Source organism: Arvicanthis niloticus, chromosome 19 (assembly GCF_011762505.2).
Source record: "Arvicanthis niloticus isolate mArvNil1 chromosome 19, mArvNil1.pat.X, whole genome shotgun sequence".
In the NCBI taxonomy this organism is placed as follows: domain Eukaryota; kingdom Metazoa; phylum Chordata; class Mammalia; order Rodentia; family Muridae; genus Arvicanthis; species Arvicanthis niloticus.
In genome coordinates, this window is record NC_047676.1 from 10,204,981 (window position 1) to 10,277,069 (window position 72,089).

Sequence of the window (72,089 nt, forward strand, 5' to 3'; positions counted from 1 at the left end):
ACCATCTTAATGCAAGCACACGAGGCAGTTTAATAGAGGAGCTCGCTCCAGTACTATACGTATCTCATGCAGGAGACAGAGGAGCCAACCCAGAAGCTCAAAAGTTTAGGGTTTTTATAGGCAAGAGCTGGGGGAGCAGGAGATTTTTGCTCAGTTACACACTATTGGTTGCTTTATATTTTTGAACACCAGCAGGCTGTGTAAGCGGAGCAGGGCAGAGTACAGCTTCTGTGCGCAAATGCTTATCTAAGCTAGCAGGACATCTGGTTGAACATAAACTAAGATTTTCTGGAACGCTGAGTGGGCCCAAAAAAGGGGGTGAGGTTGGAGACTACCAGATGGCCCATTATTCATTTGGACTGAGGCATGTCCCTGTTTTTTCAAGGATGTCCTTGCATACTTTCCTTATCTTTTATGGCCAGCTAGTTCCTGGGATGATTCAACAGACCTTTGTCCTGTAACTCCACATCCTCTGTGACTGATTAACTGGGTCCTGGCCTAACAGACCTGCTGACCGGCATTTTTAACTACTTAGGTCAGGGAATCAGAGGGCCCTGTTCTTATTAGTCGTAGGCCTATTTAAAAAATTTTTAAATACAATGCAAGAGATTATTTCAATATTTTTTTTTAATCTGTTGAGACCTGCTTTGTGACCAATTATATGGTCTATTTTGGAGAAGGTACCATGAGGTGCTAAGAAAAAGGTATATTCTTTTGTTTTAAGATGAAATGTTCTATAGATATCCATTAAATCCATTTGGTTCATAACTTCTGTTAATTTCACTGAGTCTCTGTTTAGTTTCTGTTTCCATGATCTGTCCATTGCTCAGAGTGGGGTGTTGAAATCTCCCACCATTCTTGTGTGAGGTGGAATGAGCTTTAGTAAAGTTTCTTTTATGAATGTGATGCCTTTGCATTTGGAGCATAGATGTTCAGAATTGGTAGATTTTTCCTTTAATGAATATGAAGTGTCGTTTTTATCTTTTTTGATAACTTTTGGTTGAAAGTCGATTTTATTTGGTATTAGAATGGCTACTCCAGCTTGTTTCTTGGGACCATTTGCTTGGAAGATTGTTTTCCAACCTTTTACTCTGAGGTAGTGTCTGTCTTTGTTGCTGAGGTGCATTTCCTGTATGCAGCAAAATTCTGGGTCCTGATTACATATCCAGTATGTTAGTCTATGTCTTTTCATTGGGGAATCGAGTCCGTTGATGTTAAGAGATATGAGGAAAAGTGATTGTTTCTTCCTATTATTTTTGTTATTAGAGGTGGAATTAGAGGTAGCTATCTTCTTTTGGATTTGTTGGAGGATCACTTTTTTGCTTTTTCTAGGTTGTAGTCTCCCTCCTTGTGTTTGAGTTTTTCATCTATTGTCCTTTATAGGGATAGATTTGTGGGAAGATACTGTATAAATTCAGCTTTGTCATGGAATATCTTGATTTCTCCATCTATAGTGATTGAGAGTTTTGCTGAGTATAGTAATATGGGTTGTCATTTGTGTTCTCTTAGAGTGTGTATATCAGTCTAGGATCTTCTGGCTTTTATAGTCTCTAGTGAGAAGTCTGGTGTAATTCTTATAGGTCTGTCTTTATATGTTACGTGATATTTTTCCCTTATTGCTTTTAGTATTTTTTCTTTGTTTTGTGCGTTTGATGTTTTGATTATTATGTGACAGGGCTAATTTTGTTGAAGATATTTACTGGCCCTTTAAGTTGAGAATCTTCACTCTCATCTATACCTATTATTCTTAGGTTTGATCTCCTCATTGTGTCCTGGATATCCTGGATGTTTTGGGTTAGAAGCTTTTTTCCATTTTGCATTTTCCTTGACAGTTGTGTCAAGGTTTTCCATAGTGTCTTCTGCACATAAGATTCTCTCTTCTATCTCTTGTATTCTGTTGGTGATGCTTACATCTATGACTCTTTCTTGATTTCTTTCCTAGGTTTTCTATCTTCAGGGTAGCCTCCTTTTGAGTTTTTTTACTGTTTCTACTTTCATTTTTAGATCCTGGATGGTTTTGTTTAATTCCTTTACCATTTTGGTTGTGTTTTCTTGCAATTCTTTAAGGGATTTTGTGTTTCCTCTTTAAGGGCTTCTACCTGTTTACCTGTGTTCTTCTATATATCTTTAAGGAAGTTGTTTATGTCCTTCTTAATGCTCTCTATCATCATCATGAGAAGTGATTTTAAATCTGAATCCTGCTTTTCTGGTGTGATGGAGTGTCCAGTACTTGCTATGGTTGGAGAACTGTGTTCTCATGATGCCAGGTAACATTGGTTCCTGTTGCTTATGTTCTTGTGCTTGCCTTTCAACATCTGGTTAACTCTAGTGCTACCTGCCATCACTGTCTCTGACTGTGACAGGCTGACTGGAGCCTGTCTTTCCAGTTATCTTGCTTGTGTCAGAACTCCTCAGAGTCCACATGTCTCTGTGATCCTGTGATCCTGAGCTCCTGTGTGGAAGAGCTTCTATGACTCAGGCTGCCTCTGGGATCCTGAAATCCTGCTGCAGTGGTTCCTCTGCTGCTCTGAGTGCAGTGGTTCTTCTAGAATGGCTCAGGATATGGTGTCTTCAGGGGAGCAGACCAGCTAGGGGTCTGCCCCAGCCAAAATGACCAAGAGAGGGGTGGAAAGGGAGTGGTATTCCAGAGGGGCAGGTTTTGAGTGGGTGATGGCTCTAGAGTGCCCTAGGCTCCCAGTTGCAGCTCTAGGGCATAGGGTTGAGGGGGAGGGTTCTTACTCTCTGCTCTACGACTATTCAGGATATGGTGTCTTCACAGGAGGAGACCTGCTAGTTGTCTGCCCCAGCCAAAAGCCATGTGTACTCTTTAGTTGGTGGGTTAGTCCCTGGGAGCTCTGGGGATCTGGTTGGTTGTTATCATTGTTTTTCCTATGGGGTCACAAATCCCTTCAGCTTTCACACTTTGGTCTTTTTTCTTCTTGAGCTTCATGTGGTCTTTGAATTATATCTTGGATATTCAGAGCTTGGGGCTAATATCCATTTATCGGTGAATGGATACCACATGTATTCTTTTGTGACTGGGTTACTTTACTCAGGATATTTTTTAGTTCCTTCCATTTGCCTAAAAATTTCATGAATATTTAGCTGGCTTGGGAATATCTGATTTGACTATTCCACATATACAACAAACCACATAAATCCTTTTGTCTATACCTTCCCAGCCTTGAGTTGGAAATATGTGCTGTCTGCCTATTTTATGTAAATTTTGAGGTGGAACCTGGGTCTTCATTTTATGCCTCTAGTGCTTTTCTAATTGATCCATCACCCTAATCCATGATCTCCACTAATTGGAAAAGTGAACACAGGTCAGATGAAATGTTACACAAATTGCATACTTAAGTTTGCATACTCATACACACTAATAAATCGAATATGTTACCCTGTAGTTTCCTAACGTATAGATGCAGCTTAAGGTATGCATTGTGCTACATGGAAATAAAGCAGGGTTAAGTAAAGAAAATCTTCTCAGGTGGTCCCCTCCCTTGACCATCTAGAATAAGAGTGTTTAACACATGGTTGAGAATTTAGAGAAGAAATTGAAACAACACATTTTCCAGTTGATAGAAAATATTGTCAAGATATGGATAAAGTAGATGCTGAGAGAATAAGGCAATCATTCTGGCTGTTTGAGGTGGAGCTTCTTCAATATTTTCTATTTGCAGCCACTTTCTGCCTGATATTCATGTGACCTCAGGAATACTTGTATATAAAATATGTATATACATCTCTTAGTGATAATAAATCATCAATAAATTGATTTTAAAGCCAGTACATAGTAAACTTAATAAGTGGTAAGTTATAGATGTAAATGTACCACTTATTAATGCTAAAAGATGAAAATTTCCTTAGAATATTTAGTGCTGTATGGGAAGACAATGGCAGCTGGACACCTGAGCTCTTACAACTGTGTTCAAAATTATGTCATAATGGAATCCAAACCATGGAATCATTGCAACAATCAGAGCCAACAATGAAAGTAATGTGCTTAGCCTAATACCTGCCTTAGTGACTGTCCAAAGATTATTTTGATTCAGAAATTTTTCATTATTTAATTATATGCTATGAGAAGAAAGAACAAAAGTGTGTCCAACACAGAAATGACATCTCTTGCCACCAAACAAAACTTTAAGTCAGAGATAGGTTACATCTAAATGAGTTAATGATCAAAGGGGCCCAATAGAAATCCCTAAACAATAAAGGTTATTGCCAAAGATATTGGTTACTTTCCTTAAACTAATGGTAAGGTCCTTCTTTTGAAGAAAAGTGACAAAAGCCTTCATGCCTAATCCAGAAGCTATTGATAACCTCTCATAAAGGAAAAATTTGTTTTCTCCAAGGGAGTCTTATTGTGTATACAAACAACACATAAGGGCAGGCCTCATGCCCAGCAGTAGAAGGCAGCACAGAGCAAACTCAATGGCATTGTTAGAGGCCTTTTGTCTCATACTGTTTTGTCTCAGCTTTCATAGTTTATATTTTACCTTATATTTTACCCTACAGGTCTTTTGCTTAAGGATTATGGTTTCCAGTTTTGTGTCTTTATGAGATTTATATGTGTACAAATGTATATCTCTTTGTTTATATCTGATACTTGTGCCTTTTTCTTTAGTTGTGGTTTTGTCTTTTTGCTTATTTGTAAATGTAAATTCCATTTTTGTTTCCTCAGATGAAAGGATGAGATGGGAGCCATATCCAAGCTTTATCAATACACAGCTTGGGATGAGCCCAGAGCATTTCTACGTAACTACCCCTAAGCCTAATCCTGGAAGCTTCTAGTCTCCATAAAATCTATGCCTCTGCAAGACTGGGCCTTGAAGGTTTCTACTTTCAGCCTCCAACATAGATCTATAATGTTCTAGCCTCTGAGATTTACTGCAGAATAAACTCACTTTTTCTAGCTTGTTCTGAACTATGGCAGGCGGGGTTTTAATGCAGCTGCTCTGTCTCAAACTCCTCTGCAAGCTGACTGATTCAAATTGATTTCTCATGGCTTCTAACTGAAGTGTTCTGCCTGGAAAGTTTGCCTCTGAACTCCCTGAACCAAACTGCTGCCAACCGGAACAAGCACCACTGCACTCAAATGCACAGCACTGAATTGAGCTACACAGCACTGCACTGCACTGCACAGAACTGAATTGAATTAAATTACCTTTCTCTCAGTCCTCTTAAAGTAGCCTCTCTTTCCTGAACTGTTCCTGCGAGACTCCAGCATATCGTATCTCTGACTCATCCTCTGAAATCTTTCTCTGACTCATCACTTTTTCTCCCTCTCAATTAGACATGATTGATTGGTATTAAAGGTGTGAACCAAAATTATGTCTGTATTTCGGCCAGAGAGAGTAATGGTATGTATTCCACCCAGAAGAATTAAAGGTGTATGGTGCATCTACATTCCCCTGGATTAAATCTTTGAATGTAATCCTCTGCCAGAGCATCGATGTTGCTAGATTAAAGTTCCTATACATTTTGTTTTGTCCTATTCAGGTTTCTTTGATCTTATTTATTTACCTATTTATTATTATTATTATTATTATTATTATTATTATTATTAGTATTAGTATTAGTAGCAGCAGCAGCAGTAGTAGTCTGTTTTCTAATGAGAGAGAGCAAGGAAGGCTGTAGTAGGTGGGGAAATGGGAAAAATATGAAAGGAGTTGGGGGTGGGGAATCATATCAGGTAACACTGTGTGAATATAATATATTTTAAATTAAAAAAGAGAGAATAAAAATTAAAAATAAACAAATGACAAACAGTTGACAAGCAGACTCCACTGCATTCTTGGTAGCTGCACAGGCAGGTTCAGCGTGCTGTAACACTTTTCATCATATGAAAAAAAAAAAAAGATTTCTGCCACTATTTGGCAAATGTTAAAATACAGATTAGCTTAATGTATCCTCTGTGTGCCCTTCTAACAAGTGATAATAGTAGAGCTTTGAAAATAAATTCAAGGCCTGAAAATTTCACATTTATTTTGGAAAAAAAATAACCTTCAAAATGGCTAGCACAGAAGACAGCATATTAAATAAATTGCTTAGAAGCATAGCACTGAACTGCTGTGTCCTTTCTTTCTTTTGCTAGAAGTAAATGCCATATGATAATATGCTTCTGCATGTTATTTTTTCTAGCAAATATCTTGGGCTATTCACCTATAATCATGAAGGGCAAAGATTGAGTCCTTTCTGTCTGTCTTTCCTGTCATTCCCTCATCACTTGTCTTGACTTCATGTCTATCGTTGTATATCCAGCAATTTCTTACAGAAAACTGAATGGTATCTTAACATCCCAGTAATTTTAGGATGTAAGTTACATATGAGAAATTTAAAAGCACCAGCAAATACTTGTTATTAAATTTACTTAAAATGTGATAAAAATCAAGAAAGAAAAAATTCTGACCTAAACCAGATACCATGAACCCGACAGAAGAAAAAGTGGGGAATAGCCTTGAACACATTGGCACAGGAGACAACTTACTGAACAGAATATGGATAGTACATATACATATACATATACATATACATATTTATTTTAAAATTGATGGTCAAATTTAGGAGGTACTTGCTGAAGTATTGGATGGATGGGACTATCCAACCACAAGCAATATAACAGAAATCTCTTACTCTACAGTTTTAACATATTCATCCATATATAATAATTTTTAATTTTATCCTTTTGTAGAAGGCTACTGGCATTTCCAACATATTTTATTATGTAGCATTGGGGTTATTACTCATTACAGGGGCACTTAAGTTACAATCTACTATGCACTGCCTGTTCTATTGGATTGCCTATTTTGCTAATTGTCTAGAAAAATTTAATTATTCTGGCTTTGTACCATTTTACAGGGTATGCTACAACTATTTTCTATTCTGTTGTTCTTCTTGTCAATCTGGTAAATGCGGTTTTGATCCAAAAACTAATCCAATAAACCAATTTTTCTTGATAATATATTTTATTAATTATTTAAAAAATATTTTATTTATTCACATTCCAGTCATTGCCCCTGCCTTGGTCTCCCCTACCACAGTTCCTCATCCTATTCCCCCACCCCCTTACCTCCAAGATGGTGCTCCCCACCCAGACCTCCCCCTTCCCTGGGGCCTCAAGTCTCTGAAGGATTAAGCTCATCTTTTCCCACTGAGGCCAGGCCAGACAGACCTCAGCTACATATGAGCCAGGGGCCTCGGACCAGCCCATGTATGCGCCTCGTTGGTGGCCCAGTCTCTAGGAGCTCCCCGGGGTCTGAGTAAGTTGAGACTGCTGGTCTTCCTATGGATTCTTTCTCCCCTTCAGCTTCATTGATCCTTCCCCTAATTCACCCATAGGGGTCCCCGACTTAAGTTCAATGGTTGGGTGTAAGTATCTGCTTCTGTCTCAGTCAGCTGCTGGTAGGACCTCTCAGAGGACAGCCATGCCAGGCTCCCATCTGCCGAGCACATCAGTGTATAGTAGTGTCAGTCCATGGTGTCTCCCCATGAGATGGATCCCAAGTCGGGCCAATCATTGGGTGACCTTTCCTTTAGTCTCTTCCCTATTTTTGTCCCTGCAGTTCTTATAATAGACAGGTACAATTCTGGTTCAGAAGATTTGGCTGTACGGCAGTCACCTTGTCCCTCCACTTGAGCTCCTGTCTATCTACTGGAGGTGGACTCTTTGAGATTACTTTCCCCAGTGCTGGGCATTTTGACTAAGATCACCCTCAATGAGTCCTTAGAGTCTCTCACCTCTCAGGTCTCTGTTACTTTCTAGAGGGTCCCCCCACCCCTCACTCCCAGAGGCTGCTTATTTCCATTCATTCTCTTGGCCATCTAGGCTTCTTTCCTGTCTGCCCCGCCATATCTGATTGGTCTCCCCTTATCCTCTCCCCTTTCCCTCTCCCACCCAGATCCCTCTCTGCCTCCCTCTACCTCAAGTGATTATTTCCTTCTCCCTTCTACGTGAGAATGAAGCCTCCTCACTTGGGCACTTCTGCTTGTTACATTTCTTATGGTCTGTAGGTTGTATCCTGGGTTTCTGTACTTTCATGGCTAATATCCACTTATCAGTGAGTACATAACATGCATGTCCTTTTGGGTCTGAGTTACCTCATTCAGGATGACTTTTTTTCTAGTTCCATCCATTTGCCTGCAAAATTCATGATGTCCTCCTTTTAAATTGCTGAATAGTATTGTATTGTATAAATGAATCACATTTTCTGTATCTATCTTTGGGTGAGGAACATCTGGGATTTTTCCAGCTTCCAGCTATTACAAGCAAGGCTGCCATAAACATGGTGGAGCACATGTCCTTGTGGTATGATGGACATCTTTTGGGTATATGTCCAAGAGTGGTATAGCTAGGTCTTCAGGTAGAACTATTCCCATTTTTTTTTCTTTAGATGCTTCTCAGACATTCAAGATTCTTTTATTGTGAATTCTCTGTTTAGTTCTGCAGCCCAATTTTTAATTGGGTTATTCGGGTTTTTAGAGGTTAATTTCTTGAGTTCTTTATGCTTTTTGTATATTAGCCCCCTGTCAGATGTAGGATTAATGAAGATTTTTTTCCCCAATCTGTAGGTTACCGATTTATCCTACTGTTGGTTTCTTTTGCCATACAGAACCTTTTCAGTTTCATGAGGTTCCATTTATCAATTGTTGAACTTAGAGCCTGAGCTATTGGTGTTCAGTTCAGAAAAATTTCTTTTGTGCCAGTGGTTTCAAGGCTCTTTCCCACCTTTTTATTCTATTAGATCAGTGTATCTGGTTTTATGTTGAGGTCTTTGATCCATTTGGGCTTGAGCTTTGTGCAAGGTGATAAATATGGATCTATTTTCATTTTTTCTACATACAGACAGCTAGTTAGACCAGCAACATTTATTGAAAGATGCTTTCTTTTTTCTGTTGTTTGCTTTTGCCTTCTTGGTCAAAGATCAAGTGTCCATAGATGTATAGGTTTACTTCTGGGTCTTCGATTCTATTCCATTGATCGGCCTGTCTCTCTCTGTACCAACACCATGCAGGTTTTTTGTTTGTTTGTTTGTTTTTTTGCTTTTTTTAAAAATCTCTATTGCTTTATAGTGCAGCTCAAGGTCAGGGATAGTGATTCCTCTGGAAGTTGTGTCCCTGGTTACTGTGGACTTCTGTGCCCTTAATTACTATGGACCTCCTGGGAGGCTAACAGACTGCAGCATTTGGGTGGGTATCAAACAGGTGCTTTAATATTTAGTGTTAGTTACTGATTTGTTTTCTTTTATTATCGGGCTCATTAATTTTTTGGTGTTATTTGAAAACATTTTCATTCATTTGTAAATTTATTATGTATATGTCTAATGTCAGTATTTTGTATCAGAGTTTTTAAGTCAAACATTTATTTATAGATTGTTTATATTCTTAAATTATATGGAGCTATATATGATTGAATAGGTTCCTTTTCTTGGCTCACTGAACAGTCACTTAGCTCTCCATGAATTTCTTTGTCATAATACATCTATTTGCCCATTTGTAAACAACCCACTTTTTGTTTTGTTGGTTTATTTAAAGGTTTTATATTAATAATCATATAAATGTTTTCATTCATGTTTATAATGATTTTATTTACTGATTCATCATTTTCAATTCCACACTTTATTCCATAATATTTACTATTTCTTTTCTCCAAATTGCTTTATGTTGACATGGCTCTTTTATCTCAGCAATTTTCTCAGGTAGAAACTTTAATTTTCAACTTTTCACATTTGATGGTATAGCTTTTCTCCAATACTATATTTGATGGTTTATGGAAATGAAAAGTGGGAGTTCTAATTTTATACCCTGTGGTTTTTAACTTGTTCTGAGCATGCTTCTCTGCTCCATTTTCCCTTGGGGATTTATACTATAGTATTTAAATATGTAGAAATTTTCTGACATTCTTGTTATTCTAATGATATGTTTGCTCTGAGATGACACTGAGATAATGGGTTGTTAAACATTTTTTTTCTTTTTCTTGTTTATTTTTTATTTTTCTTCATGTTTTGTGTCTGAAAATGTGTTCTTATAAATATTGCACCTGAACCTGAGAACAATTGGTAGTCTCTTCTTATATTTACTCTATAATTGACAGTGAGACAAAGCTGATCCATGGTGATATTTGTTTCAGCTACATTATTACTGATTTTCTATCTTCTGGATATTGTAACAATTGACAGAGGGGTGTTTAATTCATCAGGTATAATTGTGCAAAAGTTATATCCATTGTTTGTCCGATTAAATAGATTTGTGTTTGGTTTAATTTTATCTTTGCTGATAATCTCTATCTCTTAATTGTCTATTTTGATATAACTCTAAAAGGATTATGGGTGTATTGCATTAGTATCTCCATGCTTATCACAACTTTATTTCCTTCACACCTCCCCTCCCATCTGGATCTACTTCCTTTCCGTCTTTCATTTAAAAATAAACCAGCTTCTAAGGTATAATAGTAAAATAAAATAAAACAAAACAAAATGTATCTCCCTGAAGTTAGACAAGACAAACTAAGAAATGGAAGAACCCAATAGAAGGCACAAGGATCAGAGACCTGCTCATTTACATACCCAGAAATCTCAGAACACTAAACTAAAAGCCATAACAGGACCTAGTGCAAACCTGTGCAGGTCCTGTGCATGCTGCCTCAATCTTAGAGAGTTCATATGAATTTTGTGTGTGTTGATTTAGAGTGTCCTCTGTCCTTTCTGTCTCTTACACTCCTTCTGCCTCCTATTCTTCAGGGGTCCCTTGACCCTGAGGAGAAGTATTTGATGGAGATGTCTGTTTTGTGGCTGAAAGTTCCAAAGTCATTCTCTGCATAATGTCTGGCTGCAGGGGTCTTTGTATTTTTCCCACTTACTGAGGGAGGAAGATTCTCTGATGGTGGCAGAGTATGGTATTGGCCATATTTGTCTTCCTTGGTCTGAGATATTTCACTCAACATGGTTTTTCCATTACTATCTATTTATCTTCTTCCCTGGCTAAATTGATTCTTTCAGTTTTGCATGTGTCTGTCTTTGAATGTTTGTGGATGTTGTGTGTGTAAATAACATCTGTATGTGTGTTTGTGCATGTGTGTCAAAGTTCATTTGTAGAAAGTGAGAGGACAGCTGTTGGTCCCCAGCCACTCATTTCATCATTTAAAAACAGAGCTTCCTGTTTGCCACTGTATAAACTGAGCCAGCTGGTCCATGAGCTGCCAAGCATTCTCTCATCTCTGCTTCTCCTCTTGCCTCAGGAGCACTGGGATCACAGGCCTGTACTACAGTGTCTGGCTTTACATGAGTCTGAGGATCCAAAGTTAGCTCACTGTCTTAGGGTTGACTGCTATGAACAAACACTATGACTAAGGCAAGTCTTATAAAGACAACATTCAAATGAGGCTGGTTTACAGCTTCAGAGGTTCAGTCTGATATCAACAAGGTGGGAACATGGCAGCATCCAGGCAGTCATGGTACAGGAGCTGAGAGTTCTACATCTTCATCTGAAGACTGCTAGCAGAATACTGACTTGCAGGCAGCTAATTCAAGGGTATTAAAGCCCACATCCACAAGGCCACACCTACTCCAAGAAGGCCACACATCCCAACAGTGCCATTCTCTGGGCCAAGCATATACAAACCATCGCAGTCACCATGCTGGCTTAGCAAGTTCTTTATTGAACATCTTCAAGACTCTTTTTAAAAGGTGTCTTGTTTTGTAGATTTTTTTTCTCTGGTGTTAGAATTTTCATGAGATTACATTGTCTTTCTTCTTGTCATATTATCATTGGTAACATTTGCTTATTTGCATATGGGAATGTATACAAGGCACAGTGCAGAATCATCCATAGTTGAAAACAAATTTTAACACTTTAAAGACAGTTTAAGTAACTTTTAACAGAATATTTATATACTTTTATACATTCAGCTACATAGGTCATCATGTTAAGTAAAGTAAGCAAAATAGACCAATATTATGGTTTCTTCCATATACATAGAGTATGTATGTATATACATATATATATGTATATATCAATCTAGAGTAGATGTGGAGCTATGGGTAAGGAGGAGGAAGGGCATAGGTAGGAGGTGAGGACTAACAAGAAGAGGCATGGAGTAGTAGGAATATTGTCAAAGAAAGCAGACCCATTATTTACTACAATAAATATCTACCAAGAAAAAGAAAATATGACTTTTAAACATAGTCTCCTGATGTTATTTTAAGGCTTTTTAAAATTGCTAATTACAAATGCATTGTAAATTTAATTAAAAGGCCATCCTAGCATCACTATATTCTATCTGGACAATCTTGTTCTGTAGATCCCTATGATGTTAAGACAACTTTGCAACACATGCCATGGATGTGGAGCTCTTGCTCTCTTAGCTGTGGCTCTCCTTCTCAGCATCAGGGGCTGCTACTTTTATTACTGTTTAATATGTCTTTAGGTTAATAATACAAGACCTATTTTATTATGGCCCTTTCTGTTTACATAAAAAGGAGAAACCATTCCACATCATGATGATTTTTATTATAAGTAGAAACAACAATTTCCTTGAGGTCAGTATTTCCATTTTGGTCAAGCTTCAAGAATGACATATATAGCTTGATCATGCTAGCCCCTTTTGTCCTGGGAATACTTTTATGCCTGCCCATTGTTTTAAGCTTGTGTTTAACAACATCAACATGTTGACAACCAAAGTTCATCACTTGAAACTGAAAATGGATCCCCAGACAGAGTTATTAAATTAACAGGCTGGCAAGCCAAGGACTGGTAAGATTATGCACAGAGCCTTACCAACCTAAGACCGAAGTGCATTGCTTTTGATAATGCATATTCTATGACATATAAGGAAGGCATTCTTGTCAGAACACCTAATACAGGCTCAGTCTTGTTAATGAAATAAAAAAAGGGGGAGAGGTAGAAAGCCTTTGAGGCTGCCTGGCAAGAATATGACATGGGTCAAGGACAAGGAAATGGGCTGCTTGGCAGGAATCTGACATTGGCCAAGGCCAAGGAGGTAGGCTTCAGGTGGAAGTCTGACATCAGGCTAGAACAAAGAAGTACTTTCAGACAGGAATCTCAATCTTAGGCTAGAAAAAAGAAGTAATTTCAGGAAGGAATATAAATCTTAGGCTAGAACAAAAAAGTATGACTTTGAGCTAGGACAGGGAAGTAGGCTCACATATTTTGGTCAACCTGATAAGCCCTTAGAAATAGCCCTTAGAAATCACAGGACTCTGTTTACTGCCTTGCTTGTTCTTTGACTATTTGCATCTATTGTATTGCTAGTCCCTCAACCTAGAACTGATCTTAATACTTGCATAAAATTAAAATGGTACAAAAACAGAAAGGAGGAGAAGGGATGGAATAGGTAGATTATGGGGAGGGGAATGGGGAAAGGGGATAACTTCTGAAATGTAAATTAATAAAATATCCAATAAAAAAAGAAATGACAATTTCAAAAGCAGGACTATGTATAATTAAATCACACTCAAATACAGGGACTAATGAACTTCTTAGTATGCATTCAATTAAATGGTTTTTAATTAATGATTACTCCTCACTACCACCCATCTCCAAACACTGATGGGTTATTTTGATATCAGTCTCAGATGTTATATAATTTAATCTATAAATAGTACATGATTGATTTCCAAGTGAAAAACATTTAGCAATTTACCTATTTGAGACCTGGTCTCATGTAGCTCAGGCTTTCCCTGAAACTGTCACTCTCCTCCTCTGCCTCCAGAGTATTAGAATTAAAGATACATAACACTATGTCAAGATAAAGGCGTTTTTAAAAAGCAAAAAAAACCATGTAATCATGATGTCAATTTCATTATGGTTTTAGATGAAAATATTTCTAAGTCTACACAAGTTTATTGATTTGTGCTTTCTCATTAATTTTATGTAGTTCATTCTACTTTATTTAAATTCTGTTTCTTGTTAGAGAATTTCACACAGGCATGCATACAGTGTGTTTTTCTTAATCCCAAAAGAAGCCTTGAAAGGCTGTAAGAGCCAGAGGTAGTGACCATCTGCATCAAAGAAGCATTTGCCAAGTCTGACAGGACTTTTGCACATATGAGCTCACAGTGATTGCAACTATAAGCTGGGAACCTATGCAAAATCTGTTCAGGCGATACCCAGGATGGAAGGGAGAAAGGCTCATGAAGCCCCACCTCTAGCTGAGGAGCAATTGGCAACTGATGGAAGGTACTGACAAACCATCAGTTTTCTTCATGGGTGTGTTATCAGCAATGAAACACATGCTGCAGTAGATGGTCCGACATCCATGTCTATGCAGGCTCATCCATGTTTAAGTAGACTCACTGGGTTTTGAAATAAAGCATGTGAAGTGAGATAGAAAAGTTATTGGAGGTTAAAGGAGAAATTATTTAGAGTCTTAAATGAATGTTTGTCATACTTAGTCTGTCAGTCTGGATAAGATGGGACATACGCATATGTCCATAATACAGTGAGCTGTATTATATTCACACAATGATGAACACTGTTTACCTTAATAATAGACATGTGTCATATAGAATAAATGCACATGATGTTGTGAACAGAACACTAAATCTATCTGCCAACTATATTTTAAATTGTATGTTTTATATATGTTATTCATCATTTCTTCACAAACATTCATTTTTAATTATTGAAATTTTCTAAATTTCTTTGGCATCTATTCCTCATGTATTCAACTCTCCAACTTCTGGCAAATGCATTTCTAGTAGCTTCTCCAAAAGTTTCACAATATGAGCTGCCTTGAGTAAGAAGATTTACCTAGCATTTGTTCTTTTTTGATGATTTCTTCACTTAGAAGCACATCTATGGCTCATCTATTTGGTCCTAAAACAGTAGATTTGCTCTTTTTAAAGACCAATTTTGTAAAAATGTCATGTTTTGTTTTAGTATTCATACATTGATGGACATTTCTCAAGAAAGGTCATTTAAATAACCACATGGTACTTCTAGAACTATGGTGCTGAGCTGCCCCAAACTAAAAATGTTAGGGAAATGCAGATGGAGCCCACAGTGTCATGAAAATCATCTAATAAAATGAACATTATAAAAGGCACAAAACATGAATCAATGCTGTAATGACACAGGAAAGTTAGAACTCTTTTACTGATTAAGGTAAATATAAATGAATTTTGTCACTGTGACAAGCTGAGTAGAAGGTCTTTTTCCTCAAAATCATATATGATCATGCAATATTAGTTCAGAGTGTTTACATAAATAATTGAAATAAGAATCTTGAGAAAATATGTACCCATTATGCTTCTTAAACTTAACCTATTTGAAGTAGTTATCACTTACAGCAATAATTTATGACATATCTTGAATTTCCAGAAGCACCAAGGGCTTGAACTATATCACCATTGCTAAAAATCAATGGACCTGAGGAACCCCTATGATGAGGGAATAAAAGTAGAGACTAGTTTTGCCATAAAAACACCTGTAAGGGGCAATTTTAAAATAAAAGTATATTATAAATTAATGCACTGGCTGTTTTCCCCAATAATGACACCGAAAGATCAAGATTTATTTTCAAGCTTTACTGCATTACCTGGGTAGTAATTCGATCTATTTCAAACATTTCATCTAATCTGTCTACCTTCCTGCCAAAATCCCCATAATATTTGTGTTTAGGGCCTTCCATCCTACAGCTGAACTCTCCTGTTGTCTTTCTCATCCCTCCTCATGGTTCAATCTGTGTTTCTCTTCTCTCTTTCCCTCACCACTGGTCCTATTCTCTCTTCTTCCTAGCCATTGGGTGATCAACTTTTATTGACAGGACAGAGAACAAATGGTAAGCATTGTTTACACAAAGAGACAGGAGGCAGGAGAATCTTGACATAAGTATTACAGTGCCAGCCATGTCCCATATTGAAACAAGGTGTGAGGACAGAGAAACCAGCATTTGGCTAACACAAGGATAACCTTTATACAGTGCACAAAACCATTATGCTTACAAACACTTGTTAAGCAGGAAGTAAATCCCAGATCCAGTTCACTCACAGAGACATGGGACTTTGGTACAACACAGAGAGGTACATGGTAGTTTGCCATGTTCACCCTACACTTCAGTCTTCTAGTATTCAACTACAAAAGTTCCTGTACAAGATCAGGAAAACATGTTCTTTCAATGGGCAGACACATTTTATAAAATAGTGTAGGCTAACAACCAGATACTAATATAAGGGAAAGGATCCAGTGACATGTAACCTTATATTTGTCAATATCACATGCACAGTTAAAGAAACAATAAGCATCGTGTCATGCCAGATTCTATGAAAGAAGTTGTTTGAGAATAAAGAATTTAGAAAATTAACAAATCATCAAGACAGTGATAGGTGATCATTAAAAAAGAAAAAAAAACATCTCTGTGTTCTCAGATGACTGAACCTACTATTTGTGAGGGTTTAAACATTTGTCCATGTTAGTATTTGACTATGTAATGTCCCCCAGTCCCAGTATTCTGTTCCAAATGCTTGCTCTCAAGCTGATAATTGCTATTGAGGACTACATGAAACAATTTTATCACCGTGGTTTTAATTTTGAAATTTAAACCAGATCTTCAGCCCACATACACCTTGTCTCCCGTTAAGTGAATAGCTCCTGCTCCATGCTCCTAGGACCATGATGCTGCATATATTCACAGAACCATAGAGGAACGCAGGCTCCGATGGCTGATAAACTGAATGTTCCAGCTCTGTAAAGCTAATTATGTCCTTCCATGTTTAAATTGTTCTCTCAGATAGTTTGACCACTGAGATATGAGAAGAATAACTACAATCTTCCCTTGGGGGATAAATTATGACCATATATGTAGGTGTTGTAGGGATAAATAGAAGAACAGAGTGACAAAGAATATCAAAGGCACACTTACATGGAGAAAGAACATAATGAACTAGGAATTTAAAGTACTGTGATTATGCCTGACATTCATTGCAAAAATGGTAGGCCGATGCCTCTGAAATCTTAGTAATTCTCAAACACCAGCCTAATGTCACAATCAGAAGGAGTCAGTGAATTTCTAGATGTTATTTTCAGAGGGAGAATCAAGAAAAATAAAGTTATATCTAAACACAAAATTTTAGATCTTTTCTTTCACTGCAAGCAATAAACTCCCTTCAGGGCCTCTGAGAGAATTATTGCCAAGAAAGTGTTGCTGGGGCCTGGGGACTTAAAGATGAGATTTAAGAAAGGAGTTCTAGAAGCAATTTTCTTGCTTAAAAAAAGAGATTTGATCAATTTTATATATTCAGCTATCTAGAACATACAGTAAGATTGTAACAATGACTTAACCAAGACAATTCAGAGCAATTTAGAACAAAGCAGGCTTCATGTGATACAATATGGTAATTTATATATGTATATATTATTAATAGATGTTATCCTTTATGATAGTACCATATGCTTCTATATTCTTTAAGAATGTGTTTTAATGGGGTATAATGTTACAGTTGTGGTAGAATGTTAGGAGGTATGGCTTTGTTAGAGTAGGTATGGCCTTGCTGGAAGAAGTGTGCCATTGGGAATAAGCTTTGACGTATGTAAAGACCAATGCCAGCCCAATCTCTCCCTCTCTTTCTCTCTCCCAACCCAGCTACAAGCCCTTTGATCTACAGTGGTGACCTCCCTGCAAGATATGCTGGTGTAACAGTGGCACAAAGAAGTGATCTGCAGCAGATGGGCTTCTAAAGCTAGACTAAAAGCAGACACATGACCCCATAACCCAGATGCTAGCTCTGATTGATAATAATTTCAAAATAAAAAAAAGTTGTTTTCCCCAAGGAGGTCAATCGTAGTGAGGAAACAAACCACTCTCGAGGACAGGCCCCACTTCCAGCAGTAGATGCTCAACACAAACAAACTCACTGGCATCTTTGAAGGTTTTTTTTTGCTTCATAAATATGACAGGGCATTTTTTTTAACCTTACAGTATGTACTATGACTAACAGTTTTCTGTTATGGGATTACTGTGTTTGCAAACTTGTACTTGTGTGCTACTTCTGTTTTTGTTTTTTTTTGCTCTTAACTTTTGTTGGAGGACATATGTTTTCATATTCTAACTTATTTTTTATCTTATTTTATTATTTCTTTAGATATCTGTTTTCTAAGGAGAGACAGAAAGGATATGGTTCTGTATGGGAGGAGACGTCAGGAGAAACTGGAAGAATCTGGAGGAAGGAAAACGGTAATCGAATATCTTGTATGACTTTTTTTTTTCAATAAGAGAAAAGTGATTAGAAAAAATAAAATAAGATGAAAACCAAAACAGAATTGGGTGGGCTGGGAGCTAGAATGGATTAGGACGAGTTGGGGCAGGGAAAACACGATCCAATATATTGTATGAAAATGAATTTAAATTTTCAAATATTTGAAAATATAAAAGATGAGTTGGGTCTCTACAAAGAACATAAACATAAAGTGGCAGTCCATCTGCTCCCAGTTCCTACATCTCATTAGCAGATCAAGACATTTAAGGAGAGGCTTTCCTGGTACCCTGTCACTGTGAGACACACATTCTCATCCATTCACTTGTTTACTGAATAATCAACAAATGTAAAAAAAAAAAAAAATCTCAAAAGTTGAGAATCCTCAAATGCATTGTAGCAGTACTACATGAAGGTAGATTCTAACAAATTGATGTTGTTTTGTCTAGAGAGCTTATCTAATCTAGATGATATGAATGAATGATTCATGATTAATATCAATGGATATGCTTTATGTTAAATATACAATCAGTAAATATATTTATTAACAGATCACTGGCTATTTATTGTTGGATACTTTCTGTGAGAAAAGAAAGGTGATGCAAGCTAGTGAGTGTAAGGAGGATAAACAGAATACAAACATCAGAGACCGTTTAAAAATGTAATTGTTGGTACAGCAAAGTGCTGCAACAAATTAAAACTCATGGACACGTATAGTCAGAGTTCTCATCTAAACATGACATAAATGAACAAATATAAGCATCAGTACATCTAAACAGCAAGTGCTAAAGAGACGAGTGACCCAGCACTGCCAATGCCTGAACTGATGATAAAGAGTTCACAGAGAAAGAAGGAGGTTCACGTCTTAAAAATTTCCTGCTGATCAGTTTCAAATGTGACCATAAAATTTATTTAAATTCATTTTGGGAAAAGAAAAATGTAAATTTCTTTTGGAAAAAGTAATACATACACACACAAGCATACACACTCAAACTCACAAATGCAGACACACACACCCTACATTCCTCATATGAGTTGAGACAACAAAACCACTAATTACTTGCCTTTCTATGTCTGTTTTAGATTACTATAAAGATGCCCAGGTTTATTTATTTTTCTAGAAATCTTTTGTTTTATTAATTTTTAAAATTTATTTGTTAATTTTGTTTACATTTCAAGTGATATCCCCATTCCCAGTTACCCCTCTACAACTCCCCCACCCTCTCCCTCTTCCACTTTGCCTCTATGAGAGTGCTCCTTCACCCACTCACCCACTCTGGCCTGACAGCTCTAGCATCCCCCAACATTGGGGCATCAAGCCTCCACTGGACCATGGGCCTCCCCTCCCATTGATGTCAGATAAGGCCATTCTTGCTACATATGTATCTAGACCCATGCATCTTTCCATATATACTCTTTGGTTGATGGTTTAGTCCCTGGGAGTTCTCTGTGGTCCAGTTAGTTGATACTGTTCTGCCTATGGGGTTGCAATCCCCTTCAGCTCCTTCAATTCTTCCCTAGCTCTTCCATTGGAGTTCTAGGCTCTGTCTGATGGTTGGCTGTGAGTATTTGCATCTGTATTAGTCAGGGGTTGGTAGAACCTCTCAGGGAACAGCCATATCAGACTCTTGTTAGCAAGTACTTCTTGGCATCAGCAATAGTTTGGGGGAAGTTTTTGCAGATAGGGTGGATCTCTTGGTGGGGAGGTCTCTGGATGGCCTTTCTTTGTTCCAATTTTTGTCCTTGCCTTTCTCTTGGACAGGAACATTTCTGGGTTAAAAATTTTAAGATGTGTGGGTGGCCTCATTCTTCAACTGGGAGCTGTGTGTATCTACTGGATGTGGTCTGTACAGGTTCTATCTCTCCTTTATTGGGAATTTCAACTAAAGTAATTGCCACTGGCTCCTCAGAGAAGCTTGCTTCCCTGGAGTCTGGGACTTTCTACCCCCAGTCCCCCATCTCCCACTGCTATATGTTTCTATTCAATTTCCTAACCCCTGCCCTTCTCTCATATACCTTCTGATACTTGTTCATGCCCCCTTTTTGTTTCCTCCCCCTCCTCTCTCCCTCCCAGGTCCTTCCCCCTCTCTGCCTTCTGTGATTATTTCATTTTTAGTTCAGTGTAGGATTGAAGCATCTACACTTTGGTCTTCATCTATTTTTCTGGAAATCTCTTTGTATTCACACTTTTTATACACACTTATATACATTCTTTATAGTCTCTGAGCTCTGTTTACTTTTTTATTGTTTATAGATAATAGTTTATTTGCTTGTCAAATATGTGTCCCTACTAGATTGGCTCTAAGATAGAGGAATCAAAGAACGATTTGCCCTATTGATCACAAGAAATACAGTTCCCAGTTCAGCCTTTAGGTCACAATAGACTTTAAAAACAATAAAAGGGTTTGAATAGACTAATGAATGAAACTAGATAAATAAATTGAGTAAACAGTATAAATTATTCTTTATGAAATTCTGTTTTATTGAATCTCTGGAATAACTATGGTAAGATTTAATTACAATAAAATTGATTGGGACTGGAATAGCAATAGCTGGACTTTGAAAACAACCCAACAGTTCCACAGTGCATCCAAATTGAGAATGACAATTGTAAAGGTCTCCTAGAAAGACAAAATAATCTGTCAAATCTAAGCAGACTTTCCTACTGAGATATTTTGAGATTTAAGATTGAACACATCTATAGTATATTTGGGCTAGTTTACCAAAAAAAAAAAAAAAAAAAAAAATGGACAGGGTAGCAGGATTTCAGGGTGAAAAATATTCATCAATAGTGAGGTAATGTTACAGTCCTGAGTTCACTCTATAGATGATAACACCAGGCAGAAGCAAGTAAAGCCTGATTAAACCAATCGAGGAAAGAAAAAGGATGCAAATTCACAGCTCTACATGGTCTTAAACAAGACACTTTACAAGAAGACCTCGTCAATGCTTCTGTTCTGATCATGTCAATGACCATCACTTTCCTAGTGGGTGATCAGTATCTACTTTGGAGGGCCTTTGCAAATTTATAAAGCAGATAGTCAGTTGAGTTACTCATCATACAATAGAACACTATGTAAACTTGCTAAATGCATGACACATTCAGACACAGAAAATTCAGAGTTTGTTGTATATTTTCCCACAATGATTTGCTGGAACCTCTGGAGAGACTGGGACATAGTAATTACTTCTTTCATGGTTCATTTTGGAATTTCTTATACTTTTCCACTCAGTAAAAGAATGTCAACATATGTTTGCTTCTGAATCTAGTCCCTGGCTATACTATTCTACACAAAACTATGGTCTGAGCACTTGTAACTCATGGAACTATTCCCCACATAATCCAGAACTGCTTTTGAACAATGAATCATCTTTGGTTTCTATATAATCATAAACCAAAAGGGAATTTTAACATGTATTCTACAAATTTCTTGATATTGGAAGCTAGATTGTTTTTATTCTCCTTTGGGATCCATAACAAAAATAGTTAAAAAGGCATCTTTATCTTTTCAAGCAATGAAAATTGTCTTTTTCTTTCCAAGTAACATGAACTTATCTGTTATAATTACAGATCTCTGTAAACATGTTCCTCTTTGTGTCTCTAATAGACCCTTTCTGTTATATTTTCCTAGATAATAGAATAAATCAAACAATTCAAAATAACTGAAGAATTTATAAATTGATATAAATAAATTCTACCTTAGATGGTCATTACAGCTATTAAAAAATCAGGTGTAATTGGTAGCCCAAGTCAATTTTTGTAGCTTAGTAAAAAAAATTGTACCATTTTTGTAGTGACAAATGATGGTCTTATCATACATGCTTGCATCTTAGTGGGTATCTATAATACACATTTACCATATTACTACATCAATGGCATATTCAGAATATTACTGTGACCAAGTGTCAAAAGCTTGGTGCCCAGAATTTGATGTCACTGTCAACTGATGCACTCTTTATGGGTGGATCTTTTGGAAGAAAGGCAAGACACTGCTATGTGCATTTTTTAAAAAATATTGAGATTCTGGTCCTAAGAAACAAGCTGGAGTAGCCATTCTAATATTGAATAAAATCAACTCTCAACTCAGGTTTCCTTTCTACATTTCCTTCCAAGTCTGACTTTGTCGACCACATTCTCTGTGAAGATGTACTGGTGCGTTACCACAAGCAAAAAGTGACATTGATGATAGATCATGAGCTAAAAACTGTAAAATTATGAGTTATAGTACATCTTTCCAAGACTTGATTTTCTCAGCTATCAAAGTGATTAAAAGCTTACATAATCATATAAAGCAATTTCTAAAGGTTAAATTGTGAGCAAAACATGAGTAATCTTAGTCTGATTTATAATACTTCAAATATAAATTTATTAAGAAATCATAATTCCATACCATATTTGTACTTAGTAATATTACAATTACATATAATTATTTAAATTAAATTATTGTATGCTATAAAATACTAAAATGTAATTGCAGCATAATTATACTCAAGAATAAATACATAGGAATTTTTAATCTTAAATGTATCAAGTTTATTTCTTGAATTCATGAGAAAATAATGAGGAATAATGGGATTTTGAATCCTAACAGTGCATCAAGTTCCCAAAACAATTAAGAACTTTTAGATTAAAGCATATAAACACAATTTGTGAGAATGATTTGACTCCTCAGCAAAATACGCTGTTAAGATGTTCAATAAAAATATTTTCAACAATCAATTGAGAGGAAGGAAAACAGTCTCTATAAAAATGCAGAACACAGGGAGAATAAATAGAATTACAGGCCAAGTCCCAATTTAAAGATGTCATCAGAGTGAGTTCAAGTATTTGCCATGTCAAGTGTGAGGTTTAGAAGCTGAGGAAATGCATAGGTGTGGTACCAAGATTATACCACGTGTGATCTTGTCAAGCAACAAATACAAGATAATAATAAGGCATTAGCAACTGGCTGTGGGGATGGAGGGATGGCTCATCAGGTTAAGTTTCTGGAGTTATTCCTATGGACTTAGTTTAGTTTCCAATTCCCATGGCAGGTGGTTTCTGACCATCTTAACTCCAGCTTCAGGGGATCCAACACCTCAGGTCTCCAAGGCTACATGCACTCATATTCAAACTTACACATAATTAAAAATAACGTTAAATTTTACTGAGATAATTTTTAGCCATTGTTTCTTTCAAGAATTTTTTATTCCTGTCCCATGTCTGTTTTTTTATGAGTCATCTAATTTGATTGAGTCTTTAATTTTTGAGTTCTTTGTATAGCCTGGATATTAAACCTCTGTCAGATGTATACATGGCAAAGATTGTTTTCTGTTCTTTGAGCATCAACTTCATGAGGTTGATTATTTCCCTAGCTGTGGAGAATCTTTTATAGTTTTACAAAGTCTTACTTGTCAATTGTTAGGGAAATAAAACCTTATTTAAGCTTTTTTATACACCTATATTATGTAGGAAACTGCCCACAAGTTCTACAACTTTCAGTATTTTAGGTCTCAAGTCATGCACTTATGTGGCCCTTTTGTTGTTGTATTCATTCATCTTCAGTTTGATTTTCATTATGTTATTTTTGTGTAACTGTATGTATCTAAACTAAAAATAAATGATTAAAGTAAAAAATTTAAAAGATAAAAAGAAAAGAAAGTATTTATGTGCCTAGATATCATTAGTCTAAGGTACAGGATTATTATTCAACATTACCTTTTGGTGAGCCTTTCATCTTTAACACCAAGCCAGCTAATTATGTAAAAATTGAGAGAAATTCCTATGACCTTCTATGAAACATTTCTGGGTTTTAAAATGTAAGGCATTTCCAAAGGTTTTCACCCATCTATGGTCTAATTAGCTCTTCTGGGTCATTGAGAATGAAATGTCTTTTTCAGGATCCAAAACTAAATTTGGAGACTCAATTTCTAATGATATCTAAACCTTTTCTAATAGAACTTTGATTTTCAGCATAAAATGAAACACTTGAGAATCTGTAGGCAAATTATCATGTTAAAACACAGGCACCTGTCAATGTTTTAAATTATTCCACTGCAAGTTATTGAGATTACAAGAAGTTAACTCTAGATTTTCTTTGCATAAAGCATGAAAAGAACAAAATTTGAAACAAGATAAATACTGTTGATAGTCAGTTTCTTTGATACACAATATTACTGTGTACTTTTTATATAATAGTATGTATTTCAATACATACAGTGAGAAAATGCTTTAAAGGCCTGTGTCACCTTGTGTCGTGGAATAAAATCTGTTCTTGGTTTTATGAAGATAATAATCCTATACCTACCAACATATATTTTTTTCCCATCAGAAGATCAATAGCACAGCCATACTTTTTTTTATCTTTTCTTTTTTTTTCATTTATTTTTTATTGGGTATTTTATTTACATTTCAGATGCCATCCCCTTTTCCCATTTCCCCTCCCTAGAAAACCCCTATCCCATACCCCCTTCTCCATTTTGCTTTTGTACAATTTTTTAAATGTTAACCAAAGGCTTTATAAGTTTGGTAATGCTCAATATCAATCAGAAGTGTAACCTAATACCCAACCTAGATATATCAACTATCTTTGACTGGCAGAGACATGTGAACATCTACCTCCATGTCTGGCCCCCCTCTCTCTTTCTCTCTCATCACCTAGCTCCTCCTCTCCTTCTCCTCCTCCTCTCCTTACTCCTCCTATCTGTACTCCTCCCACCTTAGCTCCTCCTACATATCACCCTTCCTGTTAAAATAAAACTTTTCTCTCAAAAGACAGTTAGAACATAACTATACTAATTTATGTCAGTAAGGTGCAAGATAGACCCAATACCCAGTCCATCATTTTGTTGACTAAGCAGAACCTCTCTCTCCTAAATAAAAGACTTAGTTCTGAACCTGGCTTTTTTTTCCTTGGCTTTAGGATGAATGTCAGCTGAAAATCATCTACTCAGATCTTTTCTCTGAAAGTAAATAGCAAGGATTGGCTATGAGACTATAAGTTTTCAACCCCATCAGAAATCCAGAATGACTGAGTTAACTGAGATTATGGGAAGCACAAAGCATAGCTTCTAAAACATAGCCAATTTATAGAGACCACTGAACACTTGGACAATCCCTATACTACAGAACGTTGGAGCATCTGATCTTTAGCCTTCTGGCCCAGGGTCATCTGACAGACCTACTGATGCAGAATTATTAAGGGCTGATTACTCTGTCTAGACAGATATAACCAGTTGACTATTCTGCAAGTGTGTCTTTTTCTGGACAGTATTTTGTCTGTAGATGGAAAGAGGCAATTCTTGCTTAGTGGCCATCTCACCACAATTGGAATAACTCCAAAGATGCTCAATTTCTTCTTAGAATCCAAGACAGAAAGCTGTCAGGAGCAGACAGGTCTCTAATCAAAATCAACATTAATACAGAAATGTTTGTAACGTCAATTCTCTGGACTTCTGACGTTTTCAAAACCAACTATCCATGTAAGGTAATCTGGCCTGTTGTCTGTTAACTCCTCTCAGCTATTTCTAAATAAAATATAGAAAACACCCTAACAATAAACTCCAAGCCATGAATTTGCTATAGGCCCTTAACTCACAGTCTAACCATCTCAAATAAGTTAAAAAAGTTAAAGAAGGACTGAATCTAAGCCTTGTATTCCTAAATGTGTTATACAGGCACAATGCCTATGATAGTAACAATATTCATCTCACTTTTGTATTAATAAGAAGCTCGTACCAATAATAACCTTAAATTTGAAATCAAAGTAAATTTTGTAACATTTAAGAAATTATAACTTTATCTTAATAACAATTATACATATTTCTACCAGTAAGTTATGGCTATGCAATAAATCCTAGCTAATCCTCCCTGTTCCACCAAAACCACTACTTTTCCCTAGAAAGACAGCCCAATATTAACCACTTCAGTCCCTAAGCCCAGGGAATTGGGGCGCTGACACTTCATTAAATTCTTCAAGCTGATTATGGGTCTTGAGATATTAGCAGAGGGGTTGGGGGAAGAATAAATTGATAAGCCTCTGACACTGTGTCTTCACTGCATCTGGCTGGAATTCCAGGACATCAGAGGTTCAAGCAGGTGTGCTCAGCTTGCCTGATGAGTAGATACACCAAGGCTATGTATTCTGCAATATACAATTCTCAAAACAAATTTTAGTATCAAGATAATTGTTTGTTTGAATTCTGGAATCTAGTCTCCTGGCTGCCTGCCTCTATCATGTCTAATCCATATCATTCTGGGCGTTTCTATGAAGGTGTTCTCCCACCATCCTCCCATTTTTGCCTCCCTGCTCTCAAATTCCTCAACACTAGGGAATCCAAACTGTCAGGCACCAAGGCTTTCCAATTCCTCTGATGCCTAACCCTTTACCCCATTCCAATTAGTATGAGGGTGTGCTCCCACCATAGTCTCATTCTGCCTCCCTGCTCTTGAAATTCCCCAACACTTGGGAATCCATACTTTCAGGCACTAAGGCCCTCTACTTCCACTGATATCTAACCCCTTACTCCATTTTTCCTCTTCCAATTACTATGAGGGTGTGTTCCCACCATCCTCTCATTCCCACCTCCCTGCTCTTGAAATTCCCCAACACTAGTGAATCCAAACTTTCAGGTACCAAGTCTGTCCTCTTCCACTGATGCCTGTTAAGGCTACCCTCAACTACCTATACCAATAGAGCCATGAGTCCCTCCTTTTGTGTTCTTGGGCTGGAGATTTTAGAATGGCTACTCCAGCTTGTTTCTTAGGACCATTTGCTTGAAAAATTGTTTTCCAGCCTTTTACTCTAAGGTAGAGTCTGTCTTCATACTGAGGTGGGTTTCCTGTATGCAGAAAAATGCTGGGTCCCGTTTATGTATCCAGTCCATTAGTTTATGTCTTTTAATTTGGGAATTGAGTCCATTGATGTTAAGAGATATTAAGGAACAGTGTTGTCTCCTGTTATTTTTGTTATTAGAGTTGAAGTTATCTTTGTGTGGCTATCTTCTTTTGGATTTGTTGGAAGAGGGTTACTTTCTTGCTCTTTCTAGGGTATAATCTCCCTCCTTGTATTGGAGCTTTCCCACTATTATCCTTTGTAATGCTGGGTTTGTGGAAAGATATTGTGTAAATTTGGTTTTGTCGTGGAATATCTTGGTTTCTCCATCTATGGTAATTGAGAGTTTTGCTGGGTATAGTAGCCTGGGCTGGCATTTGTGTTCTCTTAGGGTCTGTATGATATCTGTCCAGCATCTTCTAGCTTTTATAGTATCTGGTGAGAAGTCTGATGTAATTCTGTCTATATTCTCACCTATACCTATTATCCTTAGGTTTGGTCTTTTCATTGTGTCCTGGATTTCCTGGATATTTTTTGCTAAGAACTTTTTGCATTTTGCATTTTCTTTGACAGTTGTGTCAATATTTTCTATAATATCTTCTGTACCTGAGATTCTGTCTTCTATCTCTTGTATTCTGTTGGTGATGCTTGTGTCTATGACACCTGATTTCTTTCCTAGGTTTTCTATCTCCAGGGTAGTCTCCTTTTGTGATTTCTTGATTGTTTCTACTTCCATTTTTATGTCCTGGATGGTTTTGTTCAATTTTTTCACCTGTTTGGTTGTGTTTTCTTGTAATTCTTTAAGGGATTTTTGTGTCTCCTCTTTAAGGGCTTCTATCTGTTTACCCGTGTTCTCCTCAAATTGTTTGAGAGTGTTATTTATGTCCTTCTTGAAGTCCTCTATCATCATCATTAGAAGTGATTTTAAATCTGAATTTTGCTTTCCTAGTGATATGGGAAATTCAGGACTTTCTTGTGTGGGAGAACTAGGTTCTAATGATGCCAAGTACCCTGGGTTACTGATGCTTATGTTCTTGCGCTTGCCTTTTGCCATCTGGGTCTCCTTAGTACTACCTGCCCTGTCTCTGACTGGAGCTTGTCTTTCCTATTATCTTGGTTGTATCAGAACTTTGTGGGGTGGGTGTAACTACTGGGGTAAGCGCTGGGGCCCAAAATCTGCTCAGTGCTCAAGCTCAGTCAGGATACTGCCCGAATTAGAGCACCTGGGATCTCTGCTTCCTCTAGGTTCTTAGAGATTGGGGACAGAGTGCCACCCAAGATCTGCTCAGTGCTTTGGCCCAAACCTGAAGGATTCAATATTCCGGGACAAGAGTAACTTCCTGGGTCCTTGTGGGTCTCAGTTACTCCCTGTTTGGGGCCAACCTTGCTGTCTGCTTACCTAAGATACTGCCCCTGTTAGAGTGCCTGAGATCCCTGCTTCCTCTGGGTTCTTGGAGATTGGGGGCAGAGCTGCCACCCAAGATCTGCTCAGTGCTGTGGCCCAGACCAGAAGGACCAGCCATACATTTTTGTATTTGTGTAAAAGGTATTTGTAGAAATACATATATAACGATATATTTAACTGAGTTATATGTAACCTGACTGGATATGCTGTCTGCAATTTATTAAGTCTGATAACTCATTTGTAGTAGAAAAACTTTGCTATTAACTTAAATGTTCACAAGTGGAAATCCTGTACAGGAAATAACACTTAACACATGTCAGTCCCCATTGTAATCAAACTGGACGTTATTTCTTACAGAGTTCTTCTATTACTGATCTTACCTGATAATGTGTTTCTCAAAATGAACCTAATACAGGTTTCTGAAAATTTTGCCCTGGGAAGACTGAGGTAATTTTAGAGGTCTTTCTGATGCTATGTGTTGATTATAACTGTGCATGGCTTGGAGCCTTTGAACAATTTCGCTTTCTTGATTTTTTTTATTAGATGCCAATTTCTTTTAGGAAATAAACTGAAATCAGCAGAGCATACTTCTCCTTGACTTGGGCCTTCTACCAGTGATTTACAGGTTACACCTCACATGCTTTAATATTTACATGCTGAGAATAAATACATGTTAATGACTACCAGTCATCTTGTATGTAAAATAAGAGAGCCATGTTGAACACACAGGAGAGGCAAGCCAAATGGGTAGGTTTCTTGATTAATTTGGTCTACAGACTACCAGCACTAGGGGGCAGTAGGGCGGTGGTAATGTGTGCATTCTGTGCTCCTTTCTGTTTTACCTCAGATTGGAACTGTTCAGGGTCAGAGACAAATTGGAATTGCCATGCTAATTCTCCTTTAGTAATGCTTTCCATATGTTCTGGTGGTATCACTTCAATAACAATATTCAACAAGGTTGAAATAATCTCAACCGCCTAATGTTCTAGAATTCTGAAGTTTTATTAATTAAAGTAGTATATTAATTGACTTGAAACAACAAAATATGGGATTTTATTTGATTATTGACCAATACTTAAAGTATTTTATGTATATAGTTGTTCTCAAGAAATTATATTTTATAAATAAAGTTACAGAGTTATTCCTTTTATATAATATTTTGGAAGTGTAAAATTATTGCAATACAAAAATGAGCTGGTTTCCAGTGGTTTTGAGTGGAAAGAAGACTCCTTGCCACCACAGAACCTCCTCAATATTCAGATTGAGCTGGTTAAAATATAGCCATAGTTAATAGGAATGTGTCCCAGAAATTAAAATGCCACTATATACATGCTAAAAAGTATATACATGCACATCGCATATTGCATAGTCATTTTAGTTTTTCTTTTTTATTGGATATTTTATTTATTTACATCTCAAATGTTATCCCCATTCCCAGTTTCCCCTCTGGAAAACTCCTATCCCAAACCCTTCCCCCTGCTTCTAGGAGGGTGCTCCCCCACTCACACACTCCCTCAAACTTCACTGCCCTAGAATTCCCCTATACTGGGGCATCAAAAATTCACAGGACCAAGGGCCTCTTCTCCCATTGATGCCAGACAAGGCCATCCTGTGCTACATATGTGGCTGGAGCCATGGGTCCCTCTACGTGTACTCCTTGTTTGATGGTTTAGGCCCTGGGAGCTCTGGGCAGTCTGGTTTGTTGATATTGTTGTTCTTCCTATGGGGTTGCAAACACCATCAGCTCCTTCAATCTTTTCACTAACTCCTCCATTGGGGCCCCTGTGCTTAATCCAATGGTTGGCTGTGAGCATGTGCCTCTGTATCAGGCTTTATTGCTATCTATTAATTTAAAAATTTACATTAACAGTATCAGAGTTGTAATGTTTCTCTGAAGTGAATAAAAACTAAACAACCAACAGAAACTGTGGCCCTTAAAATCAATGGTATAGGTATAATGGTGTAACACACACACACACACACACACACACACACAGACAAACACACACACACACATAATTAGGAAATAAAATTAATCTTTGGAGAATATTCTTACAGAAATACTGAAAGTGAACATACAGGATTTACTATAATATTAACTCTAGAGTCACTGTTTTGAAATATTTCTACCAAGTTACTGAAAGGTTTCTTTGATAACTGAACTGGATTTTTCTGGCTAGCACAGAAAATACCATGAATGATACCACAGATATGTGAGTGTAATGACTAAGTTGTGGATCTTTCTGAGCATATGCCCACTTACAAAGTATAAGCTGTGTTAAAAGATAATTTATAAACAGAACACATAAGGTAGAATCACACCAACACATTTTTTCAATAGTCTGAATATTATTTGCATAAGAAAATACCATGAAAGCAAAGGCATTATATAAAAATATCACAATTCAGGAAAACCATCTCTGGAACTTTAATATTTTAAATAAATAATATAGATTAAATAATAAAGAACAAACATTTTTAAAAAGTAGGCATATGATGAATTGGAAGACCAATGTGGAAGCCATTCAACAGAACCTTAAAATAGAAGTAGGAAAACTGTAAGAGTATGTGACTTGTAAGTTAGGTGGAGAAATTACAAAACATGTTTCAAAATTCAGATGACCTGTGTGTTCTGAGCCATGCTTAGTCCACTTCATTTCTCCTGCTTCCCAGGTCCTATGAAGTCATGCTTTCCTTGACTTGCTTCAGGTCACTTACCACATGAGAAAGACTGAGGACCTCTGTCTTCTTCAGAGAAAAATCTACTTTGTATCAGAGTAGAATCCAGTGAGAACCGAAGAACAAATCCAGTTGTGTTTACCAAGATCATCTAACCCATCCCTCAGATTGTCCAGGGATTGAGGACCTCTCATTCTTGGATGGAACAGCTGGTCATCAACAGCTCTAATTTGCTCCTTCAGATGGGCAGCTCCAAGCCAGAAATTAAAATTGGAGTCACTGAGAAGAGTTAAAAGCATGCTGTGTAGACTAAAAGCTGTCTACAAGGACAGTGGCAACAAAGCCGTCAGGACTTTGCTATATGTGTCAACTTTTCTATTGGAGATTGCATAGATTATCTTGTAGTAAGTAAAAATAGCCAAAACAATCCACTTCAGAACAAACTTCATGAAAATTGAAACTTCGAAATTTTGAAAATTGAAATTTGCCTGATAATAATAACCTACCAGAAAGAATAATTCCACTCTGTCAAACAGAAATATTATGTTAGTACATTTTTGTTAATTTATTAGATTTTTGACAATGTCATGCATGTATATAGTGAATTAAGATATTTTTAAATTAAAAAATTTATTGAAGATATGCAGTGGTTTAAATGCTGTGTAAGAGAATTTTTAAATGCCTATATATTCTTTAATTTCCTAAAGTAACACCTTAGAAACTTAAATTATGGTATCATCATGTTAAATATTTCTAAGTACACAAAAGTTCTTTTTGGTATCCTATGATAACATAATACAAATAAGTGTATTTTTCATGCCTTAGCTACAACTTAATTCAGTAACCATTAAGCCATTTTTTACTTAAAACAATTATTATATTAAAGATGTTATATAAATGGATCATTTTTTAGATATTGGCTTTTTCTATTTCATAATTTTATACATTTTAATGCAGGTCTTTTTATTTTTATTGCATATTATTTTGCACATTATGGACATATCATCATTTGTACAACAAACGTATTGAAACAATTATATATTGTTCAAAGAACTAACCCTTATGAAGTAAGCTGTTATAAACATTCATGCAGAATATGTCAGCCAAAACTGGGTAGGTTGGTCAGAAGGTAAAGATGTTGCAACCACGAAGAACTGAGATCAACTCTCAACATTTGTACTGTAGGAGACAGAAGGAGAAAATTGACTCCTACACATGATTCTTTGAGTTAACATAAAATCACTTTGGTGCAAACACACACACACACACACACACACACACACGTGAATAAATAAAATATAATTTAATAAAATATAATTTATAAAAGTTTTAAAACATGAAAATATGTCTATGATTTAAGGTAAATATTATATAAGATAACATGTCAGCTACTTGCCGGCAGGTCCAGGGGAGAGGAGAGCTGTCCTGTCCTGCCAGGTCTTTCTGTGGCTGAGCAGGAAACACACCGGGCTGGGGGTCTTGTGGAACAAAGTAGGAACTCAACTTTATTGCATCAGCCTCTCGCTTATATAAACTCAGAGCATAGGGAGGGGAATTTTTGGTGGGGTGAGAGGACATAGGAGGCAGGCAAGGGTGACAGAGGCTATGGGGTGACTGACAGGGCCAATGGCAAAGCTCTACATTAGCAACCTGCAGGGCAGAAGCAGGGCCAAACAGGTCTTGCTGAGGCACCCCAATACTGACTGAGACAGTTCTCAAAACTTGAGCCAGGGTTAGTCTCTCCCACAAGGCCACGGAAACCTGAGCCAGGCTCAGGTTTGTCCACAAGGCCCAAACCAGGGCTGAAATGGGGCCCAACAATAACATGCTTTTAATTTTTGATTTGCTGTTTTAATTTAACTGTTTGTTTTCTAAATAAAGAAAGAAGACCTGGAGTCAGATGGATGTGGAAGTGCAGCAGGGCTGGGAGGCAGTGGAGGAGAGAAATCATGACTGGAATACCCTGAGTGGAAAAATATTTTCCATTAAAAAAAGAAAAGAATAAGACCAACTTTTAAAAAGTTATAATAATACAGTTTTGTAACAGAAGACTAAAACTATAAGAACTAGATGCAATATTTTGCACTTTTCTGGATACATCACCAAAACATGAGTAAAAGTCTATGAAATCAAAATCCATATGGCCAAATTGTATCTTTACATAAAATATATATTAAAAAAGGACAAACTTCAGGTCTGTACCTAGTACACTCATTAAGGCCTACCTTAACACATTTAATTAGAGGGTTTTTAATAGTAAATTAAAAATTAGCATCATCTGAATTTTTCTTTTTGTTAAACCACCCTTCCCCACTTTTTGAGATTTCACCATCTAATGTCACTGAGCACAGTGCACCCTACCCATCTAATTTGTAGTGAGATGACACATGCAAGGAGGTTTAGCCAAATTCTCGAACAAATGAGTGAATACCATAGTATCGAAACCCCAATAATTTTCATAACCTAAAATTTCTATAGGTAGCACATCTCAGAACCAAAACCATCTAATTAAACCTCAATTAAAATGAAAATTATAAGGTAGTATAATATTTGCTTATACACATGAGAATTTAAATGACACCTATTTCGGGTGATAGAAATGTTAACTAGCTTGACTGTATGTGCTGATCACTTCCAAAGCATACACATACCAAAGCATGAAGGTGTACACTCTAAACAGATTCACGGCTCTGTCAACTGTATCTTTATATGCAAAAATCTAAATAAAGTACACACACAGAGAATGAAGCATTTTAAGTCAAATTTCATTTATTATGTTTTCTTAACACTGGGTAATGACAGCATCATCACACTACAGTAGCCAAACCTATTTATCATCTCTATAGAGTCATAAAAAGAGTAAATAAATATTTTTACTAAATCTCATTAAAGTATCTTAAAATGCATATCTTTTAAAATATTTATTACAGTTTTACTTATGTAATGTGGGGCATTGGTATGCCAAGATGTTCTTTTCAAAGCAAATGGACAGCATGCAAGAGTTTGCTCTTTCCTTCCACTCTGGGGATCTCTGAGATTTGAACTCAGGTCATATGGCTTGACAGCAAGCACCTTTACCTGATCATCCATCTTGGTGGCCCAGAAATAAATCTCTATTAACAGGTATCTCTCAGGCAACTGCTTCAGTGTAACCAGTCACTCAAATCACCTAAACTATAGCAATAAAGGTAAGGATGGCTGTAATTTCTTTCAGTGTCATGGCCTTCGAAGGACTGTAGCTATAGTAAGAGCCCACCTATAGCACCTGTATCAGTGCACGATATGCCTTATCCATTTTAGTAGACACGATGAAGTTATATGCTCATTTATAGATTATTCTCAATAGAAAAGATAATCACAAAAATTACAATCTTCCTTTTGCCCATTGGACCTTAACTATTATACAAATTTCATGTGATTTGTAAGTTACAAGTCTCATTATAAAATACATGATTATTCTATTGGTTAGTTTTCAATTTTTTTAAGATGTTTTTTGGGGAGGAGATAACATGAAGTTGGGTGGATAGGATCTAAGAGAATTTGTGGCATATAAAAGAATTTGATCAACATATACAATATGAAAACAAAGCAAAAAAAGAGACATTTCTCTATATACAAATTCCAGGATAGGACTGTGAAGGAAAACCATGTCACAAACAAAACAACACAATAGAAAAATTTTTAAAATTAGATAAGTTACATTGATTTGGACATGTTTAGACTATAGAAGTGGCACTGTATTTAGGAATTTTGCTTTCCTTTTTCCAAAAAGGGCATGTGTAGTTTTGACAATTGTCTCTGAATTTTCAATGCTATGACCCCAGTCTTCCCCTTTTTCTAAGTAGGAATTTCCCAGGTTCTGGTATATGAGCCTAAGTATTCAAAATAAGAAACTATATAATTCAACATTTTAGTAACTCCTATCATTAGTAATTCCTAATTAGTAACTCCTAATTGTCAAGTATTTTCATCATCATCCTCTAAAGAAATACTGTATTCTTAAGCACATCCTTCAAATCTGCCTTGATGTGATTGATATATTATCAGCTCTCCACATCCATGACATTTCATATAAATGAAGTATTCTACACCCTGTTGTCTCTTATGACTGGCTTCATGCCCTCCATAAGTTCAGGCATCATTATTTGTTACCGGTGAACTAACATTTTGTGTACTTCCTCCAGCATGTTTCCAGTTTCTAAAATGTCCACAGGTCTCATAAACAGCAGCATGAGCTTTACATTAAGCATGTAACCCCATGAGCCTGTGTGGGTCATTTCACATTCAGACACAACAAGTACAGGTTATGGAATATAAGACAGGCATTCCTGAACCACTGGAGAGGTGAGAGCTCCTGTGTATATTAATGTGACTCGAGATCCGGCAGAGAGCTAGCTTCTAATTTTATATAAGAGCCCAAATTATCTTTTAATTTTCATCCACTCCATAAATTCACATCCTCCTTGAGTTTTCATTCCCTCAAATAATTAATTTAATACTTAATATTAAGTTTTGAAAGTTGTCACATTAGAATTCCAGTCACTTCTGTGAAAATATTAGAATGAATCTTTCATTTCTCCAAAGAGCAGTTCAGGCAATTCCTGTGGTGCAAAATTTAAACTCTTCCTAATGCTATAACTTTGTGTTGTGATAATATTATAGATTTACAGCCACTCACACGTGGTTTTTACTGCTAAGTGCTAGGTTATGCAGCTCTAAAAACATTTATATTTAGGGGCATGGCTCTAATTAAATTAACAGAATTGTACTTCTCATTATTTTAGGAACTATAATTACATTGCTGCTAATATTCATAGCATTAATCTTATTTTTGCAATATTTTACACTTGTTTGGGTCCATGACAAAACTATATAGAGTATATATGGGGTCTGATGACCTTAGCAAAGGTCTGGTGCTTACCCCTTATTATCTGTGCAACCTTTACTAAGCCAGTGTGTTCTCAGAATCAGTGGCTGATTTATGAATGAGGTTAAAATGAACTTTGACTTGTTTCTCTCGACTACAAACTGGCCCACAATAGATAATGCATGCACGTTTTTCTTGCATCTATTAAATCCATTATGAATTTAAAATAAATTCAGATCAGGTTAGTCAGCATGATATTTCTAGAATAAATGAATATTGAAATAGTTAAAGCCACCATGGTTTTTATTCTAAAAGTCTTAGAACAAATTGATTATATGCTATCACCTTGAAACTTTTCCAAATGCTTTAAGGGATTGAGGTAAAGAAGTAAAGCAGTTGTACACACACACACACACACACACACACACACACACGAATGGGATGTGTGGTACAGAGCAATTTGCAATCAAGTTGCATATTAAAGATGAAAGCTCATGGAGGGTTTGCATAGAATCCAACAACTCCAATAATATAACCATACTAGAATTAGATATTTCAAAGCATAGGAGATTTCTGTAGGCAGGAATGTTTCTGGTAAAACTCTGGAGATCTTTGTGTGGTAGATTTAGTGGTTTAAGATTATAGTCAACTTTGACCCTAAAGTATTTACTCCCAAAAGTCTCTTTTCAAAGACTCTCTCATTTAAGTGACTTTTTGACCAGAACATTTTTATGTCTCAGAACTTTATCAGTGAAATAACATGTTCTTTGCATTTGACCAGTTGTGACTTCTGTAACCGTCCCCATCTAATGCAAAAGAAATTTCTTTGGTGAGGCATAGAAGCTACACTTGTCCATGGATATAAGAATATGCAAGGGGAGAGGGTAATGGGGGAGAGAGATTTCTAAGGGCTGGACTGGGAAGAGAGGAGGCAGTGGGGGCTGTGATTGGGATGAATGTGAATAAAAAATAAACTGTGAAAAGAAATTGTGTTGGTTCAGCAAAGTGACAGAGGTCGATTGCAGAGTCTCCATTTTGATCCTTTGCCTCTCCAGCCATTGGTATTTGCCAATTTAGAGAGGTATTGATTCCTGCCTATTGAGTGGGCTTTAAGTTCCATTATTACAACTGATACTTGACTCTAAATAATACTGCACCACTGGGGAACCCAGAACCAATGAAAATGCAGAGAAAAACTGACAACCGAGCACACAACCCCAGTTGAGACTTGTACAGTACAACTCCCACAGGCTCAGAGGATGTTATAAAAGAGGGTTTGGGTACAGTCTTCTATTGTTGGGGGCCAACTTTTAGCAGCTGTCAGCTTTGCAGCCATCTTGAGCCATATACCCTGACATGTGACTTGGATTACAATAGCCTACAACAGCTGATCACACTCCGATAATCTTGGTTTAGATACCTTGGGTGTGTGAGATTAAAGGTGTGTGACTTAAGAGTGACCTAGAGATCAGATTTAGAGACAAGACCTAAGGGCATGATTATAGGTGTGACTTAGAGGCATGGCTTAGAAGTGAGACATATAAAAGGCAGAGACAGAACAGAACTGAGAATCAGACATTAGGGAGACACAGAAGAGAGAAAGAGACACTTCAGAGAGTACAACTTGGAGTACAACTTGGAGTAGGAATTAGGCATTAGGTAGCAGGCACTTAGAAGAGAACTTGGAAGAAGTAACTTGGAACTTGGAGGCACTAGGGACTAGGAACTAGGGACTAGGAACTCAAGACTTGGGACTTGGACTAAGAAGAGAAACTGAAGAATAAATGGGACTGAAACACACTCTGTCTGGTCTCCATTCTTCGAGTCCGCCCTCACCCTCTCTCTTGCTGAACCCCGACCCTCGGACCAGAGCGGCAGCTTGGACTGGGATACAGTGGTCGCCCAAACGCGGGGCAGCCCGGGCCTCAACATTTTGCTCAGGCCGCGACATTTTTTGGCACCCGAATGTGGGACTAGTGCGGTTCCCAACATTCTATAAGTGACAGAAAGCTGCATCCATAAAATAGCAACATGAAGGTTATCTAAACAAGAACTCACCATGACAATACCAAGAGACACGATAGCATGGGTTGGGGAGATGTCATAAGGTTACATAAAGACCTACAGAAAAAAAATGAATGGTTTCTGAGAAAGAAGGAAAATACATTTTTCCATCCAGGGACAAACATATGACAGGTTACCCATTTCCAGTAAGTCAGCCTTAAATACATGTACATATGAGCAGCACTAAATGTACTCAGTAGGTTTTGTGTGTGTGTGTGTGTGTGTGTGTGTGTGTGTGTGTGTGTGACACTGATAATTTAAATAGAAACCATGAACGTGATGAATGTGGTGGGGACACAGGAGGAATTGGAGTTGGGGATGTTGGAAATGATGAATACAGAGTCACCCTTAGCAGTGTCCTTATCTAGCTCTAGAAAAGAAAGGTGTATGCTTTGCCCTCACCAAGCTTCCCCGGTTCTTGGAATCTTGCATTCCCTTAGTGTTGATCCCTCACTCTGCACTGCATAGTATTTCAGGCTTTACCAAAACAATTAATGGCTGACAATTAAGTCATTTAGGAAAAGAAGAATTACACAATGTTTCCCAGGTTACATTTTCAGAAGTGAACCCTTTTAGATGGACATTAGCTTGGTTTGATTCATATGGCCTTTAGAGTTGAAGTAAATACACACAAACCTGACGTGGCATACTCCCATAGAAAATGTTATCTTCACATTACAATTTAATAAGGAAAGTCAGTTCTGAACTGATAATTACAACTTCTTACAGCTAAGGTTTAGGAAGGGCAGTTCAAAATATTGACTCAAAATTACACTTCTCTAGTGTCTGTCTACTGTAAATTGCTCCAAGCTGTCATTTCAAAAAAGAATAAATAGGACAGTATGACAGCTCATAGAGAGAACTGAGTATTCAGACACCAGAATGTGGACATTCACTCTGAGAGAACATATTAGAAAATCCACTTTCTCACTCACAGATTTCACACAAAACATGAGTGAGTACACACACACACACACACAGAGGCACACCCATAAACACACACACACACACAGAGAGAGAGAGAGAGAGAGAGAGAGAGAGAGAGAGAGAGAGAGAGAGAGAGAGAGACAAAAATACACAGACACACAGACACACAGACACACACACACACCATTTAAGTTTACTGGATTTTCATCAGGATATATAGAGTTAACATATATCAACACTCAGAAAAGTGTGATTTTTCCTAAAGGTTTTTATCTTCTAGTGTAGCTGTAAGAGTCTATTACTATGTATGAAATGTTTTAGAAGTACTTTTAGATTGGAGGCAATATTTGTTTACATAATACATTTACTCTGTATATCTATCGTTATTATTGTTGTTATGTCCACTCCACAGACAAAATTAGAATATATTTGTATGCACACTACCTCATACATAGAGCATGTCTAGACTTCCGTATCTATCTGGAAAGGCATCAAGTACATTTTATAACCATCATCAATATAAATTAGCTTTAGTTTATACTGATCCAACCACTGAATTGGGGACCCCTGTGGTTAAATTAGAGAAAGGCTGTGAGAAGCTGAGACAAAGGGGAACCCCATAGGGAGACCAGAGGTCTCAACCAACCTGGACCAACTGAGATCTCTCAGACACTGAGCCACCAACAAGGCAGCATGCACCAGCTGATATGAGGCCCCTGACACATATACAGCAGAGTACTGCCTGGTCTGGCCACAATGAGAGAAGATGTAGCTAACACTTGAGAGAGAGACTGTGGCCCCAGGGAGTAGGATGGCCTGGCAGGGGGTTGGGAGATACTCATTCTTTTAAAAAGAGGGGGAAGGAGGAATGAGATGAGGAACTATGGGAAGGCAGACCAGGAGGGGGAAAACAACTGAACTGTAAAAAAAAATAATAATACAAGCAAAAAAAATAAATCTTACTGTTTTTATTTTGAAAGTTTCTTGATAGTTTTTGGATGCACATATTCTCAAGTGTAGTATATATTGAGAGGGTATTTAAAAAAAGCCCTGTGTGCATGTTTTGTGACAAAAAAATAAAACAGAATTTAATGTTGTTCTTAAATAAGTTTCATGCTCCAAATGTTCCTGTTTTGTGAGTGTGAACAATGTAGTTCCTAAACTAGTGCATAAAATGATATTGATAAAAATATTTTTTTGAATATTTGTTACCAAAATAAGTTGAATTAAACAATATTGAGAAATATTTAATGTACACATGAAAAACAGGCACTGAGTGTGAACTATTGGTCTGATTTTCAGTGGTAAATAATGATCACCATAAAGAACATTATTTTACTATATGCTAGATACATAAAAATACAGATTATGAATCAGTTATTTTAATGAGGTGACAGCATTATTAATAGCTGTTGTCAAACTACTGTTAAAATTAAAGTGTTTTGAGCCCCCCATTGGCCCAGAATAATTGGCTCTGTAGGTCTTTTTATCATGTATTCGACCCCAGTTGGGGGAGGTGTTTGTGAGGGTTGGACTGGGAGGAAGGTGGACTGCAATCTGGCTGTAAAGTGAATAAATAATAAATTTATTAAAAAATTAAAGTGTTTTCCAAACACAATGTCTAGAAATTAAAATTTTTTAATTAAAAAATTAAAGTGTTTTCCTCAAAAATGATTGAGGTTTGGATGTAAATTCAAAAAATTACAGACAGACATGTTTATACTATAGTGTGAAACATAAGCTGATGTTTTTATTCTTTATATTTGACTATTTCTGATGTGGGTTAACAATTTGCATTATGCTGACAGGAGCCTAATATACCTGTCTCCTGAGAGGCACTGCCAGAGCCTGATGTATACAAAGGCAGATTCTCACACCTAACCATCAAACTGACCACAGAGTTCCCAGTGGAAGAGTTAGAGAGAAGACTGAAGGAGATGAAGGGGCTTGTGGTCCCATGGGAAGAGTGACAATACCAACCAACCAGAGTTCCCTGGATCTAAACAGCTAGCCTGGGAACACACATAGAGAGATCCATGTTTCTAGTTGTATTTGTAGAGGAGGATGAACTTGTCAGGCATTAGTGGGAGAGGAGGGCCTTGGACCCTGGAAGAATGGATGTCCCAGTGAGGGGAAATTCGAGGGAGGGGAGGTGGGAGTGGGTGGGTAGGTGAGTGCAACCCTCATAGAAATAGGAGGAGAGAGTATGGGTTAAACAGTTTCTGGGGGTGGGGAATGAGAAAAGGGGATAACATCTGAAATGTAGGTAAATAAAGTACCCAATAATAAAAAAAAAAAAAAGAAAAACAAGCAATGGAACTGGCTATGGCAGTTGAACATTTGAGACCCTTTAGCAGCAATTGAACATGACCCATATTATGGGGATTCCTTATAATTGTCAAGGACAAGAGACTGTGGAATGGACCCATGGAATTTTAAAACAATATTTTCAAAAAATAAAAAAGGGGGAGATATACCCCTTTACACCACAAATGTATTTAAATTGTATTCTTTTTTTTTTTTTTAATTTGGATGCCAAGAAACTTTCTGCTGAGTGTCTACAGCACTCTTACAGCTAGGCATACTTATGCATAGGCGAAAGGGAAGGATCTACTTACTGGCAAAAGGCATGATCCCGATCAGGTATTAAATATGGTGAAGAAGGTATGTTTGTGGTTTTCTCTGCAAGATGCTGAAGGAGCATGGTGGCCGTCAGAGCCATGGGTGAGACATGCTGATGCCAGGACAAAGAATGATGCTGACCTGTGAGCTTGCTGAGAGCCCTGACAATGGTGATTGGGAAGCTGTATTGGACATAAGTTTCCAACCCACCATTGCTTACCTATACCCCCAATGGGACAAGCTGCCTGCCTTACCTCAAGTTCTTAGACCTTGTGGAACAGAGAATCAAAAAGAAAAGTTATAATGCCCCTTATATTGTTATTAAATGTGACCAGTTATTCAGACTCAATCATGGGCTGGTCTAGAAATCAATCCAATATTGGAAATAACAGTCTTCATTTGTAAGTCTGGTTCTGAACATTTTCAGAGACATATATGGAAATTAGCTGCAGTTCTCTATGATGTTAGCAAAAGATAAAGTTGGGTTGGGATCTGCATTTCAGACAGATGTTAGCACATGTGTTAAGGCTCTATTAATTGTCAAGTTAAAATTACTTTTGTTTCTTCTACAGTATTTAATGTAAGTTGCATTAATTGTACACCTTCTAATTATGTTTGAGTTATAAAATCCAGCATGTCAGTTATGAAGGTCTATCAACCAGCTTTTGTTTTAGTGCCCTGAGTATCACAGAGCAGTATTCTAAAAATAGCTTGCAAATACTGGAAAAATGAGCCAGGCTTTATGCAGAAGCAAGAGAGTAGTGGGCTTGGTTATTGTTGGCATAACAGCACTAAATACATTAATTGCTAGCGCCACTGCTTCTGCAATTGCTGGGACACAAGAAGTTAAGACAACTACTTTTGTTAATCAATTCACAAAAAACTGTTACTAATATGTTAAATATACCAGAGGATTTAGATAGGCATTTGGAAGAATGGATTGATGTTCTCTGTCCTATTCAAATTACAGGAAAAAAGGTTCAGAATTTAAGGTTAAGGAGCCATCGTGAGTGTCATGCCAAATACCATTGGATTCATGTTATTTCTACAATTTAGAGTGGTAGTCATTATAATTAGGAAGAAGTTTAATGGCACTTGCAGTGTATTTGGCATAATTCTGACACCTCTCAGGATGTTTTAATACATAGGGAGCTTATGAATTTCAAAACTGCTGCTCTGCTGAGCGTTCATGCAGTAGATACTGCAGATAAAAGTACCCATGGCCTGAGGTCAGTATCTCTATTTTGGTCAAGCTTCAAAAATGGCATATATAGCTTGATCATACTAGCCCTTTTTGTCCTGGGAATACTTTTATCCCTGCCCACTGTGTTAAAGCTTGTCTTTAATAACATCAACATTTTGGCTGCCAAAGTACATGGCTTAAAACTGAAAATGGACCCTCAGACAGAGTTTTTAATTTACCAGGATGGCAAGCCAAGGATAGGTAAGATTCTGAACAGAGAGCCTTACCAATCTAAGACATAAGTGTATTGCTTTTGATAATGCATATTCCATGATGGGTAAGGAAGGCATTCTTGTCAGAATGACCTAAGACAGGCTCAGTCTTGTTATTGAAATAAAAAGTGGGGGGAGGTGGAAAGCCTTTGGAGTTGACTGGCAAGAATCTGACGTGGGCCAAGGACAAGGAAATGGGCTGCTTGGCAGGAATCTGACTTTGGCCAAGGTCAAGGAGGTAAGCTTCAGGCAGGAATCTGACATTAGGCTAGAACAAAGAATTATTCTCAGGCAGGAACCTAAATATTAGGCTAGAACAAAGAAGTAATTTCAGACAGGAATCTAAATTTTAGGCTAGAACAAGGAAGTAGGCTTCAGACATGAAAATGACCTTGGGCTAGTACAGGGAAGTAGGCTCAAATACTTTATTCATTCTGATAAGCCCTTAGAAACAGTGATCACAGGAGTGATCACTGGACTCTGTTTACTGCCTTGCTTTCTCTTTGACTATTTGTGTTTATTTTACTGCTTGTTCCTTGACTATTTGGATCTATTGTATTGCTAGACCCTCAACCTAGAACTGATCTTAATACATGAATGTAATCAAAATGGTATAAAAGCATAAAGGAGGAGAGGGGATGGGATAGGGGGATCTAGGGAGGGAAAATGGGGAAAGACAATGACATCTGTATTGTAAATAAACAAAATATCCAATAAAAAATAAATAAAATTTGCATTATACAATTTTGTAATGATCCTGCTGAGTGGAATTAGATCATACCAGGTAAGTACAGTAATATAGGTTTTGAAGAAGCAATTTGAGCAAATATGTATTTTTCCTTTTTGTTTATCTTTGAAATTGTATTTTAATTACAACAATGTCTTACTTCTACTTCTCCAATCCACCCCATACCTGTTAAAATCTGTGTGAAAGATTAAAATGCTCCAACTTTCTCTAATAGAAATTTCAATGCAATTAAACATAATGGTTTAGATAACTGAAATCTTCTAAAAATTAGAAAAATATATTACTTTTAATAAAAAAGATTTTATTGAAAGATCCATATATTTATAGACAAAATCCAGTTAAGAGATATTGCAGTAATTATCTGACTATTACAATTAGTCATTCTCCTTAATTATTTCTAATTAATGCAATGACAAGGTTTATACTCTCACATAGTTGTATTTTGTATTTCTGGTATTTTTGCTTAGGACAAGTTTCCTGCAATGAGTAAATAGGAACAATAAAGAGCAGAAATGTTTCTTGAGATATTATCATCTGTCTATAGAATTGTCCTAGTCTTAGGGTATGAAAGGCCTTGAGTATCTGGAGGCATAATTGAAAACCTCCATTTGGAGAAATGCAATGAAATATTTTATCACCAACAGTCTGGGCAGAAAACCACTATGAAGAATTTGATGGAATTTCTATATGTGAAATAACTTTAGATAAATGTCAAGCACACTATTGGCTATGACTCTCCCAGTTTGTGCAACAGGAACAAATTATTGCAGAGTGAGTGGTTTAAAAAAGAACCCCCCATTCCACTTGGTATAGTTACCTGATAAGGATTTTGTTCCTTGCCAGAGGTTTGCAGTTTTCTCATTGTGACCTCACTTGACTGTATATGTTTCTCTTTAATAAAGGCAAATGTCCCATCCTAAGGGCTCTGCTCTTATACCATCGTCACTCCCCAAATTAAAAGCCTCCTAATCACAGGACACCGTTGATTACCACTTTCACTTTGAAAGTGTCAGATCCTTGTACAGTGACTTTCCATCTATAACAAACATCAATTAATGAATAGTTTGCCTCAATGGTTGCTATCTGATTTCTACAGATATGTGCATAGTTTATTTTCTATGTCTCCTAATAAAGTAACAAATTCAAATCACTTAACTGAATAAAATGACATTCATGTGTTCCAGTAATTTTAATTATTCATTACTTATGCATCAGTTAAGCTGTCTGAGTGTCTGTCAGTCTATCTATATCCATCTATTGAAATGATGCTTTAGTACAAAAAGTGAGTGCATATGTTGGAGTAATGTTTGTTGAAAACTATTCAGAAATTTACATTTTGGCATGAAAACAGGAGCTCTATGGTTTTTACTTGTACATAATATCTGAGGTTTTTTTTCCCTGATAATTTCTGCATTGACTGGTTTTGTGTGTCAACTTGACACAGCTGGAGTTATCACAAAGAAAGGAGCCTCCCTTGAGGAAATGCCTCCATGAGATCCAGCTGTAAGGCATTTTCTCAATTAGTGATCAAGTGTGGAGGGCCCATTGTGGGTGAGGCCATCCACAGACAGGTAGTTCTGGGTACTATAAGAAAGCAAGTTGAGCAAGCCAGGGGAAGCAAGCCAGTAACATACCTCCATGGCTTCTATCAGCTCCTGCTTGAGTTCAAGTCCTGACTTCCTATGGTGATGAACAGCAGTGTGGAATTATAATCTGAATAAACCCTTTTCTCCCCAACTTGCTTCTTGGTCATGATGTTTCTGCAGGAATAGAAATTCTGAGTAAGACAGTTATCATTTTTACAAAAAAGGGAAAAGAATGATAAGTTTTGCAAGCAAGCATCATACAACTCAATCCTCTAAAATGGTAGACATGCCTCCATAGTCATAAGAAGACAACTGATGGGATATAGATTGATCCTACCATATTTATGTGTTTAAATTGTTACTTTGGGCTAGTTTTTGAGTAGTATTTTCATTGAGATCGAATTCCAATTTATTTAAGACCTTGACTACATTACTCATTTTATCCTTATCTTTTTTTATTTCATACTGGATACTCTAACTTTTCCAAATTTAAATTCACTTTTTAAATTCATTGTGTCAAATGTAAAAAAAATCTTTATCAGGTATTTCAAAATGTCTCCATTTGCCCCTGTCCAGCATTTTGCCTTTGACATCACAGGCAAACTCATGAACACCAGAAGAATCACAAAGGAAATGGAAATCAATGATCTTGATGCATAAAAATGTAAAGATTTTTAGTGAGATTTATTAGTAGCATGTAGAATTAAAAATATATGTCTGCTTAAATGAAGTGGCTTTCAACAGGAAGCAAACTGTTCATCAAGAGAATCACTGTGCTTGAGGAATGCAGATTCAACCTCAAATCTGTTAGCCTGAAAGACAAGGCATCAAATGAACAATCATTAGCTGAGTGCTTAAATATTGGAGAAAATCTGGGTGTAGGAATCTGTATCTTGCAGTTCTGTTTTAAGAACTGTATTTCTTGCATCCCTTGGACCAATGCACATTTAGAAATAATAAAACTTCTGTGAACATGCTGAGCATTTATTTGAAAACATTTTAAATGCTTGTAGTTTAGGGTCAAATCTATTCTGTGAACATATCAGTGAATGTTTACAAAATAAATTCATAAATCTATAGGTAGATAAGATTTTACCACATTTTTCATATGACTGTTATCCATTCATAGTCAGTAAAGTATCATGTTATATCAACACTATTTTAGATGATAGTGGACATTATATGTATTTTTTTATCACCATCTATGTAGAGTAAGATTTGTTGAATGATGTGATAGCCATCAGAGCTCATATATTTGAGTCAGGCTAATAAAGAATATCTCTAGCTTTCATGTTTTTTCTTCCCAATTTTCTATCAGCTAAGGCTCATTTCATTCCCTAAATATAAACTTTTACTAGTTAATGAATTTGGACTCCTACTCAATTGTGTCGCTTCCTGGAACTCAAAATATTTCAGGTGCTTTTAAAATATCATCTTCCTTACCATATTCAATACATTGTAAGAATAGTATTTTATATAAGTCACTGAAATAGTTGTCATTAAGATATACAACAAGCATAGCTAGACATTAGGTTTGCAGTAGGTCTCATGTACAGAGCGTTTATTACCTCCACTGTCCATGAGGAAAAATCCTTTTACTTTGCCTTTTTTAATAGGACATTAGGCAGTTGAGCTGAGTAGCTTCCAAATACATTCCCAATGGAAGTAAATAGGTTCTGAATGTAGAAGCTTGAGGCAGTTAGCGCTCTTTATAAAAGTGACCAGAGGAACACAGAGTGCTAACTTGTGTCTTACGTCCTTAGATTGCCCAGTGAGAAGACATAAAATAAACACAGAGTGGGCTTGCATCAGACAATAAATTTGGTTTGATCTTGGTTTCCCCAGATTGCAATATTTGATAAATAAATTTCTATTATTTATCAGTTACTCAGTTCAGAGAATGGTATTTTAACAACTCAAATAGAATATGAATGAGAGAGCTTAATCAATATATTTATAGCTGATATTTCACAGAATAATAAACACGAATATATTCTAAGTAAGAAAAGTATAGAAAAAATTATTTACCCAAATTTATATAGGTTATAACTTTTAAGAAAAAAATTATTAGGCAAGATTTTTCATTAAGAACCAAGATAAGAGATGAATTTTGTTATTGGATCCATCTTATACAAAATATTGAAAAAATTCAATCAGGAGAGTTTAACACCTGCTATTCATTTGAAACAACAGTAGTAAAGGTTGATATTCAGTCATATTTTAATAGTACAGATATATTTTATTCTTCCTTCTAATACTTCAAATAAAATAATATATATTCTAAGTTAGAAGAACTTGGTAATTCTTTGACAAATGAAGAAAAGAGAAAATATTATATCATAAATTAATAAAATAAGTAGTTGTTAGAAAGACATAAATTAAGTCAAATGCTGTTTATTCGAAAATACCAGTAAAATTATGCAGATTAATCAAATAAAAGAAAAAAAAGACTCAAACTAATAAGTCAAGTGATCATCAACCTTACAGAAACAAAAAATTATGAATACTATAAAAATCTATAGATAACTTTCTAAAACTATTGAAACTCACTGAAGAGTGAATAAACAAAATTATTGAACTCAGACCTAGAAAAGAGAGCAAAATTTATTTCAAAGAAAATTACCCCTGGTTAAAGGTCAGCTCCAGGTGAATTCTACTGAATTTTAACTCATTCTTAAAGAACAGAAATTCTCCACACAGTGTCCACAAATTAGTAAGAGGAAAATTCATTCTGATACTAAAACTAGAGATCTAAAAAGCCTTACTGTTAAAAAAAAGAATTAATGATTATGTGGAATAGTTAAAAAAGCAAATATGTGAACTAATTAATCTATTCAAGACCTTGACAAGATAGTCTCTAAAGAGAATGAAACTGGGAGACAAAATCCAAACCATGGAGGAAAACATTCAGCAAAGAAACTGAAACACTGAAGGGAAAGGAAGCTGATATGAAAGAACAAACCACATGTGATTGTTTCTTAGGCCTACACTAGGGCAGGCACTTCCAAGTCTGATAATCTGAGTTCAACCTTGGGACACACATGAGAGAAGGAAAAAGTCAACCACTTGAGACTACTCTGGCCTCTACAAGAACATACTGGCAAATAGCAATACTTTGATTTCTTTCTTTCCAATTTCTATCCCCTTGAAGTCCTGTAGTTGCCTTAGTGCTCAAGCTAGAACTTCAAGTACTATATTGAAGTGATGCAGACAGTAGGGACAACTTTGTCTTATCCTTGATTATAGTGGAAATGCTTTAACTTCCTCTTCATTTAATTTGTTATTGGGTATGGCCTTGCTGCATATTGCCTTTATTTTGTTTAGGTATGTGCCTTCTATCCTTGACCTCTCCAAGATTTTGACTCGAAGGAGTTTTGTCAAAGGCTTTTTCAGAATCTAATGAGATGATCATCTGTTTTGTTTTTCTTTCAGGTTATTTCAGGTTATGGTAGATTACACTGTTGGATGTTTGTATATTGAACCACTGGTGTCTCTCTTGGATGATGCCTACCTGATCATTGTAGTTGGTGTTTTGGGTGTGTTTCTTGGATTAAGTTTGCTAGTATTTCATTGAACATTTTTTGCATCAATGTTTATAAGAAAACTTAGTCTGAAATTTCTTTGTTAGGTAGTTTTGTGATCCAGGCAAGAGGGCGACTGTTGCCTTATAGAATGATTTCAGCAGTGTTCCTCCTGTTTCTACTTTGTGGAATAGTTGAGAAGTATTGGTATTAGCTCTTCTTGGAAAGTCTGGTAGAATTCTGCACTGAAACCATCTGGCCCTGGACTCTTTTGATTGGGAGACTGCTACTATTTCCTTAGAGGTTATGGGACTGTTCAGATAGTTTACGTGATCCTGATTTAATTTTGGATGTGTTATCTGCCTAGAAAATCTTCCATTTTGTCTAGATTTTCCAATTTTGCCAAGTATAGTAGTAGGATCTGATGATTTTTTCAAATTTTCTCAGTTTCCGTTGTTATATCTCCCTTTTCATTTCTGATTTTGCTAAATTGGAAACTGTCTCTGTACTCTTGAGTTGTCTTGTTTAAAGGTTTATCTAACTTGTTGATTTTATCAAATATCCAGCTCTTGGTTTTGTTGATCCTTTGTATTGTTCTCTTTGTTGATAATTGGTTGATTTTAGCCCTGAGTTTAGCTGTATTTCCTGCCTTCTATTCCTCTTGGAGTTTGCTTCTTTTTCTTCTAGAGCTTTCAGGTGTGCTCTTAAGTCAAAGTGTGAAAGCAGGGATTGTGGACAGATATTGTTTAAATTTGGTTGTGTTGTGGAATAGCTTGCTTTCTGCATCTATGGTGGTTAAACATTTTGCTGAGTATAGTAATCTGGGCTGGCATCTGTGGTCTCTCGGAGAAGGCAATACATCTGCCCAGACCCTTCTGGCTTTTTGTTTTGTTTATTTATTTATTTATTTATTTATTTCCCAAACACTGCCTCCCTCTTGTTCTTCCCTTGCAGAGACCCTCTCCACACACCCTTCCCTTTTCTTCTGAGAAGGTAAGACCCCTGGGTATCCTTCCATCCTGGTGTATCAAGTTTCTGTAGGGTTAGGTGCATCCACCTCCATTGAGGCGAGACAAGACAGCCCTGTTGGGAAATAGACTTCATAGTTAAGCTGCAGCTTCAGGGAGAACCTCCATTCAGTTTTGGGGGGACCCACATGGAGACAGAACTACATGTCTGTAGCCTGTATTTATTCTTTGGTTTGTAGCTGAGTTTCTGGGAACTCCAGAGGTCCAGATTACTTGACACTCTTGGTCATCCTGTGGGGTTCCCATCCTTTCCAGGGCTTCAATCCTTCCCCCAGATTATCCATAAGAGTCTCCGACCTCCATCCAATGTTTAGCTGTGAGTTTCAGTCAGCTGCTGAGTACAGCCTCACAGAGAACAGTTATCCTAGGCTCCTGTCTGCAAGCATAACAGAGTATCATTAATAGTGTCAGAGATTGGTGCTTGCCCATGAAATGTATTTCAAGTTGGGCCAGCTATTGGTTGGCCATTCCCTCAGTCTCTGCTCAGCTTTCTCTCTCTCTCTCTCTCTCTCTCTCTCTCTCTCTCTCTCTCTCTCTCTCTCTCTCTCTCTCTCTTTTGTGGCAGGACAAATTTTGGGTCAAAAGTTTTGTGTGTGAGCTGGTGTTCTTATCACTCCACTTCAGGTCATGCCTGGCTTTTAAAGCCTCTGTTGAGAAGTCTGGTGTAATTCTGAAAGGCTTGCCTTTTTATGTTACTTCGCCTTTTTCCCTTGCAGCTTTTAATATTTTTTCTTTGTTCTGTGTACTTCGTATTTTGATTATTTTGTGGTGGCCTGTTTTTCTTTTCTGGTTTAATCTATTTGGTGTTTTTATGTGAATTTCATGTATTTTTATAGGCATCTCTTTATGTTAGTGCAGTTTTCTTTTATAACTTTGTTGAAAATGGTTTCTGGGGCTTTGAAGTGGGAATCATCTCCTTCTTGTATACCTATTGTTATTCTTAGGTTTGGTCTTTCTATAGTATACCACTTTTACATTTTTATACATAAACATTTAGTACAGATATTTACAATGACTACAGCTGATATTCTGAGCGTTTATTAAAACAAATATTAATGAATTAAGTACTTATTACCAAAATGGACACATTGGAAGATGAGATAACTGAAGCCTAAAACAAATATAAATATTTAGTGTTATTTTATTTTAAAAATGGTATTATGCCATACAACAGGGAAAAATAATATTTTCAAACATTTTGAATAACTGCCTAGAGTTCTATATCACACCATTTAGAAAGCTTAACTCCAAACATATCAAATACATACATTTGAGGACACACACACACCCACACCAAAACAAAAACAAAACATAAAAAGCAACAACAACCAAATATTTATATAAAATTTCAATACCTGTTATTTGTAATATTTTTAGTTATATGAGAGAAAAAAAACAAGTTAAACTAAGGTAAAGAAATATACATGCAAAATCTGCATTTAACTATAATTAAAACAAAGAAAAATAGTCAATGGACAAACCACAGAAACAAAGATAAATTTGGTATATACCCAATGAAAGGCTTATATCTAGACTACAATAAATAACTTCTAGAAGGCTGCAGAGATGGCTCAGTAGTAGTTTCAAGGATGCATTGGTCTTAAAGAGGATGCATACTTATTCCCTGGTACCCATGTCAGGTGGCTAGCAACTGCCTGTAACACTAGCTTCCTGGGGTCTATGACTGTATTTTGATTGCTCTTCCACTCACATGTGCACCAGCACACACACACACACACACACACACACACACACACACACACACACGTAAAATGAGTCTTTAAATCAAGAATTATTTTAATTCTTATTAAAAATGAAACCCAGTGAAAAGACTATACAAGGTGTTTGAATCAATATCCTTACAAGGAAGGTACCTGAGTGTTTAAAAGAACACTCAAGAACAGTTACCATTTTAGAGGAACCAACCAATGCAAACACAACATAATACTTTACCCTAAATAGATGCCTAGTTATCAACAAAAAGAACTGAGATTCTCTCTCTACAGAGTTGGTGATTTGAAATGGTGCTACCAAATGACCAATTCAACTGTTCAAATGTGGGTGCACAGAGTTGTTACATGATCCTGAATTACACATCAAGTTCTGAACACAGCAGGTTTTTATTGAACATTTATGATCTGTGAAAATTATTCCTGAACTCTTATCATGATGTTTTTCTTCAAAGCCAAAGGTACAAATATCTCAACTGTATATCTAATGATGAATGGGTCAACAAAACCTGCTCTATCCATTGGATGTGGTTTTTGTTCCATATAAGGAAGTGATGACCTGAATGGGTATTCACTTCAACTTCAAAGTGTTATAATAAATAAAAGAAGTTCTTCCTAAAAGAGCACACCTTCCATTCCATTATGCCACCAATGTACAGAAGCATAAGAGATATAGTTTACTGGTGAGTACCTGTGAATGGGGTTCATGTAAAAAACATGACAGAAAGAATATGCTTATAGTATACAGAGCTTTCTAATATTAATTGTGCTACACTAGCCGTGATCGCCAAGCTGAACATACTAAAACTATGGAAATGTATGCCTCCTTGGATGAAATTTATACCACAATGCTTGTGAAGAGGAATTAGTTACTCCAAAGATGGATGTATGAGTAGACTAGTTATAACAGAAACAAGGCTGGTGAATTTGGGAATACCTGAATATATTAATTTAAATTAGGTAGAAAATAAAATGCTGGAAAAATGGCTATTTATGGATGTCTATGGTTTAGGAAAATGGCAAGTAAGATGTTTCCTGATAGTAATACACACTATTTAAAAAGGAAGCAAAATATAACACAACAAAATAGGCTGTGGGAGAATTAGATATCTCTAATTTCAACAGTAAAGTCTAGAATTCAGGTCAGACATGAAGCATCTGCCATCCTTCCACAAGGCAATGGTCAAAGAATTTTTGTCTTCATACGAAAGAAAATGGATGAGCAAAGAGAATAAATGTTTAGAAAGTCTTAGCCTTCTTACTTTGTTAAAATGAAAAATACAAAGTTGGTCCTAAGGCTAAAATCAAGTGATATAACTGCAGGATTTTATAAGATAAGAAAAATGCCTTAACATTTACTGAGGGCTTGCTTTGTTTTGGCTTATGCTCACAGAAGAGAAAGGTCAGACATGGATATTTTGGGTTCAAGAATCCTGCTTTCACACACTGATGATGACTAAAAAAGAAGGACACAAAGTCAGTGACACAAGAGACTTTGTTTCAGAGCAAATAAAGATTTATTATATATGACAAGAGAAGTTTTACGGGGAAAGATTAAATAGGTTTACATATTTAACCTCCTTGTAATTATAGAACTCTAGGTTTTTAAAAAACAAATAACCACTAAAGTTATACAAAAGTTATTCATTTATAGTATGACCTCATGGTAAAAGTAAATTTAAAGTCATAAATGTTTACCTGTTTCCTTCTTGTATTTCTCTTTATAGTGTGTGTTTGCATATGTATGAGCATGGGTACGTGTTTGTGTATGCATGTGTCTATATATGACAGGAATTTGTGTGTGTGTGTGTATGCACATACATGTATGTGTATACAGGCATGCATGTGTATATGTACTTCTGTGTGTGCATGGGCATTTGGATGTGTGTAAGTATACACACATGTGCTCCTGCATGTGTGTGTGTGTGTATGTTTATGTACATTCTGCAATTACAGTTTACAAATGATAATGTTGGACTTATTCCATAAGTCTCTAACTTATTCCTTTAAGACATTCCTTGTAACTGAGACAAGAACTAGGGCAGTATCCAACAGGCAAGAGCAATAAGAACGTCTCTGTTCTCCTACCTTTCCACAATGTGGGGATGTAGAGATGTGAGGGGCCATATCTGGCTTTTTATGTGGATGGTGGGATTTGCACTCATGTCTTCTAGCTTGTATCCCAAACATTTTTATGCATAAAGTCATACTCTCAGCTCTATTCTGATCTTAAAATCATTTATATTAGTTTTGTGTGAAAGTGATCGCACATTCAGATGATAATTTTGAAACACTATAAAATTGATTTGTAAACCATTATAGCTATTTAACAATGAAGTCAGAAGCTACTGCAATCACCACCTCTCTACCAATGAAAAATGTTAATTTATTCAAATAGTGTAATAATCTCTGTTTCTCAATTTAGTCAACATTTGCGAAGCATTTTCTGCATTTTCTGACTGTGAACAATCTTTCTTTGCAAATAAACAAATAGTCAAGTTGCTTGAAGTAGTTGTCTCCTGGTAAGGGTCTGATGACTGTGGAGACTGAGGCAAGCTCTGTGGCCCAACTTGTGCAGCTTCTAAAGCATTTGTGGTGTAACATGGAGTCAGACATCTTCATGAAGAATGGACCTATTCATTGGCCAGTGGTGACTATAAGGCACATGACTATAAGGCACATGTTTGTCACTAATTTGCTGGCAGATTTTTCCAACACAGTGGTCTTGCTGAGATTCATAAAGCTGTACTGGACCAGAGTAAGAGCAGACCAAAAGCAGGACACATGACTGTTTTTATTTACATTTTAAAATATTGTTTTTATTATTGGACAGTGATTAAGTTATGGAACTGGAAAGTGCTTTGGAGCTTCTAGATCCAAAAAATGTTGGTTATCACTAGTTGTAATATATAATCTCATTTTGTGTCATTTTAACACACACACACACACACATAAATATATATGAAATATATATGTTGTTATCCTACCATACTCTACAGTGTATACATATATTATATATGAACATATAATATATATATAATAAATAAACATTATATATTATATAAACTACTATATATAATATTTTAATTGTTATCCTCCCATAATCTACACAACAATAAGGCAATTTATATAGCATTGACATGTGACAAAAGTTTCACACATATATAATATATAATATATAATATATAATATATAATATATAATATATAATATATAATATATTATGTATCATGTGCACACACACACACACAGTGACACACACACATAAACTTTGGAAGTTCAAGAGGCACTCAGTTATTGAGGCTTTTTTTTTTTAACCTTTGCAGTTTGCGTAAAATGCTCACTCCCCTTTGAATAGTATTTTCTGAATTCTTTTCTAATTTTTTTGTACACTTAGAAGAAATATACACACTCATGTCGGAGAAAAACTATGCAGAACAGAAGGCATGAAGAGCTCCTAGTAGGTGAAGGCTTCTAGCAGAGGAGCTATCAATTTGATCTAAGTTTACAGCTCCTGGTAGTCTGAGCACACTCTAGGAGAAGGTCGCACATCTAAGTGTATATGGGCAGCACCAACTGTAATTGGTGGATTTTTATTAAAAATTCAAACGTAAATTGGGTTGGTAGGGAAGGGACGTGAATCCTGAAGTTTTGGGAAGGGGGTGAATATGATTAAAATACATTGTATATAATTATCAAAGAACTAACAAAAAAGAAAAGCAAACTACAGAAGATATGTCTGTAATATTTAATATATATCATATCTCAGCTCCTTGTGATTATTTGATTCACTCTTTTTTGAAGATTAATACCACCTATTGCTTTGCCCCAAGACATGTGACTCTATGTCTGACACCTGTAGCATTTAGAGATAAATTCTATGTCTTCTTCCACTTGAACAACAGTATATTAAAGAAAGGACAATATAAATAAATAAAAAATCTTTTGCTTCTATTGCACTACTCCATACCTTGGGGCTATTGGGAGTGATCTTAGACTGGAGAGGTGCTACAATGAATAAGGTTTTTGTTGCAAAGTGTGTAGATCAGATCCTGATACAGATTTGTAGATGTAGATCCCTGGGACCAATGTAAAAGCTAGGAAAGCAAGCCATCACATCTGTAATTCTAGAACTTGGAGATCAGAGAGTGGAGATCTCTCTATCAAGATGCCAGGCTGGACTCTGAGTCATTATTAGCAAGGTCTGGAACAGTTTGAGGTTACATCTAAATGAGGTACAACAATGGAGTAAGACTCCTAACACACACAGACACACACATACATGCTTGCATATATGCACGTATACACACATGTACATAAGTACACACATGTAAAAACACACCTGTGTATGTGTACCCACAAACTTATAAATGGACACATGGTGTGCACTACTCAAACATTGTCATGATAAAAGACATTATAGAATTAGACAAGAGGTATATGCACAAGTGTGCTACTGGGAGAATATCAAATTTTATCATACAAATGTTTTTCTCCATTCTTTTAAAGCATACAAACATTCAGTTTTAATTTCTCTGTGTCAACATTATATTTTTTCTGTGCATATAATTTTCTGTAACATCTGGGTGAAGATATTAAAATAAGCACATGATTACTCTGAGCCATTGCAGCTTTGTCACATAAGTTTAGGCTGTGTGGTCCATTCTTTAGATTTTTGACATGTACACATATACATCATATATATATATATATATATATATATATATATATATATATATATATACATACATTTGGCACTAGGTAACATCATTTTTTATCTTTCCACTTGGTGACATCTTTCACTTATTTTTCATTTAAGAATTGGTAAATTAAGGACATAGATGACCCATTATTTAGTTCTGGAAATTCCTTTGCTAGAATATATTTTACCATAACTGATTTGCATATGTGATTTATTACCATGCTAGTTGTTGCTGGAAGTATTCCGAGAAGGCCACAACTTAATGAAGGGGAATTTATTTCCCAGTCCTTGAAAATGTGATAATTGTTTATAGCTGGTTTAACATAGACTTCTAAGAGGAGTCAAATTTCCATGCTCACAGTACTGAATGTCAAAACATGTAACAATGTCTTTCCTTTATGTACACTTAGTCTACTGCAAAGTTAGGTTTGGTAAAGCTTTTGTGAGGAAGCACACTGTAGGCATTAACATCTTATTTTAGTAATTTTATTTCTAGGTCATCATAATGAAAATATTATACAAAACAAAGCAGAGTTATGTTGAAGTCTAGACAACTGAGGAACTTCCCTCCTTCTTAGGGTCTGCTCCTCTCAACTACAGGTATAAGTTCTTTAAGATGGTATTGAACATTTCTGTTCTAAATATGTATTAATTCTTCAGAAAAAAAATCCAAATTGGAATGTTTATGTCTTTAATGAAGTGTTATCTCATTCAGCCTTGGCTTTTAGAAAAAAGAAGTTTGACCTTGTATTTTATTTATAGACTTTAGGAAAATAATTTTAAAAACTTCTTTGATTTTAACATGGAGACCTTGGTGATCTTATTGCATCCTCCAAAATGCAATTCCTGAAACTTAAGTGCAGTTGGGATATTTGTTAGAAGTGAGACCTTTGGGAAGTGATTAAGGCTCTCCTCTTATTTGATGACCTATGAATTTAGGGTGTGAAGAAGATATGATTCCTTTTCCACGTGAAGGTCTTGTACTAAAACAACGTAATGGGCATAGTCAGCACTCATGTGCCGTGTCTACTGTCTACTGGTGATGTGGTCCTCCTGTTTCAACCTATATAGCTGAACTATATCAATCTATCTATGTGTATTGTTAATAAGACACTCAGAGTAAGGTGTGCTTTCATGCTTTCTTTCACTCCAAGAATTCACTCTTCACTGCAGAGAACACATCATTTATCTACAGTTTATGACATGTGTACACATGTTTACAGACTTTTCCAGCTTGTTTATGTTTAGCTGGTATGTATACATGATGTCTGATTAATTTTCATAGATCCTATGGAGCACCGGCTTTATATTGCTGCCAACAAACTGTCTCTGCAAACTTTCTATTGCTCCTTCTTTGTATCACAGTTATAAGGTCGAGATAATAACACTTTCTTCCCTTATTTATGTATTATCCACATATTTGGAATATCTTACAAACCAAGAATACTTGGTTCTTCCTTTGTGAAATGTAGTTGTCTAATATTTCATGTTAAAATTAATTTCATTTTAGCCACTAAATTATAAATGTAATGATTAGATTTAGGTATTATGAACATATATAAAGGCATATCAATAGACATAAAACAACATAATATTATAAAACTAAAGGTGTGTATGAAACTATATATTTCATTAGCTAATTAAAGCATAACTTCAAAAATAATGAATTTGAGAGAAGGTGTTTTATCTGGGCAAACAATAATTTACCCAAAAGGCATGGGTTATTTAAAGAAAGTTTCAGTGTTAGATGCATGATACCACCATACTTGTTATTGGTTAGGGAGGTCTCAGAGCCACCCCAAACAACCCAACAATGATAAACATGGCTGTTTTTTTTGCTCATTTTAATTAAACAGTAAGCCACTATTGCTTAAAACACTACATAGTTATATTGTAAGGCATACAAAACTCAATCTTGACTGACTGGAAAACACTAACTACAGGCTACCTTTCATAGTGCTAGGGGGCTATGAAATGACTAAGAAAGCTTCTTGAGGAAATTAATAGACCAGTGATATCTCCCATACCAATATACATATAATACATATACGAAATATGTACACATTGGAGCAATAGTGGCAAGACTGTTTATATGGTAACCAACTACTCAATGAAATATTAGCAATGACACATTTAATAACTGCTTAACACACAGTGAATTATATATCTTAGCTTTAAACACACATTTAAAATGTGTGACTAATATAGAAATGAATGAAGCAATTATTACTTTCAGTCTTATTACTATAACAAAAAGATGTAGGAGGGTATGAGGCTTGCTTTCTAAGACAGGATGCATAATTGACACTGTAAGCATTCACAAAATTCATAGCAAGGAAAGTTACAGTTTCTAGATGAGAATATATTGACATTTTTTTTGATGAATTGTTATGTTACCAACTGCTTCTAAATATTTATCTTTATGTCCATAGATCTGTTCTGTTCTCAAGCTTTCTAAACAGTTTCTCATTTTATAAGGTAGTTCTTAATGCAAACACCATATCTTATTTAGGGTTTTACTGCTGTGATCAGACACCATGACCAAGGCAACTTTTATAAGGACAACATTTGATTGGGGCTGGCTTACAGGTTCAGAGGTACAGTCTGTTATCATCAAGGTAGGAACATGACAAATCCAGGCAGGCATGGTACAAGAGGAACTGAGAGTTCTACTTCTTTATCTGGAGGCTCCTAGGAAAATAATGACTTCCAGGCAGCTAAGACAAGGATGTTAAAGCCCACACCCACAGGGACACACTTACTCCAACCAGGCTACACTCTCTAATTGTGCCACTCCCAGTGCCAAGCATATATAAACCATCACATTCCACTCCCTAGCCCTAGTAGTCTTGTTCAAACACATGAGTCTATGGGGGCCATATCTACACATAGCATAATGAAAAAATACATTTAGTCCAACTTCAAAGGTCCCATAGTCTATAGCAGTCTTGACAATGTTAAAAGTTCAAGGCCTATTCTGAGATTCATCCAATCACTTAACTGTAGCACCCAAAGCAAGACAGGAAACCAGCTGGACAAAGTCCAAACTCTGCATCTCCATGTCTAGTATGAAAGCGGTTTTCAGATCTCCAAGTAATTTTTCATCTTTGTTGACAGCAACAAACTTCTTTCTCCTGGGCTAGTTCCACTCCCTGTTAGCAGCTTTTCTCAGCAGATAAGCCATGGCTCTGGAATCTTGAACATCTTGGGGTCTCCAAGGGAACTTTAATGTTACAGTTTCTTGTTTCAATGTCTAGGATCCACAAATGATCTTCTGGGATCGTCTAAAGGGCTGGTGTCATTTCTCCAGCTCTGACCTCAGTACTACTCTAAGCTCAAGTTGATCCACTCCACTGTTGCTGCTGTTCTTAGCGACCATCCTATGGTAATGACATTGCCAAAAGACTGAGGTCTTTCACTGCATCTAGACTTCACCAATAGCCTCTCATAGGTTCTCTTCATAGTGCCAAGCCTCAAATTTTTTGTATGACCCCTGCAGTCCTAGAACATCAACTTCAATTGAAGTTACAGCTTCACCAATGGCCTTCCATGGCCTCTCAGAGTTCTAAGCCTTAGCTGTTCTCCATGACCCCTTCATGCCTTTAAAACCAGTACCACCTAGGTGACTCATATATTACCAAGTACAGAAGCAGCATGAGATTCATGCTTGGCTATCTCTGGAACATAGGTTCTTTGTGTTCTCAGAAAATACTTCCCTGAAGATTTTATCTTAGTGATGCTGGTCTCTTCTTAATCATCACCAATTTCTTTCTCTAGCTAACTAGTATCAATTGTCCCAGCAGTCTCATGTCTCCTCTTGACTATGTAGCCAGAGACACACTGATGAAGCTGACAAAGTTCTGCTGCTTGCTGGAGCTGGAACTTGGGCCCCTTGTTCTATTACATCATCACCAGCTTTCTGTTTTCTAAGTTCTGCATACTGCCTAGCTTGGCTGTCCTGAAACTGTTCTGTAGATTGGCCTTGAACTCAGAGAACTCTATGGCTCTGCCTCCTTGGATTAAGACATGTACCTCCATGTCGGTACCTAAATAGCTATGCTGGATCTTGTCCCAAGCTCACCATCACTTAATTCACTTAATATCTTTGAGCACAGGATTCAACTCTATTTCAATTCATGGTGTCCCTTTAATACTCAAGCCATATTTTTTTTTTCTAAACTCGCTATGATCATTCAAAATGATTTTCATGAGACTTAACAAGAGAACAAAGTCTATGATATACTTTTCAGAGACTTCCTTTGTCACTGTAATCTGAGTCTCTTCACCTTAGCCTCAGGCAAACTCTTCAGACAAGGGCAAACATCAGTCAGGTTCTTCCCCCAAAATACTACAAAAACAGTCTCTAGGTCACATCTTGAAATTCTCCACTGTAACCTCTTATGCCAGGTCAGCACAACATAAATCACTCTAAGTAACAAAGCCTTTCATATTTCTACTAGGATTAAGCCCCTTTTAAAGCATTCCAATTCTTTCCAAATCCAAAGTCCCCAAATACACATTCTTCCTACCAAAAGCATGGTCAGGCCTCTCATAGCAATACCCCAGTCCCTGGTACTAATTTCTGTCATTGTTAGGGTTTTACTGCTGTGAACACACACCATGACCAAGGCAACTCTTATAAGAACAACATTTAATTGGGGCTGGCTTACAGGTTCAGAGGTTCAGCCCATTATCATCAAGGCAGGAAATATGGCAACATCCAGGCAGACATGGTACAGGAGGAGCTGAGAGTTCTGCTTCTTCACCTGGAGGATCTTAGGAAACTACGGACAGGCAGTTAGGACAAGGATATTAAAGCCTAGGCTCAGAAGTGACACACCTACTCCAACAAGGCTACACTTCCTAATAGTGCCACTCCCTGGGCCAAGCATATACAAACCATCCCATATCCATAGTTGTTCAAAATGCTATACATAATTCAGAGCTCAGCCATAAATAGTTAAACTATATTAATTCTCCAACTGAGGCTCAAGGAACACCAAGGAAGTGTTGCCAGAAGTGTTTAAGAGTTGATGTCTAGGTAAGACTTGTGTATAAATCCAGCTTCTAGGCATGCCATAGAAGTTATACTCACTTATTACAGTTTCTATGGTTCCCGTATAAGAGCAACAGAAGAGCAATAGAGCTAAACTTTGTAGCAAAGAGAGGAGAGGGACTCCTAACACCTGACCTACCACTGAAGAGCACATGGAGTTCATTGTTGCTAGTAGAAGAGTAAGTGTGTGTGTGTGTGTGTGTGTGTGTGTGTGTGTGTGTGTGTGTACACATTGTATGGTTGTCTTTGGTAGCTTACCTATGATCTAGTACATAACACTACATATGTGCATATATGGGTTACAGTGATGGATTCAATCAATTCTGATCATTTTTAAGACATGAAGTTGTGAAAGATAGAAGATATTTTGGAGGAGTCAGAGAGAGCTAGAACAAAGGAATTGGGTGCATATGTCTCCAAGGGACATTGTATATATGTGTGGCATTTTTAAAATTTAAAATAAGTTTCCTTTGGTAAGTAACAATCAAAAGAAATCATAGTTTAGGAATGGATGTGACATAAGACACCATAAAAAAATACTAGAAACAGCAAGGTGGCCCAGTGGGTAGAAGTATTTGGTATCAAATACCTGATGACTTGAGTTTGAATGCCATAACTTGTATAATAAAAGAAAAAAGCATCCTCACTCAAGCTGTCTTCTCACGTTTACGTTCTGCTATGCAGTGCACAAGCACCCCTGCACACAATCACAAGAAATTGTAAATACATATAAATACTTATATTTAATTTATATGAATGTGAATATATATTTACACTATACACACACACACATATATATATAGTGTTCATATATATATATATATATATATATATATATAGAGAGAGAGAGAGAGAGAGAGTGAGAGAGGAGAGAAATTAGTTATTTTTCTAAATAAGTTGAAATTGTTTCCCCAAAAATCAATAACAAATTTATGAAAGAATCCTGTACTTGCAAAACTTTAATCCCATGATAAAACAAGAAAATGAACTAAAACAAAGATTAATAATTTAGTCCACAAATGTTTATGGAAGCATTTTTTTGAGCTCTGTACAACAAACCATCTCCACAGAAAAATCTTGCAAAACATCTTAAAAACAAACAGAACCTGAATTGGAGATTTGCTAAGTTAGTCTACATAAATGTGAAGAAATATGCAATTGTTAAACTGACACTTAGAAACTTGTCATACAAACTAAAAGTCACCATGCACAAGTCTCTATGCCTCTTATTGTTACCAATTCTTATTGGAGAAATGGTAAAAGTAGATTTTAGTTTTATATTTAAATATTGTTCTTCATTTATATATATATATATATATATGCAGAAAACATATGCTTTGAACTAAAACCAATGAACCCTATTAAACATAATTTATTTTTAAATTATGTATTTATGAATTAAAACAATGCAAAGTACCAAAACATGATTTTTTAATTTTTCTTTTTTTATTGAATTATTTTATCTATTTACATTTCCAGTGTTTTCCCCCTTCATGGTCCCCTCTCTCAGAGTTCTTCACCCCATTCCTATTCCCCTTTCAATCTGAGAGGGTGCTCTCCCACTCAACCACCTACTCACTTGTGAGTAGGTGCCTCCCCTCAGGTATCCCTTCCACCCTGGTGCATCAAGTCTCTACAGGCTTAGGTGCATCCTCTCTCATCGAGGCCAGACAAGGCATCTGTCTGCTACATACGTGCTGAGAGCCATGGACCAGTCTATGTATACTCTTTGGTTGGTGGATCAGTCTCTAGAAGTGCCAAGGAGTTCAGTTTAGTTGAGATTTGTGGTCATCCTATGGGGTTGCCATCCCCTTCAGCTCCTTCAATCCTTCCTCTAACTCTTCCATAGGGATCTCTCACCTTTGTCTAATGCTTGGTACATTTTACTTTTCAATAAGGTTTTATGTTGGGGATGACAGAAAGACAGGGCTTTCAAAGACAGAAAGTCAGCAGCAGTGTGATAGTTTCTAAGCTAAGAAATAAAGAACTCATAATATCATCTCTCAGAATCAGCGTAACAATGGAGGCTAGAGGAGTGTAGCTCAGGTTGGAGCTTTTACTGTGCAGTGGTGATGTCCTCGACTCTATCTACAGCAGGAAGTACAAAAAGCAATGCTCTGCTCTGAGGTGTGTGCCAAGAACAGGAAGTTCCTTTCACAGCGAAGCATCTAGAAGAATTTGGAGCATCCAAGAGAAGAAAAGGTGATTCCAGAGAAAAATATCTGTGCAGAGAGACAGCAAATTGATATCTTTCTTTGTATTTTTCTTTGTATTTTTATACGCTAGTTCTCACAATGTGCATTAACAGCAAAACATTGTGATTATAATGCACAATTTTTTTTCTTGTTGTACTCAAAGGTATAGAGAGAAATGGCAACTTCTTAGTAGTTTACATTAGTTTCAACTTACCAAGTAAATGTCAGGCAGCAATAAAAGAGCTGAATTGTACCTTTTATTAGGAGCTGGAGACATTGAGATCATAAATCAATTACACCTTGCACACAAGAGCAGTTCAATTCTACCACCGAAGACATCACTTTAATGTGGCATGAAAGTGAACAGATCATTGAATTACATAGTGTAAAACACCCAGGGTTTTCAGGACCCATGGCAATGAAGTCACTTGATTATCTTTCCTTTTTTCTTACTAGTTCTAATCTCAACTAAATACAAATACAAACACACACACAACTACACACACAACCACACACAACCACACACACAAACAACCATATACAACCACACACACACAACTATACACAGACACAGAAATGCACATGGACACACACATCCACACATATATACCACACCCACACAACCAAACACACAAACAACCACAGACAACCACACACACAAAAACACATGAACACACACAACCACACATACACACCACACATATAGGCACATTCATACACACAGACAGACATAGTTATATACACATACACACAGAATCCTTTTCACACATTAATATATGCACAGAAATACACACACTCACATATAGAAATATACAAACATAGATATGCATAGACACATATGCATATTGTATTGGAACATAAATGCTTCATTAATTAGGCATTTATATATCATGATATATTTTTCCCTAGCATTGTTATATTTAGACTGTATTCAGGTGTCAACAATGTATTCTATGTCAGAACTATAAAATAAATATGATACATAGGGAAAAATGAATTTCAGATCAACATGTGAATCAATACATAAAAATAAAAAATGTCATCATGTAGAATGTTTAGATTCTTCAATATATTCCTCCTTGTTTAAGTCTTCACACAATACTTTTATGAAAGAATCATTGATTATGATCTTTTCTGATTAATCATCATATCATCAAGAACAGTATGTTCTAGGAAGTGAGAGAGCTTGTTCACATCCTTTGCACTTTCTCATCAGGCTAATATTTTAATAAGACAAATTAAATGTAAAATGTAATAGCACCATGAAAGACAACCTTAGCTGTCAATAGCTTTACCTTTGGGTGGTGAAAATAAATTTTATAAAGCAAAAGACACCCAAGACAACTTCTGTCAGGGTGTCAAGTCCATAAATGTATAACATGTAGGTTAGAATCTATGCATAGAAGCAAAATAAAAGTCTATGTAATAATATACATGTGGTTCTGCTTACAATGACACCTTTAAAGGGACAAATCCCATTTTTTCTTGAAAATTACACAGTAGAGAGGTCTTATCTTAAATGTTTAGCAATTATTATAATTATTATTCAGTGTAACAGGATCCCTTTCATCTCTGATGACAAAGAAACATGAGAAATTTAGATTCTGGAGGTTCATTTTTTTCATAGATATTTAATAGATTATAAAAGTCTTGAACACTATTTTTATATATGTTGCAAGTACTAATTAGACAGTTTCCTGTTCCTGTGTGACTAGCATTGCATGTAGCCCAGGATGCCCTACATAGACAAGCATCTTGCCTCCACACACATAGTGCTTGGATTAATGGAGTGAATTACTGTAACTAACATGTATATATGGTTGTATGTGTAAATGAGAATGCATGCACATGTGATTGGAGGACAGAGATCAACACCAGGCATCCGTACGCCTGTTCTGTGCTGGTTATACAACAACATTTATTCAGTATACATCTACAGAAAAATTTGAAGTTGAGCATATGATAACTGTACCATTCTTGTTTGTGTTCAGAATTCCTTGGGTCTTGTTATTTCCATTTGAATTTTACTATTCTTTTCCCCTCCACCCTTTTCTTTGAAGAATGCTCTTGCACTTTTGATAGGGGATTTTATTCAATATGTAGATTTATGTCGGTGATATGGTCATTTTAATGCTATTAATTCTGCTGATTGATGATCTTCTACTCTATTTTCACCACGTCTTTCATTGTTTAACACTTATCATGGTAGTGTTCTCTATATCATGGTTAGGTTTATGTCTCAGCATATTATCATATTTTGATTCTATTCAAGTTATTTTTAACAACATTATTATTTGAGTATGGAAAGACTCCTGATGTTAATATGTTAATTTTGAATCCTTCTATTTGGCTGAAAATATGACTCAACTTCCAAGACTCTGATAATGGGCATTTCCTTTCAAGTGTGTGACCGCATGACCTACAAATAGGGATTATTTGCCTTCTTCGGTCCCTTTCTTTGTATATTGCTAAAGAGATTTGTACTTATTTCTAACAAGAAAACTGGATGCGTGTCATATTGAATTTGCAGAATAAGTTAAGAAGCCTTCCCATCCCTCGCATTTGGTAGAGTAAGTTGAGAATATTTGGTATTAATTTACTGATTCTTGATAGAATGTTAAAGGTGGATACATGGATCCACCTTAACTGATTCAATGTCCGTTGCATATTTTTTCCTACTTAGATATTAACAAACTTCTATTCATCTATGGCAAGGCATTGATGCTGAACCAAAAACAAGTAATAATAATAATTTCATTCAACTCAGTCTTGGTTAATCAATGAGTATGTTAAGGTTACTACTTATATGGCAGACTCTAAGACAGATACACCATCCAAATCCATACGCAAATATGAATGAGAACTGTATTCTTTGGAAATCTCTGTTCAACTTGCAGGCAGAATCCGTTGAACTGAATCTCCTCTTTCTCAGAAGCTTACTGTTTCTGTAAGACTGGAGAGAGTATTGTGTTGTGAATCTATAACTTTTATTAATTTTTAGAATCTTGTATACTTCATGAGTTTTCTGTGTCTCATGAGCTCATGTCTTCCTTCTAGGAGAGGATGTTCAATAAAGAGGAAACAGTTTCATAGTAATCTCATTTATTCATGTTGGATTTGTTTAAAGTTCTGTTTTGTTTGTTTTGAGAATGCAACTTAATTACAGTATTTCTCCCTTGTGTCTCCTCCTTCTAAACCCTCCAATATACCTCTCCCCACTCTCCTTGAAACTCAGAGCCTCCTTTTAAAATTAATCACTATTGCATGCATTTATGCATTTGTATGAACATTAAATATAACCTTTCATGTCTACATAATGTTACATGTGAGTGTGTTTTCAGGGCCGACAGTTAAGCACTGTAACAACTGGTGTGTTGTTTGCTAGGGAGGTTCACCTCTCTAATTCCCAAATGCACTCAGTTGCCTTTAGTTCTTTGTGTTGAAGAATTTAGGATTGAGGCCTCCTAGTGTTTTCCAAGTGCAGATTGGTTTGCTTGTTGATGTCCCTCTTGTTTAGCTCATTTTGAGTGTTAAGGGATGTGAGACTTTATAGGCCTTGCTTGTGATATTATGGGAAGACACTTTCACAGCAATGCCAAGAAGTCTCTGCTTTTTGTAATTTTTCTGCTTCCTACCCCTTCCACAGTGTTCTCTGAACCTCAGGTATGGGAGTACTTTGTAGATATATCTATTGGGCTGGACTCCACTGTTGGGAGCTGACTTTTAGCAGAAAGCGGCTATCAGCTTTGCAGCCATCTTGAGCCATATACCCTGACATGAACTTGGATTACAATAGCCTACAACAGCTGAGCACACTCTGATAATCTTGGTTTAGATACCTTGGGTGTGTGAGATTAAAGGTGTGTGAGATTAAAGGTGTGTGACTTAAGAGTGTGACTTAGAGATCAGATTTAGAGACAAGACCCAAGGTTATGACTTAAAAGCGTGACCAAAAGGCATGGCTTAGAAGTGAGACATATAAAGGCGAGAGGCATACAGAAGAGAGATCAGAGAATCAGACACATTAGAGAGTACAACTTAGAGAACAATTTGGAGTAACAGAGATTGAGTACAACTAGGAACTGGGAGGAGTACAACTAGGAACTAGGAACTCAAGACTTGGGACTTGGACTAGAAAGAGAGACTGAAGAATAAACGGGATTGAATCACACTCTGCCTGGTCTCCATTCTTCGAGTCCGTCCTCACTCTCTTGCTGAACCCTGACCCACAGCTTGGGCCAGGATACAGTGGCCGCCAAGCTCGGAGTGGAGAGGGCCTCAACATTTTAGGCCGCCCAAAGTGGGCCAGCCTAGGCCTTAACATTTTTGGTGCCTGAACAGGGGCTAGTGCGGTTCTCAACATTTTTTGGAGACCGAACTTGGGACTAGCTGGGGTCTCAACACTCCACGATTCTGCATTTTGATTGTTTGTGGTCAACTGGAATAGTCTCCTTCTGTTGCAAAGAGAAGTTTCCTTAAGGAGGAGTGAAGAGAATGCTTATCTCTGAATATGAGGACCAATGTTTATAGATGGTAGTTAGGCATTATGCTGCTTTACTCAATTAGTGTTTTTTTTTTAAGTATCTTTATGCAATACTGCTACTGAGGTATGTTTAGGAATCTGTCATTTTTAAAAGTATCTTCTAATTTATTGACATGTAAGATTTCTGCTTTAAATGTTTCTTTTACAAATCTGATTATTTTGTGTAGCTTGGCTAATGCAAATGTCAGATTTACCTACAGATACTGAATTTTTTTACATCTAAATATTTGATACCAAACCCCATATTACATTTAAACCAATGTAAAAATAATGGTTTTTAATTCTTTAATTATAAGAGATTAGCCAAAATCTCTTGATACCACCTTTGATACCATGTGTGTTTAAATTAGTTGTTAGTTTATCAATAAATTCATTATTGATCATTATTTTATTATGGAATCTATTTCACTAAAACTTACTACCCATATAACACAATTTGTCACAACTGTTTTATATAGAGAGAACAATCTTTAAAATAGTTTATTAAAATGACTGTACATATGTATGTGACTGATCTGATTTAAAATATTTCTTTCAAACCATAGTTCTTTATTAAAGTGGTGTCATTTTAGGTAGAATCTGAAGTATAGAAGCAATATTTTTAAAATGACCAAAATTTAAAGAATAGAAAAATAAAATAATAAAAATAATAATAAGAAGAATAAAAATAGAATAAAATAATAGAATAATAAAGAAGAATAAAAATAATAATAGTTATCCAAATTTACAAATATAGAAGTTCCCTGAAATCACAAGATTTAATATTGACTTAACCTTCATTTTTTCCAGATAATGAGATATTTACATGCATATTCTACAGCTCAAAATTAGATTATTAGTGTTGTCATTTCCAGCTCTGCTTTAATTTCCTCATATGCTGATTGTACCATGATTGTGTATTCCACCAAGTAACCGGACTTGGACTTTTAGGCAGGCTTGTACTCTGTTTAAGACATTGTATCTCACAATGTCTGCTGTTATTTCATTTTTTCATCAGTCAGAATAATCTAGCCAGGCACAACTGTGTGTACCCTATATTTTTTTCCATTTATCCTACTAACTAGTCTTGGCTCTTGAGAAAGATCTAAACATGAGAAAATGTAAAGTTGTATATAATGGCAACTCACAGGACAGGGATATAATGGAGGGGTTGATACAATGCAGGTTAAAAGTTCACAGGACTGTTTTCTGTAATACAGTCATCTTGTAACACTTTTTAGCCTATGGGACGACTGTCTCACACTTTACCTTATAAGATTAGAGTGTAAGTAGTGTTGTCTTGTTTTCTAGAAATAAAAGCTCTTACAGAGCCATGTGAGAGTCCAGATGCAGTAGATATTATGACATTAACTTCTCCGTGAAGGAAAATAAAGAAAAACAAATGACCATGTTCTACTATATGCTTAAAAACATGATTTCTTCTGGCCCTTAAATGAAAAATAGCTAGGTTTGTATTCTGTGTACACTGAATGAAAACTGAAGGTTCAACTCTGTAAATAAGTTCTCTATGTGTAACAATCAAGGCATCTATTCACATGCCTGCCTTCTCACCAAGGTATGACAATTGGGTTCAATTTGGAGTAAATCACAAATCAAATGTGATAGTAGATATAATCATGGGTTAAATACTAAGATAATGTTTTCAGACTAGTTTTATTGTTTGTGTTGGAAAACAGGTTCCATTGATTACAGGTGATCCATGAAAGTACTTCCTCATGTACAATGGATCTCTTACTTTTTCTGCAGGTATTAACTGAGTTGTCTTTTACCCTATGTTCTGGTTCGTCAAGTCTTTTGAATTTTTGTCTCTGACTATAAACCCATGCATAGCTTTAAGTTATTAATATCCCTTACATTAATCTTTTCAATTTTCTTCTGACTAGCTTTACGTATCAGAGTGAAAAACTTACTATTATTTAATGTCTTGACAGAATCATGGCCTGTTACTCTGCAGTGCTTTTCTAATGATTTCAAAGTATATACTTTTATTTTATTTTAAACACTGTTCATGTTATTTTCCCCTTCTTACTTACCCATCTCATCTAATTTTATGACATGACTGATCCTTTTAACTTGCTGTTTGGTGTTCTGATGACGAATTTGGGCAGTGTTGTGAAACTATGCATAATGTTTTCATTTTTCACTGATTTTGTTTTATTGCTGGGCAGGCCATTCTATACAGGCAGATTTTCCCAAACTAGATAAAGATTGAATAGGCACGTAATGGTCTTTTTTGCTTACCATTTTTTTCTTTATACATAGGCCATTGGTTTCCTCAAATAATACAATAGAACAATTTCAAATTTCAAAGGTAGGGAAAACCAAACTTATGAGGTGAAATTGATATTTAATACTGGCTTCATATTTCTAGACTTCTTGCATCTCATTCTCTTTCAGATCACTTGAATTGTAAGCTAACAAGTGTCTCCAAACATAAACGTATGTGTGCATGTATCCCAAGTATATTTGTGTGTGTGTGTGTGTGTGTGTGTGTGTATGTGTGTGTGTGTGTATGTGTGTGTGTGTGTGTGTGTGTGTGTGTGTGTATTGCCTGTTTTCCTTGAGGTATTTTCCTAGTAGAGAAAAATTCTTTGTGAGGATTTGTAACAAAGCCAATGCTTTGAGTATTACTTAAAAATGACAATAAGAACTGCAGCACTGAGCCTGTATAACCTTCTTACTCCTTTGTGTCCAGGTCAAATTGCTGTTCTGTAGTTACTGGAGTGATCAGAGATCTTGCCATTGAGAATGGAACATTAGATTCCTTCATTAGGTAAGGTGTGAGCAAAACTATAATGTTCTCTTTCATCTGTGGTTTCACAATACTTATGATTATAGTAAATTTAGTTCAGTATGAAGTAGGAGTGAGTTTCCTGTATGCAGTCCATGGCTGGGTTTAATTTAGAGGCTAGAAAGATATAGTGACTCTGATTTTTGTTGATAAAGACTTGTGTTTTGTTTGATGAGAAGCTTTTGTGAATTGATTTCCAGAAGAGTTTTATCAGGAAGAGCATAATATGCACACTAGAGTGTAAAACAGTGTAAATGATAAGTATCAGGTGATATACACAATTACCTGGTATAAATTGTCATTACAGTGAGATTCTAAACATGAGCTTTCCTACTCAAGATGACAGGAAGCTAGTTAGGTCAGAGACGAGCCAAGGTCTTACTAACTAACTACTAGTGATGTAGTGTTAGAATAATTAGAAAATGAGAATCAATAATCCATTCTATGTGTTTGCTGCAGTAACAGTTGCTTCTTATTAAGTGACATCTAATAATTGAACACTGTCCTGGTGAGTTATCTTTTAACTAGTCTAACACACAGGGTGACCTGTGTCACACAAGGAATGTAAAGGACATTGGTTCTTTACATGTTTGGAGGGATTCTTTTTGTTTCCTATAGTTTATTTAGATCCCGTTTGAAGGCCCCTTCCCTCTTCTTCATCCATTCCCTCCCTTACAAACCTCTCCCTTATTTCCACCTTCCTTTCTCCTCAGACAGTACCACCGGACCCTGGGATATCTAGTACCAGGAAGACCAAGCACATCCTCTCCTACTGAGGCCCACCCAAGGAGTCCATGTAGCAGGAATAGATCCAATGGCTGGGAACAAACACTAAAACAGCTCCAGCTCCACTTGTTAGGGGAACCATGTGAAGACCAAGCTGCACAATTACCAAAAAAAAAAAAAAAAAAAAGTGTCGGGGGGTCTATGTCCAGTTCCTGCACACTCCCTAATTGGTGGTCTAGAATTTCAGGCCTCACCATGATCCTAGGTTAGGTGACACTATAGGTCTTCTTGTGGTGTCTTTGACCCCTCCAACTTACTCACTTCTATCCCCCCACCCCGCCCCCGCTCTTCCAAAAGACTCCCTGAGCTCTGCCTGATATTTTTAGCTGTGAGTCTCTGCATATGCCTCCGTTACGTGG

At 36.3% G+C, this 72,089-nt stretch overlaps 1 long non-coding RNA gene across 1 annotated transcript; it reads left to right on the top strand.

The window, feature by feature from the left end:
- The first annotated feature begins 8,996 nt into the window (after positions 1-8,996).
- Positions 8,997-31,944, top strand: LOC143435111 (uncharacterized). Its single transcript, XR_013105113.1, has 3 exons — positions 8,997-9,192; positions 18,102-18,193; positions 31,104-31,944. It is a non-coding gene; the product is annotated as an uncharacterized LOC143435111 (long non-coding RNA).
- Positions 31,945-72,089: the final 40,145 nt, after the last annotated feature.